Source organism: Phoca vitulina, unplaced genomic scaffold (assembly GCF_004348235.1).
Source record: "Phoca vitulina isolate PV1807 unplaced genomic scaffold, GSC_HSeal_1.0 scaffold9, whole genome shotgun sequence".
Lineage (NCBI taxonomy): Eukaryota > Metazoa > Chordata > Mammalia > Carnivora > Phocidae > Phoca > Phoca vitulina.
The window spans coordinates 49737325-49808980 of record NW_022589712.1 but is presented as its reverse complement, the minus strand read 5'-3'; the positions used below and the strand labels follow the sequence as shown (position 1 = coordinate 49808980).

General features: G+C 40.4%; 2 protein-coding genes across 4 annotated transcripts; both read left to right on the top strand.

The window, feature by feature from the left end:
- The first annotated feature begins 7160 nt into the window (after window positions 1-7160).
- GTF3C6 (general transcription factor IIIC subunit 6) lies at window positions 7161-17401 on the top strand. 2 transcript variants are annotated; one of them, XM_032407396.1, is made up of 6 exons: window positions 7161-7320; window positions 7632-7712; window positions 9204-9267; window positions 9346-9411; window positions 10942-11055; window positions 16757-17401. In XM_032407396.1, the coding sequence occupies exons 1-6, from the start codon at window positions 7207-7209 to the stop codon at window positions 17056-17058; spliced, it is 741 nt and encodes a 246-aa protein (XP_032263287.1). In that variant the 5' UTR covers window positions 7161-7206; the 3' UTR covers window positions 17059-17401. The 2 variants fall into 2 exon arrangements, with proteins under 2 accessions (XP_032263287.1, XP_032263288.1); XM_032407397.1 differs by having other exon boundaries at window positions 7163-7320; window positions 9367-9411.
- Window positions 17402-26089: 8688 nt separating this feature from the next.
- RPF2 (ribosome production factor 2 homolog) lies at window positions 26090-62996 on the top strand. 2 transcript variants are annotated; one of them, XM_032408063.1, is made up of 10 exons: window positions 26090-26206; window positions 28356-28488; window positions 31236-31273; window positions 36223-36262; window positions 40456-40537; window positions 41367-41443; window positions 47166-47265; window positions 53131-53233; window positions 59794-59938; window positions 60717-62993. In XM_032408063.1, exons 1-10 carry the CDS (start codon window positions 26184-26186, stop codon window positions 60894-60896), a joined length of 921 nt encoding a protein of 306 aa, XP_032263954.1. In that variant the 5' UTR covers window positions 26090-26183; the 3' UTR covers window positions 60897-62993. The 2 variants fall into 2 exon arrangements, with proteins under 2 accessions (XP_032263954.1, XP_032263955.1); XM_032408064.1 differs by lacking the exon at window positions 26090-26206 and adding an exon at window positions 26217-26544 and having other exon boundaries at window positions 60717-62996.
- The last annotated feature ends 8660 nt before the right edge of the window (window positions 62997-71656 follow it).

Below are 71656 nucleotides of genomic sequence, written 5' to 3'. Positions count from 1 at the left end.
TACCGGCCGGCTACCTCATTTAGTTATAGTTTCTGCTTACTCATAATTCCAGCTTACTCATAGTCTTTCTATAACCGACTTTCAGCTTCTCTCCCCACAATCAACAGACCGATTTTCTCTGTATATCTCACTTCAAATGCTTGCAAGGAAAAAAAGAAAGGAAACCTGACTGGCCTCGCTCAGGGTTCAACTTCAGTGGGCATCAGAAGAATCCCCTAGAGAGCTTGTTAAACCACAAAGCCTTGAGCCTCATTCCCAGCGTTTCTGATTTAGTAGTCTGGGGTAGGGCCTGAGAATGTGCATTGGTAACAGAATCCTGAGTAATGCTGACTACATGGGTCTGGGGACTGCTCTTGAGAACCATGGGCCCATTAATCACCCTTTTTTCCCTGTTTGGACAGAGCAGCTGGGCCCGTACCTCTACGGGGTCACCGACACTGTACTTCTGAACGAAACTGACTCTCAGGCTCATATATGGAGATTTTTAAAAACGTCCTTCTCTTGTTGGCCTCCTCATTTAGGCAGTCTCCTGGGTCCTACTGCTTTTCACCTGGAATGTCTCTGACCCCTTTTCCCTTCCTCTGTCACTGCCGCAATCCAGGTTCTCATCTCCCAGAACCCGAATAGCTCTAGAAAAGCTTCCAAGCCACCCACCCCCACGTGCCAGATTACCTTCCCGCTGAGAGCCCTCAGATGCTGTGTCCATTGGCTCTCTTTGCCCATCTCATTAACCTCAACACTGTAACATCTTTAAACTTTGTGCTCTAAAGTCAATGGTATTTATTTATTTATTTTGAAAAGATTTCATTTATTTATTTGACACAGCGAGCACAAGCAGGGGGAGCGGCAGGCAGAGGGAGAAGCAGGCTCCCCACTGAGCAGGGAGCCAGACGTGGGACTTGATCCCCTGAGATCATGACTTGAGCCAAAGGCAGACGCTTAACGACTGAGCCACCCAGGTGTCCTAAGTCAATAATATTTAAATGCTTGTTTACCCACACTGATACTTCCTTTCCATCATGACCTCTTGCCCTTTCCCTACACCAGTATTTCTCAAACTTTTCCAAAAAGTGCCTCTCACAGCAGAGAAAATATAAAGGGTGAGGAGGAGGGTATCCTTAGGGATTGTACCCCTTAGAAGCTTTAAATCTTCCTCTCCCCACTTTGGAGAAAATTCTTGGTAGACTCCTGTTATCTTTAAAAAGTTAGGCAGATTTTGCAAACTCTTCCATCTATTTTTATTTTATTTTTCCATCTATTTTTATTTTCACATTAAAGGAAGCTTTTAGTTATTTGTCAGGGAGCCAAATGGATGCTTTGGGAACATCTTGGGTTTGTCAGGACCTTCGCATGGGGTACCTGTGTCCTGGTTTGAGAAGGACCCCTGTAGACCACCTGGTCTGTCTGCACTCAGTGTCTAATTTCACCAGTGCCTACAACACACTCCAAGAGTTTCCAAAAGTGCCACACTGCTACCAAATTAAGTATAAACTACTTTCTTCTGTATTCAAACCCCTCCAAAAATGATCATTCAAATCTTATTTCTGATACTGTTACTTTTTTTGCAAACTGAAATATTTTAGTTAGTATGTTCTCAATATTTCATTAAATCTGGCTATTGCCAAATGGCTTACTTCCATAGTCATCTAGCCCGGTGGTTCTCAAAGTGTGTTCTCCAGACCAAAAGAACCAGCGTCATCTGGGAGCTTGCTAGAAATGCATATATTCTGTTCTGTCCTACACCAGACTGGCTGAATCAGGAATTCTGCGTGTGGGGCTGGCAATCTGCATTTTAACAAGCCCACCAGGTGATTTCTGATGCAGCTGGGGACCACTGGTCTAGCATTTAGTTTTCAGATCTAAAACAGAGTAAAATATAGATTAAAAAAAGAAGAACTTAATGGAATATGAGCTATTATTTAACAGCAAATTGTTCTTTTTTTTTTTTTTAAAGATTTTATTTTTAAATAATCCCTACGCTCAATACATGGCCCAAACTTACAACCCCTAGATCAAGAGTTGCATGCTCCACCAACAGAACCAGCCAGGCACCCCTGTTAATTTTTAAGACAAATGTTAATACTCATCCCCCTCCCCCCAGCTCCTCACTCTCCACTAAAGGCTTTTTTTTTTACTAGAATTCTTCTACTAAATATATTTTTCATACAGGCTCTTCTCAATTTCTAGACGAAGAGCCAATTTAACAATTTTTAATTCATTTGTCTCCTCCTAGTGGCAGGCTTTTAAATATTGAGCACGACACCCTATTTATGTTTCTTAAAAAATCTATTTCTGATTTTTTCCCTAAGAGTCCTCTTATTAACTACAATTAAAATCAATTGGCCCTCTCCACCAAATTCCATAGATTTTTCTCTATTCGCTCTAACTGTGGCTGCAGAAAATCATGTAATTTGTCTCCAACATGGCTCTTTTTAAGCTGACTTGTAAATTTTCCCTCATTTTGTTACTTCTTAGCAGTAGAACTTCACTACTTACAACACTTTGAAATGCGTTTTCTTCCTTTATAGGACTGAAGGACACCAGGTCATTATCCTTTATTCCTCTCATTATCACCCCCTTTCTTGCAATGCCCCAGCAACCACACAAGATCTTCAGAGTTCCGGGGCAGCCCCTGCCACCAAATCTCTTTTCAGTTAGCACTTTGAGCCCTTAAGCTCCCAGGCTATAACCGACCTAGGGTGTGAACAAATTTTTTTGACTCTTAAAACCAACAAGACAAGGTTTGATTTTTTCCAAAAAATTTTATTGATATGGCAGGATAATTTATGGAGATACTAATACCCCACATTTCCCCCTTTAGCCCTTCCAAGCAGGTAGCCAAGCCATTTGTATTCCATCATCTCGGCATGTCTAAAGAATGGAAAGCTGAAGCTTTGAAGATGGTGCCTTTTCCTGTCCATTGTTAGAGTCTGAGCTCACTGAAGAAATTATGCTAGATGTCTGAGAGGGAAAAGGGGAGGGGGTGCCTTTATTTAAAACTGGAGGCTGGGAAGGAGCATAGACTGGTATGTCCTCAATCCCCTCCCAGCGCCCTGGACAGGTGCCAAGATCTATGATCTGCTTAGAAAGGCTAGACCTCTAAACACTGAGGTTCCCAAACACAGCAAGGATTCCCATGCTCTGGGAAACAAGAGGCCCTGCATTTCAAGGATCTGTGTGGCTTCAACCATGGGAATTTCAGTAGTAACAAGTGTGGGCCGGAGACTGGAAAGTTCTCTCCAAATACTATGTAAGATCTGGGAGAGTAAAGGAGAGAAAACTGACAGAGATTAAATTTTCCTGCCATCCTGTTAAATACTAACAGTTAAATATTTTGAACATCACTCTTGATAATAATTACCTCTTGAGACTGTCATAAGGCTTAAAGTGGATTCGGTCAAAACATGCTAATGACAATTGACCCTTACCAACTCCTCCCTGCCCCCTCCAGCATGGATCCTTAAGCCATCTTTTTGGATCCAGGGCCAAATTATATTTCTGCTATACAGCTGCCATAGGATTTGGCCCTCATCTGGCCTTCAAAGATTTTTTTTAATCACCTAAGCAATTTCTCTTCCCTGTTCAGTTTCAAACTAGCAGCTTCTATTGTTGTTGTTTTTAATAACAGCTATATTAGGATATAATAAACATACCATAAAATGGACTATTTTAAAGTATACAACTCAGTGGTTTTTAGGATATTCACAAAGTTGTGCAACCATCACCACTAATTCCCGAATATTTTCATCACCTCCAAAAGAAACCACACATCCAGTTGTAGTCATTTCCCTTCCCCCGGGGGCCCTGGCAACCACTAATCAACCTTTTCTCTCCATAGGCTCACTTAACCGGAAATCTCATATAATTGGAATCATTCAATATGTGGCTTTTTGTGTCTGCCTCCTTGCTTTCAAGTTCACCCACGTTGTAGCATGTATCTGTACTTCATTCCTTTTTATTGGCAAATAAGATTCCATATATAGATCAGCCAAATTCGGTTTATTGCTTCTTCTTTTTTTTTTTTTAAGCAATCTCTACACCCAAGGTGGGGCCCAAGCTCACTACCCCGAGATCAAGAATTGGATAGGATGCTCTAGCTTACCGACTGAGGCAGCCAGGCGCCCCTATTGCTTCTGTTTTTAAGTAAAGATAATTTAGTCTTTTTAAGCTGACATCTGAGACTTATTATCTTTTTTAGGATTGAGAATAGAATGTATTTTTTTTTTTTTAAGTAAGCTCTATGCCCAACATGGGGCTTGAACTATATGACCCCAAGACCAAGAGTCACATGCTCTACCAACTAAGCCAGCCAGGTACCCTGAGAATAGAACATATTAAGAATGGGCTCAATTGGTAGAGTATGTGACTCTTGATCTCAGGACTGTTAAGTTCGAGCCCCACATTGGATGTAGACATTCCTGGGGGAAAAAAAAATCTTAGGGAAAAAAAAAAAGAATGGACTCCAATTAGAATCCACTGAAATTCCTCCCAATCACCAAAAGGCTTCTTTTTCTCCCTCTTTCAAAGTTGATTGCTGATGGGTTATTATGCCCAATAACTACCTGTTTTCTGTCCAAGATGTTTGAACCTTTAAGCTAATTATCAAAGGGCATGAGCTCTAGGCCATGAAGCCGATACTAGGTCTCCTTTCCTCCCAAGGGAATGGTTTTCTAGTTTGTGTGCGATGTTTTAATATTAAAATTACCTTACAGGTTTTGTATACACGTTTTTGTAAATATATAGAATATCTCTGAAAGTATATGTATGTAAGAAACTGGTAAAATTGCTTGTCTATGGGAAGGGGATGTAGGGGGACTGGGATGGAAAGCTTCTTATTCTATCCTTTTTCACTCTATATCCTTTTGTAAATTGTTCAAAATAAATAAAAATAATAATTACTTCATAAAGAGCAAACAGTAATAACCTTGACTAGATGTATGAGGCTTGTTTATTTAAAAGGGACTTTTTTTTTTTTGGTAAAGATTTTATTTATTTATTGGTCAGAGAGAGACAGAGAGAGAGCACACAAGCAGGGGGAGGGGCAGGCAGAGGGAGAGGCAGGCTCTCTGCTCAGCAAGGAGCCCAATGTCAGACTCATCCCAGGACCCTGGGATCATGACTTGAGCTAAAGGCAGACGCTTAACTGACTGAGGCACCCAGGTGTCCCTGAAAGGGACTTCTTAAATTATTACACTGACCTTGCAGAACGCACATATTCTCGAGGTGGTTAAGCGTCTGCCTTCAGCTCAGGTCATGATCTCAGGGTTCTGGGATCACACCCTGTGTCTGGCTCCCTGCTCAGATGGAGTCTGATTCTCCCTCCCCCTCTGCCTGCCACTCCCCCTGCTTGTGCTCTCTGTCAAATAAACAAAATCTTTTTTAAAAAACCATACACACACATATTCTCATCCCTCAAGCCTTTGTGACTGCTGTTCCCTTAGCTTGGCTTGCCCTTCTCCTCTTTATCTTCCCTTTTACCCCAATAAAATCTGACAACTTGTGTAATTTTTCAATTTACAAAGCACTTTTAGATACAACAGGATCTAATCTTCAAATGCAAAATATACAGTAAGTATATTTTTATCTTCATTTAATAAATAAGAACACTGAGGCTTAGAAAGTGTAGCAGCTTGTCCCAGATCACAAGTATTACATTTCAGAGCTAGAATTCAAATCTACGACGTCTAACAAGTTAAGTGCTCTACCTTTTCTTTTTTTTTAAGCAATGAAATCCTATTTCTTTAATGGGGCAACTCAGTAAAAATGTACAAAGATGTTTATTAAAGTGCTGTGATATTTTAAAAAAATATTTTAAGTAATCTCTACACCCAAGGTGGGGCTCCAACTTAAAACCCTGAAATCAAGAGTTGAATGCTCTACCAACTGAGCCAGCCAGGCCACACAACCATTGTGAAATAATATTACACAATAAATACCATTCAGTTACTAAAAATTATGATACAAATCTGTATTTACCATGGAAAACTTGGAAAAACATCCATGATACTGTATACAGTGACTAAAGGCAAGTTAAAAACAGAGGTACAAATTTAATGCTTAAAAAAAGTGTTTATGTGTAGAAGAAAGCTGAAAGGATATACGGGAAAGTGTTTTTTAAACGTCAATACTCTAGGGGCGCCTGGGTGGCTCAGTCGTTAAGCATCTGCCTTCGGCTCAGGTCATGATCCCAGGATCTTGGGATCGGGCTCCCTGCTCCACATCGGGCTCCCTGCTCCGCATCGCGCTCCCTGCTCTGCAGGAAGCCTGCTTCTCCCTCTCTCACTCCCCCTGCTTGTGTTCCCTCTCTCGCGCTCTGTCAAATAAATAAACAAAATTTAAAAAAAAATAAAAATAAAAGTCAATACTCTAAAAAGTAGTATATTACTACTAATAGATAAAACACGTTAAATGCTCAATTTGTGCCAAATGCTGGGCTAAATCTATTTTACATGTATTGTCTCATTTAATCCTCACAATAACCAACTTGCCTAGGACCTTGCTGCTAAAAATGCAGCTGAACTGGTCAAGTATCAGACTCCAAAGCTCATGCTCTTTGGAGCTAGATCATCCTGCTTCATATACAAAGATCATTTATATTATAATCAGAGAAACCCATGAGTTTAAGAAAACTGGTTCAAAACTCCACTTCCCCAGGTCTCTGAATTCCCCTAACGATGTTTGTCTTACAGCACCTAGGGCAAGCTCATTAGCATATAATTGGTTGGGTCCCTTTCTCTACCTATCTTAGATCTGATGCCGGCAGGCCTGAAACCCAGGCCCACTTTGCGTGCTCCTTACGTGTTACAGTGAAATGTGCTCTTAACTCGGCTCAAGGAGAGCTAGAATTGAGGAGCAGTGCTCACACGATATTAAGAATATCTTTCCAAGAATGTTGAGTCGGGCCAAAGAGAGGCCTCTTCGTTTCCCTCTCACATGGCGGCCTCCTTGCTTGCACCTTCTTTATCCTCTCTCCCTCCCCAGCCCTCTCCCCCAACCTAGGCCGGTAGCCTGAGGGTGTCCTCGGTCGCAGGCCTGCCGCGGCCGGCCGCCACCAGACCCGCACTCTTGCTCTCAAGAAAGGAACAAGGAGGAGGCCTGGAGCGGACGTCCACGTGGGCACGGGGGCGGCCATCTCGCGTCCTGGCAGGAGCGGTCTGCGGGGCCCGAGCAGCAGCCAGACCTGGGGAGCTGCTGCCCGTACTCAAGATGGCGGCCGTGGAGGGCGTGGCCAGCGACTCTGAGGTTCCGAAAAGGTGCGGAATCATGGCGGCGACCGAGGAGCGGATTCGGGAGGACCGAGAAGAGGAAGAAGAGGAAGCAGTGAGTGGCACGGCGGCGGCCTGCGCGGCGCGGGCGGCGTGTGGGGCAGGGAGTCGGGATGCGGCTGGCGGGAGGGAGAGCCCCGGGCGCGCGGAGCCGGGAGCGCCGGCCTCGGCCCTAGCTGCCACACAGTAGTTAGAATGGGGAAGTATAGAAAGTTACCTTAGGCAACGTCGCTTCCTCTCGTTGAAAGCAGGACCTAGGGTTCACAAAGGTGAGGATCGCTGCAGTGGGGATTCTTGGCTTCGCTTATTAACTGCCCCTTCTGCACACTCCCGTGCTAGCATGTTAACTCCTCTTTCTTCCACCAGGAGCAGTTGGTTCTGGTGGAATTGTCCGGAATTATTGATTCAGACTTTCTATCAAAATGTGAAAATAAATGCAAGATTTTGGTGAGTCTTCTAGAATTGGGGGATTCCTGTAGATTTTCTTACATTTAAGCAAGAATGAATAGTGAAATACGTATCCCCAAAGATCTATTCCTCGTTACAAAGCACTGGATTCTAAGGACAATCATAGAGAAGTACAGAGGGACTATGGGAGCAAATGGGAGAAAATGCCATACTTTGCTTGAGTGTCTGAATGTGTGCCCGGGGAGAGTTAAAGATTTAGAGGAGGTAGCATTTTGTTACCAACCTATATATTTCGAAAAAATACATTGTTTTAGATAGTGAGCAGGGAGAGAAAACAGTGAAGACAGGCCATTTAGATATGCACACAGATTAACTGGAGAAGGGAGGAAAGAAGCCTACAAAGAAAAGAATTTAAAGACCTCACGCTCTACTGTTGACTTGAGCTGTGGTGTCGTGTTACCATCAGTTTTTATCATTTTACTTAAAAATCTTTGAGCTTGGGGGGTGGGGGGATGGGTTAGCCTGGTGATGGGTATTAAAGAGGGCACATACTGAATGGAGCACTGGGTGTTATACGCACACAATGAATCATGGACACTGCATCAAAAACTAATGATGTAATGTATGGTGATTAACATAACATAATAAAAAAAAAAATCTTTGAGCTACTGTTGACAAGACTTTTTCTGTTCCTGCCTTAACTTGAAGAGGGGGTTGATTGAAATACAGCTTGCTACTTGGATATGAATGAAGCATTGTAACTGCTGTGAGCAGAGCATTTTTAGCTTACCTTGCACTTGCTAGGACAAGCTCCAGAGGTTCCCCAGTTTTGGAGATCACTCTCCTTGGTAGCAAGGTTACATATTGAAGCCTCTTTCTTTTTTTGGTTTTAATTGAGATGTAATTGACATATAACATTACATTTCAGGTGTACAACATAATGATTTAATAGTTGTTTGTACTTACCACAGTAAGTCTAGTTAACATCCATCACTACACACAGTTACAATTTTTTTCTTGTAATGAGTTTTTGTTTTTGTTTTTTTCCAATTAAGCAAGCTCGGTGTCCAACATGGGGTTTGAACTCACAACCCTGAGATCAAGAGTTGCATGCTCTACAGACAGCTAGCCAGGCACCCTGTTGTAAAAACTTTTAAGATGTTACACTCTTAGCAACTTTTAAGTGTACACCAAGGTATTATTAAGTAGAGTAATGCTGTGCATTACATCCCCAGGACTTACTTATTTTATAACTGAGAGTTTGTATCTTTTGACTACCTTCACCCATTTCACCCAACCCCCCAAGGCTTGTTTTTTATAGAGGGGGAGGGAGAGGCAGAAGGAGAGGGAGAGGGAGAATCCTAAGCTGACTCCACACCCAGCACAGAGCCTGAGGTGGGACTGGATCTCATGACCCACCCTGAGCCGAAATCAAGAGTTGGATGTGCTTAACTGACTGAGCCACCTATGCGCCCCTGCAAGGCTTTTTCTAATGATGATTTTTTTTAATGATCCTGTATTCTGTTGCAGGGAATTGACACTGAGAGGCCCATTCTGCAAGTGGACAGCTATGTCTTTGCTGGAGAGTATGAAGGTAGGAGGATGTCAGATAGATAAAACTCCCTTTTTAATATGCTTTTCAGAGGAAGTTACTCTGTTATTTCTCAACAAGTTGCCTTCAACTTTTCTGCAGACACTCTTGGGACCTGTGTTATATTTGAAGAAAATGTTGAACAGGGTAAGTGCTTGCATTGCTGACTCAAATTTTTTACTATGAAATATTGCAAACTTCCTTTTGTACAGTAAATATTAAAATTAAACATCTCATGTGCCCATTGTCTAGTTATATCAAATCCTACCATTTTGCCAGATAGTTAAAAAACATTCCAGATACATTTGAAGCCTCGTGTGTACTCCTCTCTAACATACTCCCTTCCTTGGTAATCACTCCCCCGAATTTGATGTTTTTCTTTCCTATACCTGATTTTGTATTACATATATATGTATCCACAAACAATGAGTAGCATTTTTTTGTATATTTTCAAACCTGACACAAATTACAGCATATTATATGTACCATTGTATATCTTTTTTTCAGTTAGAGATAGGTTTTGAGATTTATACATGTTGATATGTATAATTCTATTTTCCCTGTTGCTAAGTATTCTGTTTGTGACCATACCACAGTGTATTCTCCAGTTACTGGACATGTTGATTGCTTCCATTTTTTACCAGTAATTTTTAATAGCTATGAAAATTTATTGAATGCCTTTTATATGTCAGGCATTGTTCTAAATGCTACATGTATTAACTCCTTTAATCCTCACCACAAGTCTGTGAGGTAGATACCTTCTTCATTTTCTATTTGAGAAACTGAAACACAAAGAGGTAAATAGCATTCCCAAAGTCATACACGAAGTAAGAGACAGAGCTGGGATTTGAGACCAGGTGGTCTCGTCCAGAGCCCGTGATCTTAACTATGCTTATTAACTCACTGCAGAAATGCTACCATGAGTATTTTGTGTCTCCTTGTGCATGTGTGCAAAAATGGCTCAAAGATACACACTTAGAAATGGAATTACCAGATTGCTGAGTGTGTGTTAGGTTTAACCATATGAAGTGACCAACTTGAACTAAATATGGACAGTTTCATGTGGTTCAACCTTATAGGTAGTGGTATGATCCTTTCTAAAGTGTGTGTCAGTGACACATAGCGGCGTCTGGAAGTTTTCAGTGTGCTTCACACCTCTAACTCAGAGCCTTATCCTCCCTCCTGCCTGCGCCCACAGTTTCCTATAAAGCTGTAACCCCAGGCAGCATGTTGGCAGCAGGTTTTTTCTCAGCCTTCTTTGTGATTGAGAATGTCCTCACTCCAGTCTCTGGCTTCAAGTAGTAAGTCTGACTTTGGTGCTTCATTTAGAGTGGTAGAATTTGAGACACCATTACCCTGTAAGGCAATTCCTTGTCCCACTTCCCTACTTCAGGGCTGGAGCCTAGCAGGCCAATAGATTTAATTTCACTCACAGCTTTGTGTTTTGGTCCTCTGGAGATGTTTGTTGTTTTGGGGTCCACTTGTGCCTTCAGTTGTTACATATTTTATCTCATTTCTCTGTGCTGGGAGCAGGAGGGATGAGTTAAATTTTGAACTTACTACACTATCTCAACAGGAAGTAGTTTAGTCTCACTCTTTGAACTGGAGTTATTGAGGCTTAACATGATTATTTGGTGGCATCAACAGTAAGATAATTGAGTTCATTTTATGTTCTAGGTGATGCAGAAGGCAGTAGTAAAACAGTGCTAAAATATAAATGCCATACAATGAAGAAGCTCAGCATGACAAGAACTCTTTTGACAGAAAAGAAGGAAGGAGAAGAAAGCATAGGTTAGTTCACTTAGTTCTCTGAAAGTAGGTGATTTACTGTTGGCTTTGACAATGACACATTGTTGCCAGGACATTCCTTGTACTTTGTAGTAACAACTATGTTTTATGGAAATTGAGAGTGCTTCCTGAAAAGTATCAGATATAGATTTAAAATTCATTTGAATTATAGGGGCACCTGAGTGGCTCAGTCAGTTGAGCTTCTGACTCTTGACCTCAGCTCAGGTCTTTTTTTTTTTTTTTTTAAGATTTTATTTATTTGCCAGAGAAAGAGAGTACAAGCAGGGGGAGCGGCAGGGAGAGGGAGAAGCAGGCTCCCACTGAGAGCCGGACATGGGGCTCGATCCCAGGACCCCAGGATCATGACCTGAGGCGAAGGCAGACGCCCAACTGACTGAGCCACCCAGGCATCCCTCAGCTCAGGTCTTAATCTCATGGTTGAGTTCGAGCCCCGTGTTGGCCTCTGCTCTGGGCATGGAGCCTACTTTAAAAAAAAAAAAGATAAAATCAAAAATTTCATTTGAACTTGAGTGTAGCAGAGGGCACTGGTGACATGTAAGAAATTTCTTATCTACTTTGCATTGGAGACAATTGTGAGGAGTTTGTCAAGAAACTTGATAGATTTCCAACCCCTAGGGAATTCAGCAGCCACCATCCCCCACCCCTTTAATTAAAACTTCTTTGTAAGTGGAGATGGTAGGATCTGGATTCTCAAGATGAAACCCCAGAGGATCTCCTGGAAACTTGTGGCAGTGGTGGCAACCTTCCCCAGGAAGCTAATAACTGGAAGAAGCTGGCTTTATATGTGAGGGAGGGACTCTAGGACCACAGTTGTTGGACCTGAGTTTCATTCTTAACTCACATCCACTGAGCCTTCTCCAGTTGCTGGTCATCCCAAAGTAGAGACTTTAGACCAGTGCTTCTTGCAACCATAGCAGGTACATGTTTGTGGAGATAATAATCACTTGATAGTTTATTTATTTATTTATTTTTTAAAAGATTTTATGTATTTATTTGACAGAGAGAGACATAGCGAGAGAGGGAACACAAGCAGGGGGAGTGGGAGAGGGAGAGGCAGGCTTCCCGCGGAGCAGGGAGCCCGATGCGGGGCTCGATCCCAGGACCCTGGGATCAAGACCTGAGCCGAAGGCAGACGCTTAACGACTGAGCCACCCAGGTGCCCCAATCACTTGATAGTTTCAAAGCTCATTGCTCATAAGTGAAGTAAGAGAAGGAAAGATAAATGATTTCACTTATATGTGGAATAGAAAAAACAAAACAAACGGAAAAACAAAAAGCAGAAACAGACCCATAAATACAGAGAACAAACTGGTGGCTGCCAGAGGGGAGGGAGTGGTGGGATGGACAAAATGATTGAAGTGGAATGGGAGATACAAGCTTCCAGTTATACATGAGTAGGTCATGGGAGTTAAAGGTACAGCATAGGGTATAGTCAGTGGTATTGTAACAGTGTTGTGTGGGACAGATGGAAGCTACAGTTGTGGTGAGCATAGCGTAATGTATAGACTTTTCAAATCACTATGCTGTATACCTGAAACTAATGTCACATTGTCCGTTATACTTCAGATTTTTTTTAAAGATTTTATTTATTCATTTGAGGGAGAGAGAGAAAGAGGACAAGCAGGGGGAGGGGCAAAGATAGGAGGAGAGGGGAAGCCGACTTCCCACTGAGTGGGGAGCCCGACATGGGGCTCAAGCCTAGGACCTAGAGATCATGACCTGAGCCAAAGTCAGACACTTAACCAACTGAGCCACCCAGGCACCCCTCAGTTATACTTCAGTTTTAAAAAATTCACATAATTTGAAAAAAAAAAACAACAAAAACCTCATTGCTCAAAGACATATTTCAAACTCTAGTAAACATGACTCTAGTGATGGATATTTATGGCTTGATATTTACGGCTTGATTTATTGTATTTTAAGGAATAACTATTTGAAGGTATATTAATCATGTAGAAATTAATTATACCAGTTACACATAAGTACATAAAAAATCTTTGTTCCTAACATGTATATCCTCAATCTCTCCTCCTTTTTATCACTCTGTAAAAATAACAGGAAGAGGTACTTGAAGTTCTAGAAAGAACTTGAAAGGTAGATACATATCAGATAGCTTAGCTATTATTTAGATATTCTTTTTTATTTTTATTTATTTATTTATTTATTTTTAAAGATTTAAAGATTTTATTTATTTATTTGACAGAGAGAGACCCAGCAAGAGAGGGAACACAAGCAGGGGGGAGGGGCAGAGGGAGAAGCAGGCTTCCCTCCGAGCAGGGAGCCCGTTGCGGGGCTCGATCCCAGGACCCCGGGATCATGACCTGAGCCGAAGGCAGATGTTTAATCGACTGGGCCACCCAGGCGCCCCAGATATTCTTTTTAAAGAAGAAAGTTGTAGAATTTCCTTTCCCATAGTCTTTAATAATCTAATAGGCCTTTTGGAAGATTTGGGTATTTTGTTTAATCACATAAATTAGTTAGCCAACAAGGCTGTATTGGTTATGTATCGCTGCATAGAAATTTACCTCTAAACTTAATGGTTTGAAAAAACAACAACAAAAATATTTTACACAGTTTCCGTGAATCAGGAATTTGGGATCAGCTTAGCCAGGCAGTTCTGGCTCGATGTCTCTCTTGAGGTTGCAGTCAATATGTTGGCTGGGTTGCAATGACCTGAAAATCTAAATAGAAGACAGCTTCCTCACATGCTTGGCAGGTTTGTGCCAGCTTTCAGCAGGAGGCCTCAATTCCTTGCCTCCCTACAGTACTGTTCCACTGCCCTCCTGACATGGCAGCTGGCTTCTTCCAGATCAAGTGATCCATGAGAACAAGGTAGAAGCCACAATATGTTTTATGAACCAGCCTTAGAAGTCACATTCTGTTATTTATGCCGTGCCCTATTCATTGTGGGAGGAGATGACACAGGGGCATGAATACCAGGAAGGTGAAAACCTTTGGGGACCATCTTGGAGGCTGGCGACCAAACATGGCAATATGCTGCAGGCAGAACAAAATGGAAGGAGATGTGGTCCTTACCTTCTGGGAATTTGCACTCTAAAGTAAATCACATTGGGGGCGCCTGGGTGGCTCAGTCGTTAAGCGTCTGCCTTCGGCTCAGGGCATGATCCCAGGGTCCTGGGATCGAGCCCCGCATCGGGCTCCCTGCTCAGCGGGAAGGCTGCTTTGCCCTCTCCCACTCCCCCTGCTTGTGTTCCCTCTCTCACTATATCAAAATCCTTAAAAATAAATAAATAAATAAATAAATAAAGTAAATCACATTGAAACACATGTATGAATGTGACTCAACACACATTTTATGCAATTAAGTATCTGAAATGTGCCACGTATCATGCTAAGTAACAGAATAGGCTGCAGGATGGCTTCAAGGTTTTGAAGCTGGTGACTAGGTGAATGATGGTATTGCAGGGGGAAAAAAATGAAAGAATAGTAGAAGCTGACTAGAGGGAAAAGGACTAAACAACTTTTGATAGAAGATTTTATGGTAATAACATATGAGAAGACATGGCATCAGCTGTAAGGATGTTTCAACAGTCACAGAAGAGTTGGTTTATGGTGGGGAATAGGAGCAGTTGGAAGTGTGAACAGGGTGGCAAGATAAGTTGCAGTATCTTAGAGATATCTAATGGCATTTTGAAGATGACAGTAAATAGCTCAGGTTTGCTATAGAGATTAATGAGGATCCATTGAAAATATTTGAAGGGGTCAGAAGGATAAAAGAAAAAATGACTAGTGCTTTTTTTTAAATTTATTTTAGAGAGAGCGCACACAGGGAGGGGCAGGGGGGAGGGAAAAGGAGAGGGAGAGAAAATCTCAAGCAGACTCCCCACTGAATGTGGAGCATGATGCAGGGCTCAATCCCACAACCCTGAGATCAGACCTGAGTCAAAACCAAGAGTCAGACGCTTAACCAACTAAGCCACCTGGGCGCCCCCAAATTACTAGCATTATTGAAACAATACTTGATTATGGGAAGGTTCTTTGATGGCTTAGGGCTGTGACTGTAAGTATGAAAAAGAACAATTTTTTTTCAAGTTTTTTTTGTGGGGGAGAGGTGTCTTATTTCATAGTTGGATGTTCCAACTCAGAATGACATGTGAGTTTTGAGTTGAAAGACGATAGGGTAGTATCATCTGTTATGGAAACTGAGGAGAAAATTGTAGGTAAATGAAAGATGAGGTGGTAGTGAGAGCTCAGTTTATCTCAGTGAGTTGGGAATTGGACTCAGGAAAAAGGGCTTGGAATAGTAAATGAAGTTGATTAGTTTTAGTGATTTTTTTATGGTCTGAATTATTTAAAAAAAATTTTTTTTAAAGATTTTATTTATTTATTTATTTGAGAGAGAGAGAGAAACAGCATGAGAGGGGAGAGGGTCAAAGGGAGAAGCAGGCTCCCCGCTGAGCTGGGAGCCCGATGTGGGACTCGATCCCAGGACTCCGGGATCATGACCTGAGCCGAAAGCAGTCGCTTAACCAACTGAGCCACTCAGGCGCCCTATTTTTTAAAATTTTTAATTGGAGGAGCACTTGGGTGGCTTAGTCAGTAAGTGTCTGCCTTCAGCTCAGGTCATGATCCCGGAGTCCTGAGATCAAGTCCCAAGTCGGGCTCCCTGTTCAGCGGGGAGCCTGCTTCTTCTGCTCCCTCTGCCCCTCCCCCTGCTTGTGTGCTCTCTCTTGCTCATGCTCTCTCTCTTTCTAATGAATAAATAAAATCTTTAAAAAAAATTTTTAGGGGGCGCCTGGGTGGCTCAGTCGGTTAAGCATTTGCCTTCGGCTCAGGTCATGATCCCAGGGTCCTGGGATCGAGCCCCGCATCGGGCTCTGCACTCAGCGGAGAGCCTGCTTCTGCCTGCCGCTCTGTCTACTTGTGCTCTCTCTCTGTCTCTCTGTCAAATAAATAAATAAAATCTTTAAAAAAAAAAAATTTTTTTTTAGGGCACCTAGGTGGCTCAGTTGATTAAGCGTATGCCTTTGGTGCAGGTCATGATCCCAGGGTCCTAGGATTGAGCCCCGCATCGGGCTCCCTAGTCAGCAGGGAGCCTGCTTCTCCTTCTCCCTCTGCTTGCTGCTCTGCCTACTTGTGATTCCTCTTTCTCTCTCTCTTTGTCAAATAAATAAATAAATAAAATCTTTTAAAAAAAAAAAATGTTTTTAAATTGAAGTATAGTTGATATACAATATTATATTAGTTTCAGGTGTACAACATAGTGATTCGTTAATTATATACATTACAAAGTGCTCACCATAAGTGTAGTCATCATATAGTTACTACAGTATTATTGACTATATTTCACTTACACTGAGTTTTGATGTTGCATATACTATAGGCATTCCAGGGTCTCCATGTAAGATGAAAATATGTGATTGTTTATCAGTAGTCATGGTACCATGTTCATTGGTTTATGTTGGGGCTTTATTTTGACATGTACTCATAGGATGAAAATTTAAATTAAAGAGAGGGGCGCCTGGGTGGCTCAGTTGGTTGAGTGTCTGACTCTTGATCTCAGCTCAGGTCTTGATCTCAGCGTCATGAGTTTAAGCCCTACATTGGGCTCCGTACTGGGCGTGAAGCCTACTTTAAAAAAAAAAAAATTAAAGAGAAATAAATGTAAGTAACTGAAATTCCTTTTTCATATTTCCTCCCATCCCTCACCGTCCCCCATTAGGTGGTGTGGAATGGCTGCAAATCAAGGACAATGATTTCTCCTATAGACCCAACATGATTTGTAGCTTTCTGCATGAATATGAAGATGACGATGTTGTAGCTCCAGCCTCAGATAAGTCTTTGGAGTTGGAAGAGCAAGAAATTCAAACAAAAGATAATTCAAACCTGAATTATGAACAGGGGAAATCACTGAACTTGGAAGTAGAGAATTCTGGTCCTCTTATTGATATCCCTTCTTCTGAGACAGAAGGTTATGTTTTTATGGAAACTCAAGATAGTGCCTCGGAAATCACTCCTAGATGAAATGTTTCTCATTATAACTAGTAATGAGCTTTTTGGAGTTTTTATATAACATAATTGTGTAGCTTTCAGTTCACTATTTTGCTAGTTTTGTTGGCTATACATGCATTTCTGATTATAGCACAGTTTAATATACCAGAGTCATTAAGGACCCAATATGAATTGAATTTTTAAAAATCTGGTATAAATGACTATAGGGACCCTTCTTTGAATTTCTTTAAATTGGAAGTTTTATTAAGGTAAGTGTATATGTTTTTTTATTGCAGCCATCACAAATTACTGCAAACTTAGTGGCTTAAAATGATACAAGTGTGGGGCGCCTGGGTGGCTCAGTCGTTAAGCGTCTGCCTTCGGCTCAGGTCATGATCCCAGGATCCTGGGATCGAGCCCCGCATAAGGCTCCCTGCTCGGCGGGAAGCCTGCTTCTCCTTCTCCCACTTCCCCTGCTTGGGTTCCCTCTCTCGTTGTCTCTGTCAAATAAATAAATAAAATCTTAAAACAAAAAAAATGACACAAGTGTATTATCATATAGTTTTGTAATTCAGCTATCTGACATGGGCTGGGCTAAAATCAAGGTGTTGGCAGGACTTCATTCCTTTCTGGAGGTTGGAGGTTGGGGAGACTCTGTTTCCTTGTTCATTTAGTTGTTGGCAGATTTCAGTTCTTTGCCATTGAAGGATCAGTGTCCCATTTTCTTGCTGTCATCTGAGGGCCATTTCCAGCCTCTAGAGGCTGCCTACATTCCTTGGCTTATGGTCCTCTTCTCTTCAAAGCCAGTAAATCTCTTGCTTCTTTTGCTTCTTCCGTCATCCTATCTCTGACACACCTTGCTAATTACCTGACCCAGTATCTGTTCTTTTTTATTTTGTAACGGTCCCAGAATTATTCAGGTTAGCAGTGTACCCATATATGTGTAAATATGTGGCCAAATGACTAAGTTCTGGCCAGTGACATGGAATTATAAGTGTTGAGTGTTGGATGCTTCTGGAAAGTTTCCTTAAACTTTAAGGCATAAAGGGAGATGAGCCAGTTCATCTTCTCTTTTTTTCCACTGGAGCATGGATGTGGTGGCCAGAGCTTCAGGAGACTTTTTGGATTGTAAAGAAACCTTGGAAATAGAAGCCATGAGTGGCAGAGCAACAAGATAGAAGATTGGATCCTGATGTGATGCTGCCCTGGACTGCCAAGAATAAAGGTTAATAAATCCTTTCTTTTTCCCCATGGTAAAATGACTTCAAGTTTACCTTTTGGCACTGTTTCTCTGGAAATCTACTAGAGAAGATAATAATAGAATGTCAACTGTGATGTCAGGCAATATTGTTTGTGATTAAAAATGACCCCTGAGCCTGGGGGGCCTGGCTTAGTTGGTTAAGTGTCCAACTCTTGATCTCAGGGTCATGAGTTCAAGCCCTGCGTTGGGTCCACCCTGTATGTGGAGCCTACTTAAAAAAAAAAAAAAAAAGATCCCTTATTGGTAAACTGTGTCTAGACCAGGAAGACTACAACCGGTATAAATGCCCATTGGAAAATACGGACTTTGGACTTACTTAAGCACCATGTGTTTTTTGTTTGTATTCTTAAGTAGGCTCCATGCCCAACGTGGGGCTTGAACTCACGACCCTGAGATCAAGAGTCACATGGTCTACTGACTGAGCCAGCCAGGTGCCCCAAGCCCTGTATTTCTTATTACAAAGATTCCTGAAAGCTACACTCATGGCTGTTTCAAGAGAAGTTGGTTCTTGGGAAGCGTGAAGTTTCTAAGCCAGCGTGGCTTCTGCACCCACCCAGATGATCTTGTCTCCTTACACTTGAACTGACACTTGGGCGCCAGAGTAAAGCCTCCTGTTGAAACAAGCCTCATGGTGCTGTGCTGTTTCCTATGAAGTTAAGTGAGTCTGGGGCTGGGTTCAGTCCCCTAAGGCCTATTAGGTCCTGTGAGTGTGAACGTCCTTTGAAACCTGTGACGACTGCCGCTGCTCAGGCAGAGAAGGCGCTGCGACTGCCTGCGTCTGGCCTTCATGCGAGAGAAGTAACTCGGCTCTCGTTTAAGTCACTCTGTAGAGCCACACTTAATCCTATTTACTACAGTACGCATTTTGAAAAACAGAAAAGTATAAGGAAGTAGAATGGAAGATTCTTGACGTGTGTAATCTTGCTAAAGAAACTGATGTAGACTGATGCGGTTCTACCTTAAATTGAAGAGGATAATAAAGTTTTATATTCTGAAGAGAACATAGTGTGTGTTAGTTCCTTACTTGTAAATGAGAATAAATGTTTGCAATTTAGTAAACTAAATCTTATTTTTCAACTATGAAATATTTTGTAAGACTAGAACTTCACAAATGAATTTCTTCACCATTGATCTGCCTTACTGACTTAAAATTACTTACAAACTAAGCTTGGAACTACAGTCTCTATGTAGCTGGCACAATACTACTTCTGACACGGAATGCAGTGGTTGGCTTTTGCTTACAAGTAACAATATTTTATTTAATAGTGTTATATTGCTGGGGCGCCTGGGTGGCTCAGTCGGTTAAGCGTCTGCCTTCGGCTCAGGTCACGATCCCAGGATCCTGGGATCGAGCCCCACGTCAGGCTCCCCGCTCGGCGGGGAACCTGCTTCTCCCTCTGCCTGCTGCTCTGCCTACTTGTGCTCTCTCTCTCTCTCTCTCTGTCAAATAAATAAATAAAATCTTTTTTAAAAAATAGCGTTATATTGCTAAGGTGCACCCTGGGGAATTATTCCTTAAGGCCATTGTGGAAATGTTAGGAAATCCATACATTTGTACTACATAGTTGATCATAACAAATTTATTGACAGATATGGTCAGTTGAGTGAAATTGTTGATGATATCATGTGGTTAGCTATCAGTAGCAGCTGATGATTTTTTAGAATCTACTGTTTTCATTTAATTTTGTTCCCATACAAAACTGCACAAACTTCCTAATGTGTCAGGCTTGCGTAGAGTTATCTTCCAGAAATGTCACTGATTCTAAAAATGGGTTTTCTGTCTCTCTTTTATGACTTCCACCATTATTTCCTTACAGAAGAAGAGAATCCTGTTTATAAAATTATTTAAAAGTACACATTATTGACTCAATACAGAGTGAATATACACCTTTGTTAATGACAATATGTAGTTTCTAGATAATGCTATATATATATATATATATATTTTTTTTTTTTTTTTTTTTTTTAACATTTTCTTTTGGGCACCTGGGTGGCTCTGTCGGTTAAGCATCTGCCTTTGGCTCAGTTCATGATCCCAGGGTCCTGGGATCAAGTCCCATGTTGGGCTCCCCGCTCCGTGGGGAGCCTGCTTCTCCCTCTGCCTCTCTCTCTCTCACATGAATAAATGAATAAAATCTTTAAAAAAAATTTTTTTTTTCTTATTTGGGGGTGGGAGGGACAGCTGGTACTTTGTTTTGGGTTTGATGTAGCCATACTTGCATGTCATGAATAAGGATGTCAAGAAAGCAAAGGTCCTAGTTTTCTCAAAACCCAAATAAGAGTTCTTTCACTATCATGTCTTTTTTTTTTTTTAAGTTTCCATTTATTTTATTTTTTAAAAATATTTTATTTATTTATTTGAGAGAGAATGAGAGACAGCACGAGAGGGAAGAGGGTCAGAGGGAGAAGCAGACCCCCAGCTGAGCAGGGAGCCCGATGTGGGACTTGATCCCGGGACTCCAGGATCATGACCTGAGCCGAAGGCAGTTGCTTAACCAACTGAGCCACCCAGCGCCCTCCATTTATTTTTTGACACAGAGAGAGAGCGAGAGAGGGAACACAAGCTGGGGAGTGGGAGAGGGAGAAGCAGGCTTCCTGCAGAGCAGGGAGCCCAATGCGGGGCTCGATCCCAGGACCCTGGGATCATGACCTGAGCTGAAGGCAGACGCTTAACGACTGAGCCACCCAGGCACCCCTCACTATCATGTCTTCACAAACTCTTATTTTCTATTCATATTCCATGCTCCCATTTGGTGATTATATTAGTTTCCTATTGCTGCTGTAACAAATTACCACAAATTTAGTGGCTTAAAACACCATTAAACTTATTATAGTTCTGGAGGTCAAACTCCAAGATTAAGTCTTACGGGGTTAAAATCAAGATGTTGATAGGGTTACATTCCTTGTGGAGACTCCAGGGGAGAATCCATTTTCTTGTCTTTTCCAGCTACTAGAGGCTCCCTGCATTCCTTGGCTTGAGGCCCCTTCCTCCATATTCAAAACCAGCAATATAACATCTTCAAATCTCTCTCTCTCTCTCTCACCTGCTTCTGTAATCACATCTCTGATTCTTACACTCCTGTGTCCCTCTTAAAAGGTCCTTTGTAACTTAAAAGTTTCCTTGTAACTAGATTGGGCTCATACAGAAAATCCAGGATAACCTTCCTATCTAAAGATCCTGAACTTAATTACATCTGCAAAACACCCTTTATATATAACATTCACAGGTTCTGTGGACTAGGACCTCAGCATTTTAGGGAGACATTATTCTGTCTGCTACACTGTCATTCTCACTTTGGTGCATAAATTGTCCCATCCCAGGAAACAAGTGAGGTAGCCTTATGATTTCCTTAGAATACTGCCTTGAGAGAATTTCCAGGTTACAGTGTAAGAAGGAGAAGTCCAGATGAATATCAGAAGTCTTTCTGAGGTGAGGAGATGGAACTGGAACCCCTAGAAGACCAAGAGAGCTGGAACTTGCACAGCAGAATACCAGAAAGGGAGTACAGAGAGAAAGCTTCAATGATCTACAGAGAATCCTCCTGGAGTCTTCAGTAGAATACTGATCACAGGTATGCCAGAAAACCACTGGAGGCAGGGAAAAGAGCCATCTGAACAATCCCTGGGCTTGCAGTTCTCACCCAGTGTAGAAAACCTCATATTTCATGGAGCATGGATAGAGTACTCAAAACGGTTTTGCCTCAGAGCATAATTAGCCTAAATAAGGCTTTTGCGTCACCTAACAAAACTTAAAAGCAAGACCTGAAAGGATCAGGCTATTTCCCAGTAACTGCATCTCAGGCAACACTATATATATATATATATATATGATTTTATTTTATTTATTTGACAGAGACACAGCGAGAGAGGGAACACAAGCAGGGGGAGTGGGAGAGGGAGAAGCAGGCTTCCCACTGAGCAGGGAGCCCAATGCGGGGCTTGATCCCAGGACCCTGGGATCATGACCTGAGCTGAAGGCAGATGCTTAATGACTGAGCCACCCAGGAGCCCCAAGAATATATTTTTTAAAGATTTTATGTATTATTAGAGAACTCATGAGTTAGGGGAGAGGCTGAGGGGAAGAGAGAGGGACAAGTAGACTTTGAGCTGAGTGTGGAACCCAATGTGGGGCTTGATCCCATGACCCTGAGATCACAACCTGAGCTGAACCCAAGAGTTGGACACCCAACTCACTGAGCCACCCAGGCACCCCAAACCAAGAGTTGGACACCCAACTGAGCCACCCAGGCACCCCAATCTTTTTAACATATCCAACATCCAACAAAGTAAAATTCACAATATCTGGCATTCAATAAAATATTATCAGAGACATTTCTCATTTCTGGTCTAGCACTGAGAAGCTGGAAGTTGCCACTCCATTGTAACAATAAATAAAAAGCTGAACTTTGAAGCAATAATGACTAAGAATTTCCCCAAATTAATTTCAGGCACCAAACCACAGATCCAGTAAGCTCAGAGAACACCAACTAGGATAAATGCCAAAAAATCCCTAAACCTAGGGATATCATTTTCATACTACAGAAAATTAACAATAAATTTAAAATCCTGAAAGAAGTCAGATGGGGGAAAACACCTTACCTATAGAGGAGCAAAGATAAGAATTACATCTGACTTCTCCTCAATAACTGTGCAGTCAAGAAGACAGTTGGAATGAAATATTTTAAACGTTGAAAGAAAAAAACCCACCAAGCTAGAATTCAGTACTCTGCAAAATTATCCTTTAAATGTGAGAGAGAAAGACTTTCAAAAACATAAATAAAGACAAACAAAAATTGAGGGAATTTGCTGGGTGCCTGGGTGGCTCAGTCGGTTAAGAGTCTGCCTTCGGCTCAGGTCATGATCCCAGGGTTCTGGGATCAAGTCCCACATTGGGCTCCCAGCTCAGTGGGGTGTCTGCTTCTCTCTCTGTCTATGCCCCTTACCCCGCTCATGCTCTCTCTCAAATAAATAAATAAAACCTTAAAAAAAAAATTGAGGGAATGTGTTGCCAGCAGACCTTCCTTGCAAGAAATGTTAGCAGTTATTTAGAGAGAAGTAAAATGAGATGAGTCAGAAACTTGGATTTGCATAAAGAAAAGATGATCATCAGAGAAGGAATAAGTGAAGGTAAAATAAAAATTTTATTTTTATTCTTAATTGCTTTACCAGATAAATTTGTTCAAATAATAATATATTTGACTATGAATGCTTTTGTATATATGGATTGCTATAGACAGAACGTTTCCCCCCAAAATTCTTGTGTTGAAATCCTAACCCCCAATGTGATGGTATTGCAAGGTGGGGCCTTTGGGAGGTGATTAGGTCATGAGGATAAAGCCATCCTGGATAGTATTAGTGCCCTTATAAAAGAGACCCTAGAGAGCTCCTTTGTTCCTTGTTCCATGTGACAACACAGTGAAAGATGGCTGTCTGTGAATCAGGAAATGGGCCCCCATCAGACACCAAACCTGCTGATGCCTTGATCTTAGACTTTCCAGCTTCCAGAACTGTGGCTGATACATTTCTGTTCTTTTTTTTTTTTTTTTAAAGATTTTATTTATTTATTTGACAGAGAGAGACACAGCGAGAGAGGGAACACAAGCAGGGGGAGTGGGAGAGGGAGAAGCAGGCTTCCCGTGGAGCGGGGAGCCCGATGCGGGGCTCGATGCGGGGCTCGATCCCAGGACCCTGGGATCATGACCTGAGCTGAAGGCAGACGCTTAACGACTGAGCCACCCAGGTACCCCTACATTTCTGTTCTTTATAAGCCACTAGTATACAATATTCTCTTATAACTCCTCAAATGGCCTAAGGCATGTTTGCTTATGTCTAAGTGAAGTGAATGACAAATGATGCAAGGGACAGGAAGGAGGAATTAGGAGTATCTTTGTATTATAAGGTACCTGTACACTCCATGAAGTAGTTATTTGAAAGTGGATGTGGATTTAATTGTAAATGTATATTGCAAACTTTAGGGCAAGCACTAAAAAGTGTATGTATGTATGTATTTATTTATGAGAGAGATCAAGGGAGGGGGAGCAGAGAGAGAGAATCTTAAGCAGGTTTCACACCCTTTGTAGACCCTGACTCGGGGCTCAATCTCACCACCCTGAAATCATGACCTGAGCCAAAATCAAGAGTTGGATGCTTAGCCAACTAAGCCACCCAGGTGCCCCCTAAAAAGTTTATAAAGAAGTTTAGGGGCTCCAGGCTGGCTCAGTAGGTAGGTCATATGACTCTTGATCTCAGGGTTGTGAGTTTGAGTCCCACGATGGGTGCAGAGATTACTTAAAATTAAATCTTTTTTCTTAAAAAGATTTTTAAAAAGATTTTATTTATTATTTATTTGACAGAGAGGGAGAGAACACAAGCAGGGGGGGCGGCAGGCAGAGGAAGAGGGAGAAGCAGGCTCCCCGCTGAGCAAGGAGCCGGATGCGGGACTCGATCCCAAGACCCTGAGATTATGACCTGAGCAGAAGACAGACACTTGACTGACTGAGCCACACAGGGGCCCCTGTGACATCTTAACTTTAGAACTGCAAAACTAATTTCAGACTTCCAACTTCTAGAACCCTAACATAACTTTGTGTTATTTACACCAGTAAATTTATGGTAATAGAAAACAGAAATAGAATAGAAATACTGGTGCCAAACCCTCTTTCATTGCTAGTGGGAATGTAAAATGGTGCAGGCAGAAACTAGTTTGGCAGTTCTTCAAAATGTCAAACATAGAGTTACCATATGATCCAGCAATTCTACTCCTAGAGAATTGAAACTTCTACAAAAAAACTTGTACGTGAATGTTCAAACAAGTGTAATTCATAATAGTAAAAAAGTGGGAAAAAACCAAATGTCCATAAGTTTTTGAAGGAATAAAAAATGTGGCATATCCATAGAATGGAATATTATTCAGTCCTAAAAAAGAAATGAATGTACTGATGAAGTACTGATACATGCTATACATTTGAACCTTAAACACGAACATGTATGAACATAGTGAAAGAAGCCAGACACGAAAGGGCACATACTCTATGATTCCATTTACATGTTATGTTCATAATAGACATATCTATAGTGACATAGATCAGTGGTTGACAGGGATCGGCAAGAGAGGAAAATGGGTAGTGATGGCTACTGGGTTGAGAGGGTGGGTGTTTCCTTTTGGGGTGATAAAGATGTTCTGAAATTAGATAGTGGTGATAGTTTTACCTTTGCGAATATACTAAAAACCACTGACATGTACACTTTACAGGGGTAAAAAAAAATTTTTTTTTAAAGATTTTATTTATTTGGCAGAGAGAGACACAGCAAGAGAGGGAACACAAGCAGGGGGAGTGGGAGAGGGAGAAGCAGGCCTCCCGCGGAGCAGGGAGCCCAATGCGGGGCTCGATCCCAGGACCCCGGGACCATGACCTGAGCCAAAGGCAGACGCCCCAGCAGTGTTATTTTCTGCACACCTTTTATGAGCCAGGCACTGTGGCAGTTTTAAATTTTGCCTCACTGATCTTACAGTTCAGTCAGTAGTGCACATTTCACATTGATATTTTTAACCACTACGTGAATACCTACCATGTCATCAACCTTTTTAGCATTCTGGGAGATTCCCAGAAGAATAACATCTAGTCCCTGAATATCTTATTGCGGGTATACACACAGGCGTGTACATCAAGCGGCTACAGGCGGTGTTACCTAGAGTGTTAATTTCCGGCTAAAAGAGAATCTGTAACCAAGGGAACGCAGCACTGGCCTAAGCGTCCGCGACCGGGCGGTCCCAGGAAGTGGCGTCACGCGCAAGTTCCGGTTCCTCAAGTTCCGGTTCCGCCTGTTCCGGAACACTGGCCTATCTCGCGGAAGCGCGCCGTGCACGTGCGTTCCCGGGTTTCGCGTTGCGGTAGCCATGGACGCTTTGGATCGAGTTGTGTAAGTGCGCTGGGTCCCTTCTTTGGGGGACGTTAGAGAGTGGGACTCCTGTGGTGGGAAGGAGTGAAAAAGTCTCTGCTCCGCCTGTCTGCCACTCGTTCCTCCCGCTCTTTGTCAGTTGGGACTGCGGTGGGCCTATCTGTCCACTAGCTTGGGTCTCCCTCTGTTGGTGCCGCCCGCCGGGAGACGGAGAGCCCGGAAGCCCACTAGTGGGAGCTGCCTAGGCGGTAGCACGGAGATGGCCACTTTTATCTTGGCCAGTTAGAAACGTCCTGGGCTTCCCAAGAAGTGTGAGGGAATGAGTGGTCACCAGCACAAGGCCTCGGAATTTGACAGCTGTAGGTGACAGTCCGGGCGCGTTCTCAAAGCTTTGTGACTTTGGGCCATATAATCCCCCTAAACCTCGGTTTACTTTGTAAAATAGCGTTCGTAATAATCGTACTTAGTAGAACTGTGAGGATTATTGGCGAGAATGTATGTAAAGCCTTTTTGCTACAGCACGTAGACATGTTGATTAGCTTTTTCTTTCTCGAGTTGATGTTTGTTTTATTTTTTTTTATTTTTTTATTTTTTTTAAAGATTTTTTTTTTTATTTATTTATTCATGAGAGACAGAGAGAGAGAGAGAGAGACAGAGGCAGAGGGAGAAGCAGGCTCCCCGCGGAGCAGGGAGCCCGATGCGGGACTCGATCCCAGGACCCTGGGATCACGACCTGAGCCGAAGGCAGACGCTTAACCGACTGAGCCACCCAGGCGTCCCTCGAGTTGATGTTTGTTTTAAATGCGTTCAGAAAATATTTATTGATCTCCTAAATAGTCCTCCTGTTATTGCTTGAGATTTGCCTGGTTAACATCCAACCAAAACAAGTTCTTCTTTTAGTCATTAATTCAGAGATTTTTGCGCATCTGCTATATATTCCTCCAGGTATGGGGATGGCAAAGATGAGTAAGACTGCGATCTGATTGGGGGACAAACAGCTGATAAAATATATAAGATGTTATTTGCATTATTTGCTGGCTAGTGAGAAGTAACAAACCACATGGAATATAGAGTATAGAGCACTTTTATTTTTTTAGTTTAGACATACTAAATATTTCTTGATTTAACAAACGTGTATCTTTATCAAACAGCAAATGATTGGAAGCTTTATATTGCTTGACATTTTATCTGGAGGAGAATTTTTAAACTCTGCGTGATAAATTGAGTGTGTGTATATTCTGTTTCTCTTTTCCTGTCCAAAGCGTCCATAGGACTGAAAGGAGGATGGAGGGTCATAGTTACTTAAGAGAGGAGGAATTCTTTCAGTAGATAGCAGGGAACTGTTGGAAAAGCAAGATATAGTGGAAGCAGAAGTGAAGCCCTTTTTCTGAACAGAAATGTATAAAAACATTCTACTCCTGCTGTCACATCATAAGATCAGAATAATGAATTTGTTTTCCCTTCATATTTTGCAGAGTGAATGGTCTAGATGAGTTTTTTAATCTAGCTCATTTTGAAGATTGGCCTACTTGTAAGATGTGTGACCTTGGCCGTATTACCTCCCTAGCCTCAGTTGCCTCATCTGTAAAATGAAGATAATAATTTTACCTGTGTTGTGGGATCTGGGTGAAGATAAACCTAATAGAGTGACTCTATAAAGTTGTCAGTCATTATTATCCCCCATTGGTAGCAATAATATTTGACTTTCTCAGCTGTGATGTTGGAGTGGGATAGTGTATACTTCCTACTAGGCATTGTGGTCTTAAACCTGGATGAAAGAGAGGCATTTAGTAGCCTCTCTGTGTTTAGTAACTGCCCACAGATTGGTCACTAGTTGGTGTGCAGTTCTTTGTGTTAGGGTAAGTACTATTTGCTTTATTTAGACTGAAGAAAAAATAATGGAGTAAAAATAGCAACAGTATATGCATTGAGTCTTTTTTTTTTTTTTTAAATAAAGGTTTTGGAAAAAAGCAGTAAAGCAGTAATAAAAGAATGTTGGGGATATATATTATCTCCCTAAAAAGTGAGATTTTGTTTAGTGGTAGAATCCTAACTGATAAATGTTATGTAATATCTGTTGGTTTTTAAGAATTTGCACGTTAGTCAAGTCATGGTTTTGTACTCTGAGGAAAACGTTTTAAGTTGTGATGAATTGTGATTTTCTGAACAGAAAGCCCAAAACGAAAAGAACCAAGAGATTCCTTGAGAAGAGAGAACCGAAACTCAGTGAAAATATTAAAAATGCTATGCTGATTAAAGGGGGAAATGCAAATTCAATGGTGACACAAGTACTTAAAGATGTGGTATGTATATATATACACGTAGTTTTTAATTTTTTTTTTAAAGATTTTATTTATTTGACAGAGAAAGAGACAGCGAAAGAGGGAACACAAGCAGGGAGAACAGCAGGCAGAGGGAGAAGCAGACTCCCCGCTGAGCAGGGAGCCCAACGCTGGGCTCGATCCCAGGACCCTGGGACCATGACCTGAGCCAAACGCAGATGCTCAACGACTGAGCCACCCACGCACCTCTATTTTTTAATTTTTTAAAAAGATTTTTAAGTAATCTCTGTACCCACCATGGAGCTTGAACTTACAACCCTGAGATCACAAGTTGCACACTCTACCTACTGAGCCAGACAGGCGTCCCTGCACACTAATTTTTCAGATGGTATTGAAATTATTTTAGGAAACTTTCAGCATACTAGTTTAGGCTGCTGGAGAAATACATGGATAAGTTTGCCTTGCCTTAAGAACTGCTAGTCTTAGAGAAAGGCTCAAGTTGGAGGTTATTTGCCTTGGCAAGACACTAACCACTGGTTTTCCTTGAAGCAACTACTGTAGTTCCCTTAGTAAATTTCACCTGGTTTCAATTACTAGAATTTGGTTTACTCGCATTTAAAGAATATATCTAGTTTGTAAAGTGAAATAACTGCATATTACTGTCTATTCCTTCAGCAATACCGAATACTGTGCTAGGTGCTGAGGATTAATAGTTATATAAGACACATCTATCCCTTCAGTGAGCTTAATGAGGGAGACCGGCAAGTAAGAAATTATAGCACTGTGAATTAAGTGCTCTGCTGGAGGCATGTGCAGGGTAGGATGGGAGGCAGAGTTAAAATCCCATAAGGGTAGCCACACACAGAGTGGGCTTCCCAGAGAAGATACTTAACTTCGTTTTGAAGGAGGAGTTAGAGCAAGTAGGAGGAGAGGAAGAGGAGGAGAAAGTCTTCCAAGGCTGAGGAAGATACTTGTGCAAAAAACAAACAAGCAAAAAAACAACAACAACAACAAAGAAGGGAATGTGAAGGAGCATGATGCATTTGGGGAACTGCAAGTAATTGGGGATGGCTAAAGGGAAAATGGGCTCTATGGAGCTAGAAGAACAGACAGGGATCAGATAACATGGAGTTTGAGCTTTGTTCTGAAAGCTCTAAGGAACCATTGAAAGATTGTTGGTGACAGATATGATCAGCTCCTTTAATCGGTTTGACCAGAGAAAATTGAGAGTAAATGTGGGAAACTAATTCAGCCATTGCTGTCAGGCAGGTAATGAGTATCTGGAGTGTGGTATTGCAAGTGAAAATGAGAGATGATCAGAGAGACTAGATGTTGAGGGTAGAAGTGTCTGGGTTGGGTTCTTGATGAGTGATAATGCCAATTAGAGAATATACCAGGTGGAGCAGGTTTGGAGAGAGAAGTGGTATGTTCAGTTCAGGACCTGTAATGTAAGTGATGAAGATAAAAACTTTATGTTTTTTTCTACCTCTGTAGCCTGATGTTTAGCCCAGTGTGTGGCACATGGTAGATGCTCAGTAAATGTTTAATCAGTGATTAGAAAGCATAGTCTATGGAGATACCTAGTTGGTGGTTGAATATTTAGGCCTTGAATACAGCAGATAGGTTCTTTGACTTAAATCAACTAAGTAATTGAATAGACTTTTAAACTTGACTAAACTCTCTATGCTTGTTAAACACAATGGTTCAGATATCTGAATGTCTAATACATGTTCATCTTTCTGTCTCAGTGTCATTGTATTGGTAGGATACTGGCCCTGTATTTAAGTAAGCTCTAAGAATAGCACACTATTACACGTTACTGTGGTAGTTAACATTCATATTTATGATTCTTGAGTTGTCACTGTGGTAATGTGCATTACACCAAGGCAGGGAAACATTTGGTCAAGAATTATTAAAATTTTTAGTATTGAAGGGGTTCCTGGCTGGCTCTGTCGGAAGAGCATGTGACTCCTGATCTTGGGGTTGAAAGTTTGAGTCCCACGTTGGCTGTTGAGATTACTAAAACAAATAAACTTAAAAAAAGAAAAAAAAAGTTTAGTACTTAAAAAGATAGGTTTTACTGCTGAATTTCCTTTGTTCATTAGCTCTGATTGTTGATGAATGATCATTTTTCATTTCATCGTTTCCGTCATTTACCCCTTTTCCTAATGCAAGGGAATGCCTTAGGTCTTTGTTATTCCTTGTGGTAGAGCAGAACTGACCATACAGGTAATAAGTGATTATTAGTGAATGAGTGGAAAGAAGTAAGAAAAAAATGAAAAGAGGGTTGAATGACAGGAATTTTTTAAAGGGCTGTGTTTAAACTCCTGAGTAGTATTCTGATTGTCATCACCGGGACACTTTCTCCGTTCTCTTATCTCCAGACAACATTATTTCAACTCTGTCAGCCTTTTCTGATAGGATTTATTTTTTTGTTCTCTTCTGCTTTTCTTTCTACTCTCAAATAAATAGTTTGTCTGGAAAGAATGGAATAGGTAGAATTTAAAGAAATGAAAGGAATCATTTAAGTTGGACAGATTTTTGAAAGGGCCTAGAAACTTTAGATTAAGGAAGTGCAGTTTAAGTTAGGTTATTAAGCTTATGTTGCAGGTTTATATAAGTGATTAAAAGGGAGCCAAGCAGAAGACATCAGAATAGGATTCAGGGACCAGGTAATCTTGTATAATGACTGATACAATGCAATTTAATTTTTGCTTCCGCTTTTCAGAATGTAATTTGTTTTGAAAGCTATAAATTATGTTTTACAGTATGCACTGAAAAAACCGTATGGAGTTCTGTATAAAAAGTAAGTAATGATTTATTTTAGTTTAACTTATATTGTTCTACTATAAAAGTAGCAAACAGTTACTTTATGGGAGATTTAGAAAAGTATTTTGTTTAAAAAACATGACGGTTCCTTACATATAGCTACTAGTATTTTTAAAATTTATTTCTTTCCAGTTTGTGTTTTCATTTGTATTGAATACTTATATAGTTGTAATCTTAGCATATATATATTATTTTGAAATAATTACAGACATACAGAAAAGTTGCAGCAATTAGTAGATTTCTCATAACCTTCACCCAGCTTCTCTTAATGTTGCATCTTACATAACCATAGTATAGTTATCAAAAGTAAGAAATTAACATTGGTACAATAATGTTAACTAAACTGTAGACTTGATTTGGTTGTACCAGTTTTTCCAGTAATAGCCTTTTTCTCTTCCAGGATCCTACAGTGCATTTAGTTGTCATGTCTCCTTACTCTCCCATTTGTGACAGTTCCCCAGTCTTTCCTTTTTTGATGACTTTGACACTTTCGATGAGTACTTGTTAATTATTTTGTAAAATGTCCGTCAGTTTGGATTTGTCTTAAGTTTCTCATGAACAGATTGAGCCTTATGCATTTTTGGCAAGAATACCACTAAAGTGATGTGCTTTTCTCCGTAAATCATACCAGGGAGTACAGGATGTGTTACGCTGGTAGCATTAACCTCAGTTAAAGTGAGTCTGCTTGGTTTCTCCACTATAAATTTACTATTTTTCCCTTTGTAATTAATAAATGTTTGGAGGAAATACTTTGAGACTCTGCAAAAACTATGCAAATAATTCTCTTTCTCCTCACACTTTTTCTTACTCATTTTAGCATCCATCAATGGATCTTGTCTACAGAGGTGATTACTGTGGTGTTGTTCTAATGGTGGTTTTCTATCTCCCTCATTCCTTCTACATTTATTAATTGGAATTTTGTAAGGAAAATCTCTCGCTTCTCCTCTGTTGAATTACTCATTTATATTAGTGTGGACTTACGGATGTTTATTATATTCTTTGGAGTTATAATCCAATGCTATCATTATTTTGTTGCTCAAATTCTACCTTTGGCCTTTGGGATCTTTTTCAGGTTGGCACCTGTGCTTTTTCAACATGCTCCTTGTATTTGAGTACTTCCTTTCTGGTGCCACAAGATGCTCTACACTCATCTTTTATTTTTCCTTGCAACAGCCCTGGAATCAACCCCTTCTCTGTGGAGCCCTGTTTCCATATATTGGAGACTGGTAATTTAGAAACAAAGATCTGGGCACTAAGTATGCTCTGTTGCTCTGGGAGTGTCATTGTCTCTAGATCCCCTCAGCAGACAGAGCTTGAAAATATGTGTTATGCGTATTAACCTGTGCATACATGCACATCTAAATTTATATTTATGTGTTTTAAAGACTGAGTTCATATCGATACTTCCTAAAAAATCATGCGTTCATACTAATACTTCCAATTCCAGCCCAGTGCCACAGACTTCATTCCAGCCTTTCTTCTTTCCTTGTAACTTTTTTCTTCTGACAGTAAGAAACCTGGCTTTCATTATTGATAATATACATATTTATTTATTTGTATAATTCTAGTACATACGTAGTGTCAGAATTTCCAACCCTATAAGCAACAAATTAACTAGAGTGTAGAATGTGTATATAGTTCTTTGTGTCTTTAGCTTTAGAGTATCCAGTTCAAATACTGTTTCCCAATGGAACATAGGTTTTTTCTGCCTCTTTAATGTGATTGTGTTATTCCTTTAAACTACAATTGGGGTCGTTTATTACAGTTTGTATTCTGTTTTGGGTTTTTCTCCACATCCTGGTTGTTGTTTTAATTTATGTATGTAAAATTTACTCTTTGTCGTGTATAGTTTTGTGGGTTTTGAAAAATGCATTGAACTGTGTCTGCCACTACAGTTCATGATACAGAAACAGTTCCATCATCCTGAAAATTTCTTTGTGCAGTGCGCTCTTGTAGTCCATCTCTCCCCCACCCCTTTAACCATCGAACTGTTTTCCATCCTTATAGTTTTTCCTTTTTCCGAATGTCACGTAAATGGAATCATACAACAGATAGCCTTTGGAGTCTATTTTCTTTCATTAACAAAATGTCTAAAAATTATCTGTGTTGTTGCCATACATTAAATTTTATATCAAGTCTTTTTCATTTATATTGTAAACACTTTTCTATTGATAGGTGATCCTTTAGGTATTATTTTCATTGCCAGTATAATGCCTATTAAATGGTTATACTAAAATTTACTTGTAACTTAATTTGGGGGAATTTAGGTTTTTCTGTTTTGCCATTCTTACAAATAATGCTAAAATGGCCATTTTTACACAAATGAGTTATTCTTTTGAATTAGTTCCTACATGAGATTCCTAGACATGAGATTACTGGGTACAGCTTCATACCCAATAGGGCAAATTAATTATATTGCTTTTTGAAAAGATTGTCCTTTTGACAGAGTGTAATATATAAGTTCCATGGGCCATTACCTACTTTTGGTTTATATTTTTAAGCTAAGAAGTGAAAAACATACTTTGTTTAATTTGTATTTTCTGTGTTTCCAACAGGTCATATTTGCTTATTGTGAATTATAGCTAGCTGTTAATCATAAATGCTGCAATAATTTTTCTTGGTTTGCCTTGCGCATTGTTAAAAATAATACTCTTTTTTTACTGATTATAAAAGTAATACATATTTCTCTTAGATAATCAGGATAATGGAATAAGTAATCACTCATAGCACTATGTACATTCTGACATATTTTTTTCCCTGTATATTTTCTTTCTTTCTTTTTTTGAGTATAGTTGACACACAATGTTACATTAGTTTCAAGTGTAAAACATAGTGATTTGTTAAGTCTATACATTATGCTATGCTCACTGAAAGTGTAGCTATCATCTGTCACTATTATGATATTGACTATATTCTTTATACTGTATCTTTTATTCCCATGACTTATTGATTCCATAACTGGAAGCCTGTATCTCCCACTCCCCTTCACCCATTTTCATATCTGAACAGATATTTTCTATCTGTACATTTATTCTTTTTTTAAAGATTTATTTATTTTACGGAGAGAGCACATGTGTGAACAGGGGGGAGGGGGAGAGAGAGAGAATCCTCAAGCAGACTCCCCACTAATTACAGAGCCCAAGGTGGGGATTAATCCCAGGACCCTCAGATTATGACCTGAGCTGAAATCAAGAGTTGGCTGTTTAACCAACTGAGCCACCCAGGAGTCCCTATTTTATTCTTTAAGCAAAATTGAGATCATGTTGTATATAGATTTTGCTTCATAAAAATGATGAACTATTTTATAGAAACTTCATTTACATAATTAGAAATCAGAAATTATAAGTGAAAATATAAACACTCTTCCCAGAACAACCACCTCTCATTAGTTTCTTACATATTTTACCAGAATTTGTCAATGCATTTTTTTTTTTTAAAGATTTTATTTATTTATTTGACAGAGAGACACAGCGAGGGAGGGAACACAAGCAGGGGGAGTGGGAGAGGGAGAAGCAGGCTTCCTGCTGAGCAGGGAGCCTGACGCGGGGCTCGATCCCAGGACCCTGGGATCATGACCTGAGCCGAAGGCAGACACTTAACGACTGAGCCACCCAGGCGCCCCTCTATGCATATTTAAGCAAAGAAAAATATTTATTTGTATTTCTTTCCCTTTTGCATGAAAGATAACATGTTTTACCTACTGCTTCTCCAGCTCTACTACTAATTTTCCTGGTCCAATGCACCATTTTTTTCTTTCCCTTCTGGATTACTGCAATAGCTTCTTACTAACTCTTTTCATTCTTGCCATACTACATTGCATTCTCACATAGTAGACAGACAGTCCTTTAAAAAGAAAATTTTAGGGGTGCCTGGGTGGCTCAGTCGGTTAAGCGTCTGCCTTCGGCTCAGGTCATGATCTCAGGGTCCTGGGATCGAGCCCTACATCGGGCTCCCTCCTCAGTGGGGAGTCTGCTTCTCCCTCTCCCTCTGCCTGCCGCTCTCCCTGCTTGTGCTCTCTCTCTCTCTCTCGGCCAAATAAATAAATAAAATCTTAAAAAATATATATAAAAAAATAAAAGAAAAAGAAAATTTTAGGGGCACCTGGTTGGCTTAGTTGGTGAAGCAGCTGCCTTCGGCTCAGGTCATGATCCCAGGGTCCTGGGATCAAGCCCCACATTGGGCTCCTTGCTCAATGGGGAGTCTGCTTCTCCCTTGCCCCTCCCCCTGCTTGTGCTCTCTCTCTCAAATAAATGAATAAAATCTTTAAAAATAAATAAATAAAAAGAAAATTTTAGTCTGATCTTATCACTCCTGCCTGAAACTCTTCAATGCTTCCTGTTACTTTATTAATATCTACATTCCTTACCTTGATCAACAAGGCCCTACATAATCTGGGCCATGTCTTCATCTTTGGCCTTATGCCCCACCATTTTCCCTTTGCACACTAAGCTTCAGTGACACTTGCCTTCTTTCCATTTCTTGAATAGTCTGAGCTTGTTTCCATCTCAGGATCTTTGCTTATTCTGTTCCTTCTTCCTAGAATACTCTTAGCCTCAAAACTTTTCAATGGCTTATTGCTTATCTCTCAGATCTCAGCTCAAATAGTCATTTTCTACTCTTCATACTAATAGAATACCCTATTTTATTTTTGTCACTACAGTTACTTTTGAAATTTTTATTTTTTCACTAGAATGTAGGCTCCATGAAAGCAAGGGTCTGATTTGTTTTCCAGGATCCTTAGCTCTTACAACAGTGCCTGGTACATAACAGGCACTAAATACATATTTGAATGAATGAATATCCCTCCAGCTTTATTTTTGATCATCTGAATATAAAATTATCTTTATTTAATATATTACTTAATTGTTATGGGTGAATTGCTATTAAGGTTATTAAAATTAAGGTCACCTGTTAAAATATTCTTAGGAAAAACATTACAAGACCATTTGAGGATCAGACATCGTTGGTGAGTACAAGAATTTTTTTTTTTTTTTTAAAGATTTTATTTATTTGACAGAGCGAGAGAGCACAAGCAGGGGGAGCAGCAGAGGGAAAGGGAGAAGCAGACTTCCCGCTGAGCAGGGAGCCCTACGTGGGGCTCGATCCCAGGACCCTAGGACCACAACCTGAGCTGAAGGCAGACACTAAGCAATGGAACCACCCAGGCACCCTGAATCTTTTTTTTTTTTTAAAGTTTATTTATTTTATTTTATTTATTTATTTATTTTTAAAGATTTTATTTATTTATTTGACAGAGAGATACACAGCGAGAGGGAACACAAGCAGGGGGAGTGGGAGAGGGAGAAGCAGGCTTCCCGCGGAGCAGGGAGCCCGATGTGGGGCTCGATCCCAGGACCCTGGGATCATGACCTGAGCCGAAGGCAGACGCTTAACGACTGAGCCACCCAGGCGCCCCTAAAGTTTATTTATTTTAGAGAGAGAGAGCATGCATGTGGTGAGGGGAGGGGCAAAGGAAGAGGGAGAGAGAATCTCAAGCAGACTCCGTGCTGTGTGTGGAGCCCAACATGGGGCTTGATCCTAGGACCCTGAGATCACTACCTGAGCTGAAACTAAGAATTGGTCGCTTAACTGACTTTGTCATCCAGGCACCCCAAGCATCTTTCTGATTTAAGAAAGCATGTAAATGATTATTCAGACTAATCACTGCTCCTTTAGTACTCCTAATTTGTGATGTTTCTGAATTAGAAATCATCCTATATGAGGGAATTTTAATGTAAATTGGAGGGGAAATAAAACATTTATTTATTATTTTGAAATAAGACTTTCATACTTTCAAAAATATGACTATAGATCTTATATTTTACTTTGACCAGTATTATTCACTGCTTGTAAGTATATTGACAGAATTTTTAAAAGTTGAATTATATTTTATGTGCATAATTAATAGATTATCAAAAGGAAGCATGTTACAGGTCTATTTTTATAAAGCAAGTTTGATTTTTAAAAATCTGACTTATTTCTTTGGATATTTTTAGAACAAGGAATGCTACCTGAATTATTGCTAACAATTGTCAGTTGCTTTACTAATCAAATTCCTATTTGAGTGTATTGGCAACCAAACTAAATGAAAAAGACTAGTGAATAAAATCAGAAGCTAAAGGATGGTATATAATAAATGGTGAATGATGAATGGACTTTGGGTATGTGATGATACTGCTTTCTTTCTAAAGAAAACCTTAAAAGAATAAGTGGTTTAAACTAAATTGACTTTAAAAAAGTCAGAATGGGGGACGCCTGGCTGGCTCAGTCAGTAGAGCGTGTGACTCTTGATCTCTGGGTTGTGAGTTCAAGCCTCACATGGGGCATAGAGCTTACTTAAAAAAAAAAAAAAAAAAGATTAAAAGATACTGAAAAAAAATCAGAATGGGATCATGTTCTCTTGAGGGGAACACCATTACTTGTTTTTCCTTTTAGTTAGTGAATTTATTTATTTTTTAAAGATTTATTTATTTTAGAGAGTGAAAGAGAACATGCACATGCGTGCACATGAGCAGGGGGAAGAGCAGAGGGAGAGGGAGAGAATCCTTAAGCAGACACCCCACTGAGCACGCGGAACTTGACATGGGGCTCGATTCCAGGACCCTAAGATCATGATCTGAGCTGAAATCAAGACTCATATGTTTAACTGACTGAGCCATCCAGGCGCCCCTAGTTAGTGAATTTAAAAGAAAGAACTTTTGAATAGAATCTCAGTAATTAATTAGAAGACTAAAAATGAACATTTTCTCCTAATGTAGCAACTGACTGCATTGAAAATTATATTAAGAAAAATCAATATTCAGGGTTTAAAAATATTTTTTTAAAGATTTTATTTATTTGAGAGAGAGAGGGAGGGAGAGAGAGAGAGCATGAGCAGGGGGAGGGGCAGATGGAGAAGCAGCCTCTTCACTGAGCAAGAAGCCTGATGTGGGGCTTGATCCCAGGACCCTGGGATCATGACCTGAGCCGAAGGCAGACACTTAACCAACTGAGAGCCATGCAGGTGCCCCTTTAAAAAATTTTTTTTAAAAAGATTTTATTTGAGAGGGAGAGAGAGAACGAGGAGCGGGGTGGGGAGATTTGCTGAGGGAGAAGCAGGTTCCCCACTGAGCAGGGAGCCTGATGCAGAGCCCGACCCCAGGACCCTGGGACCGTGACCTGAGCCAAAGGCAGATGCTCAACCAACTGAGCCACCTAGGCATCCCAATATTCAGTTTTTTACAAAATTACTTTCATTATAGTCTTGGGTTTTTCACAGTCATTGTTGAAGAGATTGTGAAATTGAAAATAAGGGCTCTAATCCAAAATTCTGTCTCTTTCATATACTGCTTATCAAGGGCTTGCTTTGTTTTGGCACCATGATGCTTTTGGTTGAGTGACCACTTTGTAGCAGTGTTGTGATGTAGAATCTGTAGCATTCTGTACTTCTTTTTCTTTTCTTTTTTTTTTTTTTAAAGATTTTATTTATTTATTTGAGAGAGAGAATGAGATAGAGAGAGAGAGCATGAGAGGGGGGAGGGTCAGAGGGAGAAGCAGACTTCCTGCTGAGCAGGGAGCCCGGTGCAGGACTCGATCCCGGGACTCCAGGATCATGACCTGAGCCGAAGGCAGTGGCTTAACCAACTGAGCCACCCAGGCACCCCTTCTTTTTCTTTTTTTAAGATTTTATTCATTTGATAGAGCACAAGCAAGGGGAGGGGGCGGCAGAGGGTGAGGGAGAACTCCCCGCTGGGCAGAGAGCCTGATGCAGGGCCGCATCCCAGGACCCTGAGCCGAAGGCAGACGCTTAACTGACTGAGCCACCAGGAGCCCCTCTGTACTTCTTTGTCAATCTCGTTTTGATATGACAGTTTTTCTTACATTTGAAATTGTGACTTTCCTCTCTTTGATATCCCACGTCCAGAGATAGGAGATATTTCATTGGATGGAGAAAATCTCAGACTACTAAAGCTCACAATAGTTGTGGAAACAGTGGTCATGTTGGAAATGTGGTTGAATTCCTTCTCCTGACCATGTATCCCTCCAGTAGCACTTCTTTTTTTTTTTTTTCAGTAGCACATTTCTTACACTACAATTTTGGAACTGTGCTTTAGAACAAGAGTTGGCAAATATACCTCCTGTGGGTCAAATCCCTGTTTCTGTGAGAACCATAAAGAATGGTTTTTGTATTTTTAAAGGGTTTCTTTATAAAAGCATGTAAAAGGCCTAAAAATATTTACTATTTGGCCTTTTGCAGATAATTTGACTATGCTTGCTCTAGAATTTTAACAAAAAGTGGACTTTTTATGGAGAAGAACAGTAGAGATGAGTACTATATATGTATGTGAAAGGTAGTTCATGAATAGCTTTGGGGTGTTAGTCATAGTAAGAGAATGTAAAAAGGAAAACATTTTAAGAAAGCATTTTCATTTATTTGGAATTTATTTGGACACTTAAGAAACTTTTTTTTTTTTTTTTTTAAAGTAGGCTCCATACCCACACCCTGCTGAGCACAGAGCTTGACATGAGATCATGACCTGAGCTGAAATCAAGAGTTGGAGGCTTAGGGGCTCCTGGGTGGCTCAGCTGGTTAAGCAGCTGCTGCCTTTGGCTCAGGTCATGATCTCGGGGTCCTGGGATTGAGCCCCGCGTTGGGCTTTGGTCTTAGCAGGGAGTCTGCTGCTCCCTCTCCTTCTGCCCCTGCCCCCTGCTTGTGCGTGTGCTCTCGCTCTCTCTCTCTCAAATAAATAAATAAATCCTAAAAAAACAACAGTTGTAGGCTTAACCGACTGAGCCACCCAGGTGCCCCTATTCATGTGTATTTTAAATGCATGGTAAGATGTACCATTGATGGTAGCGGTAATGTCTGATGAATAAAGGCATTTGTTCAGCAAATGAAATACTTAGTGTGCTGTTTCAAAACTGCATTGGTGAGAATAAATAGTCTCATTTTATTTATTAACTTAAACTTTTCAACATATTTTTAGTCTTAAACTTATTTCTTATCCCTAGGTACCCCAAATCAGAAAAATTGAAGTAAAAAGCTAGAAATAAAGTCCCTTTCCTCTGTTTATTCCTGTCTAGTTCATTAAGTATTCATTACTTTTTTTTAAAGGTCAGAGGTATGATTCTTAAAGTTCTTACATTAATGCACTAATTAGAGTTTTTTTGGTTTTACAGGAATTCTTTTCAAAGAAGTCAGATTGTTCTTTATTTATGTTTGGCTCCCATAATAAGAAGCGGCCAAATAATCTAGTAATAGGTAAATATCATTTACTTTCTTTTTTTTTTTTAAGATTTTATTTATTTGTTTGAGTGAGAGAGTGAGCGAGAGAGAGAGAGAAGGAGCAGGGGGAGGGGCAAAGGGAGAGGGAGAAGCAGACTCCCCGCTGAGAATGGACCCTGATGTGGGGCTCGATCCTGGGACTCCGGGATCATGACCCGAGCCAAAGGCAGATTCTTAACCAGCTGAGCCACCCACATGCCCCTATCACTTACTTTCTAATATTGTTATTTACAGAGTCAGTTTTGTGACTCAGATTAATTGATGGTGTTGAGGATTCAGGAGTAACAAGTAATCTCTAAGCTAGTTTTTTTAAATTTTCCTTGTGACTTTGAATAAAAGTTTTTATCTACCAGATTGCAAGTAAACAATGGGCATGTAAATATTACTTTACCTAAAGTTGCAGCTACTTTCCTGATATAAAATATATGTACCTTAAATCTGTGTTAGAGAAAAAAACACAAAGTAGCATACCTACCCACATAAATGAACCCTTCCCTGGTAAGTTTTGCACTTGGTCTGGCATGGTCACTGGTGTAGGCAAGCCCTTTTCCTTCTGTGGGCCTTTATTTATTCATATAAAATCAGGGAGTTTGGCTCAGTAATTTCCAAGATTCTTTCAGGGCCAAGATTGTAACAGTCTATTCTAGATAGAGTTGAAAGTTTAAGAAAGAGGGGATGTGTTTGGTGGGGTGTGAGGGGAAAAAAGAGGCAGAGACTAACATTTTGAACATGCAGATTAAGTGGGTACATATAAGGTGGCTGTTTGGGAAAAATAAATGTTTAAAAGAAAATGTTTTCCTTCTAGGTCGTATGTATGACTACCATGTGCTGGATATGATTGAATTGGGTATCGAGAAGTTTGTCTCTCTAAAAGATATTAAGGTAAGATACTCCGCATAAAAATACAAGGCATTTTGTAATATTGCTCTTGGGCAATAGTGACATCTTCTGGTGAAGAGTACTGTTACAGTTTTGTACCTTAAAGAAAGAAAGAACTTTATTTTTATCCTAGTGTGCTGAGATAAAAGCAAATTTCATTTTATCTTTACTTTAAAAAGAAGTATTTATTTACAGCATATAACACATATGTGGGTCTTCTGGCAGTTAGACTTCAGAGCGATTATTAACTCTTGTCTGGGCCCATCCCTCTGAATTGTCACAGCACCTATTTTATGGAACCTCAGAAATACCAGAGTTTTCTTTTCTTTTTAAGATTTTATTTATTTAGGGGCGCCTGGGTGGCTCAGTCGGTTAAGCTTCTACCTTCAGCTCAGGTCATGATCCCAGGACTCTGGGATCAAGCCCCACATCAGGTTCCCTGCTCCACGAGAAGCCTGCTTCTCCCTCTCCCACTCCCCCTGCTTGTGTTTGCTCTCTCTCTGTGTCTCTCTCTGTCAAATAAATAAATAAAATCTTTAAAAAAAAAAGATTGTATTTATTTATTTGAGAGAGAGAGTGAGTGAGAGAGAGAGTACAAGCGGTGGTGGGGGGTGAGGGGAGAGGCAGAGGGAGAAGCAGACTCCCTACTGAGCAGGGAGCCCAACATGGGGCTCGATCCCAGGACCCTGTGATCATGATCTGAGCTGAAGGCAGACATTTAACCAGCTGAGCCACCCAGGTGCCCCAATACCAGAGTTTTCAAAGTGAACCCTGTGGTTTTTTTTTTAAGATTTTATTTATTTATTTGACAGAGAGACAGCGAGAGAGGGAACACAAGCAGGGGGAGTGGGAGAGGGTGAAGCAGCCTTCCCGCTGAGCAGGGAGCCCGATGTGGGGCTCGATCCCAGGATGCTGGGATCATGACCTGAGCCGAAGGCAGATGCTTAACGACTAAGCCACCCAGGCGCCCCAAAGTGAACCCTGTTCTAAACCTAGGAGGCTTTAGCTGATCCTACAGTATTTAGGCTGCTGGCCACCAAAATGCTAGTTCAGTCCTTTCCTTCAGGACTTGCATCTTTGAGTCTCCTTTGTTTAAATGGTATAAAATAGAAAGTAGTAAATAGTCTTAGAAAGGCAAGAAAACTGTGCTAATTCAGTTCCTGGGTCCAAATTGGGCTTCTATTCCTTCAGAATTCTGCTTCTGGCTTAATCTGTTCCATCAAATATTCCATCAAATAGTTATTTTATTTAGACTTCATAGCTACCCTGTGTAAGGCTGAAATTACTTTCCCTGTTGTGTAGAGTTGGAGATCAAGGCCCAGAGGAATTCTGTTGGTGACCTGGAGTCATACATATAGTGAATGGTATAACCATGAACATTGAAAGAATGAATATTGAAGTTTGTAATGGAAAGTTACATAATTGTTCTTAGTTTATGGGTCTTTGAGGGTCATGGTATAGTTGAAAGAATTGTAAAATATATAATGACTCCTTTTCCTAGTCTCCCCTAAAAAGAGAACATGCCTTGCAAGTTTTCTGTGGGTTTGAAAAAGCCTCTTACCAGATCCTGACTTAACTTTAGCAGCTTCTTCAGGTACAAGGTAGAACAGTGGCCTGAGATTGGATTTAGAGGCAGAACATTTGGGTTGAAGGCCTGTGTTGGCCATTTAGATGACTTGTGACATGACAAGTCAGTTACTTCCTTGACCTTCAATTGCAATCAAGTATTAAAAAGGTATAATAATACCAGGGGCACCTGGGTGGCTTAGTTGGTCAGCATCTGACTCTTGATCTCTGCTCAGGTCATGATCTGAGGATTGTGAGATCAAGCCTTGTCAGGCTCTGTGCTCAGCAAGGAGTCTGCTTGAGATCCTCTCCCTCTGCCTCTCCCCCTGCTCTCACTCTCCCCTTCTCTCAAATACATAAATAAATCTTTAAGAAAAATAAATAGGTATTCAAATGAGATAATATATGTGAAAATACTAGTTAGTGAAGATAATATTTTAGAAGGTGTTTGGGAAAGCGTATAAACTGTGATGCTTTATTATGGTGGAAGCTCATCTTATTACAGTTTGTCTTTTAGGACAGTGCATGAGTCCTTGGAGATGAGCAGCATATCCCCATTTTACCTTCACCACTGCTGCTACTTGGTCAGCAGTTAGTGGGTGTGAACACTGGCCGATGCGAGCATGCCAACCCCTCCACTCTTTGCATTTCACTTCCTAAGCAAAGGAGTACTTCCATTACTGTGTAGCTTCTATACCAGACCACAAAACCATTATTGTCAGATCTCATTCTAAACAAGAACCATTTAAATTGAATACTAAATTTTCACTCATGGAGCATATCCATTAACTCTTAAAGCCACTAATTGATGATGGTATGCTTACATTGGCAGTTCCTACATAGACTATTTTTTTTTAAGTTTTAAAAAAAATTTTATTTATTAATTTAATTTATTTATTCGAGAGAGTGAGAACATGAGCAGTGGGGAGGGGGAGAGGGAGAAGCAGGCTTCCTGCTGAGCAGGGAGCTGGACGTGGGGCTCAAACCCAGGACCCTGGGATCATGACCTCCTGAGTCAAAGGCAGACGCTCAACTGACTGAGCCACCCAGGCGCCACCCCCCCATAGACTATTAACTGGACCTTACTTTTACTTCATTATTCCATTATAACCTTCTATTTTTAGTTTGTTTTGGAATTGCATGTTTGTTATGCTTTCTTTTCATATTTATTTCCTTTTTACATCTACTTCTTTATTTTTAAGACTTTTTCACCAGTATTTCTTTTCTCACTTGCCTACTTTTATTACCAAGCCAAGCCTCATCCTTTTGTTTACTCTCAAGCAACAGGTGATTCGATTCTACCAGGAAATTGAGTGATTATTGTAGGAGTGTATTTTCTAAGATGTGGCCAAACTTCTAGGGATGGTTATTTTACGTAAAATAAGCCTTAATGAATGAGATGATTAAAATTTAATTTAAAATTAAAATTAAGATACATTGCAGTTGCCTGGGGATATTTTGTTTGGGAAGTTTGTGTATCATTTGTAAGAATTTTTTGCCTTTGTTTAAAAATAAAATAAAACAAAACTTAATTCAGGGGCCCCTGAGTAGTGCAGTAGGTTAAGCGTCCAACTCTTGGTTTCAGCTCAGGTCATAATCTCTCAGCATCATAAGATTGAGCCCTGCATCGGGCTCTGTACTCAGCGCAGAGTCTGCTTAAGTTTCTCTCTCCCTTTGCCCCTCCCTGGGTTCACCCTCTTTTTCTCTGCTCTCTTTCTCAAATAAATAAATCTTAAAAAAAAAAAATTCAGGAGGTTAGTTCAAGGATGTCACATAATTATGATGTTTTTAGTATACTATAATCATAGTACTTAATATGGTATTTGAATTTTTAGTGTCTTATACTATTCAAATAAAGCTCATCTGTTGTAGTTTCTTCTAGTTCTGGGTTTTCACATTGTGAAAAATATCAGTGATCAAAATGTTAAGTACTGTTTCTTTTTTTTTTTTTTTTTTTTTTAATATTTTATTTATTTGCGAGAGAGAGAATGAGAGACAGAGAGCATGAGAGGGAGGAGGGTCAGAGGGAGAAGCAGACTCCCCGCTGAGCAGGGAGCCCGATGCGGGACTCGATCCCGGGACTCCAGGATCATGACCCGAGCCGAAGGCAGTCGCTTAACCAACTGAGCCACCCAGGCGCCCCAAGTACTGTTTCATATAACTTGTTCAGTTACATATCTTTTTAAAGATTTTATTTATTTATTTGAGATATAGAGCTAGAGTGAGCGAGTGAGAGACAGAGAGCATGAGCAGGAGGGGGAAGGGGCAGAGGGAGAGGGAAAAGCAGGCTCTCTGCTGAGTGGGGAGCCCGACATGGGGCTCCATCCCAGGACCCTAGGATCATAACCTGAACAGAAGGCAGATGCTTAACCTACTGAGCTCCCCAGGCGCCCCCTCGTTCAGTTATATTTTTATGATGTGTATACCAGGTCATGACTTAACGTGATTTTTTTTATTACTATGCATTGTGGTCAGGATATTGCATCACTTTCTCCTACCTTCTGTATACTTAAACAGCCCCCATAGACATAGGGGTAGAAGTAGCAGGGTCAGGTCGGCACAGACAGTAAGTGGAGGAGTCATTGGGTCTGGTAGGTCCCTTCAGGCCCTAGATCACGCAGACAGATCTTAGGCACACCTCCTAAGTATAGACAGTTAAGGTTCAGAGTTTGGAAGCAGAGAGTGTCAACAAAAGTGGTCATGGTGAACAGGGAAGCAACGTGACCTCTGGTCCTAGGGCAGAGGATGTTTGTTTTCTTGTCCAGTTTTGTTTGTTTGTTTGTTTATTTCTAGATTTGTACAGTCCTTGATTGGAACCAGAGTAGAGGTGCTAGAATCAACGGAAAGCTCAGACTAACACCCGTTTGCCTTCAGAAATTAATCGTTCAGTTAAAGAATTTTTTTGTTAGATTTTTTCTTCTTTTATTTTTGTGGCTTTTAAAGATTCTTATTATTCACATCATGTTATTCTTTGTATAAAAAAAATCCAAAACAGGACAAAATACTTTTATAGTAAGAGCTTCAGTCATGCCGAGTAAGGTTTGCTCATACTTTCTATAGCTTGTATAAAATTCTGTTGCTTCTCATGTGAATATTTAGTTGGTAGTTTTTTGGTTTTTTTTTTAAAGATTTTTTATTTATTTAATAGAGAGAGACACAGCGAGAGAGGGAACATAAGCAGGTGGTAGTGGGAGAGGGAGAAGCAGGCTTCCCACGGAGCAGAGAGCCCGATGTGGGGCTTGTTCCCAGGACCCTGGGATCATGACCTGAGCCGAAGGCAGACGCTTAACGACTGAGCCACCCAGGCGCCCCTGTTTAGTTGGTAGTTTAGATTAGCCTTCATTTAAAAATACTGTTTATTAAAGATTTTTAAAAATTTATTTGAGAGAGCAAGTGAGAGAGAGAGAGAGAAGCATGCACACATGCACCAAGAGGGAGGAGGGGCAGAGGGAGAGGGAGAAGCAGACTCCGCTGAGCCCGACGTGGGGCTCGATCCCAGGACCCCAGTCCTAGGACCCCAGGATCATGACCTCAGCTGCTTAACAGACTGAGCCACCCAAGCACCCCTAAAATACTGTTTATGTGATACAGTAGGTAACGGTACAGAGGTAGTAAATAATTGAAAGAAATTAACTTTGTTTAGACTCTGAGATGCTGGCTGTTAAAGGGCTATGTATGTTTTGCAGCAATTTTAGCTTTTTATTTTATTCTTTGAATCATTCTTTGACCACTTATTTGACAATGTGAGGGAATGAAACAAGAAACTGTATTTTAATTTAAAAGTTGCAACTGTAGTTTTAAGTCTTAATTTTTTTTTTTTTAAGATTTTATTTATCTGAGAGACAGAGAGGGAGAGAGTTCATGAGCAGTGGGTAGGGGTAGAGGGAGAAGCAGACTCCCCACCGAGCAGGGAGCCCAATGTGGGGCTCCATCCCAGGACCCTGGGATCATGACCTGAGCTGAAGGCAGATGATTAACCGACTGAGCCACCCAGGCGCCCCAAGTCTTTAGATTTTAATCAATATTCATAAACATAGTTTTAGGACAGTCAAAATATGAGAACTAATCACTGTATATAAGTATTGACTACTTTAAAACCAGCTTATAAGTGGTTTAGAATTGATAATTATATCATTATAATTTTTTTTCCATTTCATAGAATAGTAAATGTCCCGAGGGAACAAAACCCATGTTAATATTTGCTGGTGATGATTTTGATGTAACAGAAGACTACAGAAGGCTAAAAAGTCTTCTTATTGGTAAGCATTTTAATACTTATTATCCCCAGGATAGGGGAGGTAGGCAATCTAGGACTGTCATTGGTGACACTTTGCCACTTCACTGTAGGTACACAGCTTTTTCTTTTTGATCTCTTTTTTCCCCCTTTTCATTTTTTGTTTTATTCCCCACTAGCAGGGGAGAGGTTAAGGGATGCTGTATTGCATAGACCATTATTATTTTTTGATGCTATAGTAACTTCAGTATCAACCTATTTATAAAGCATTTTATACTTTATAAAATGCTTACACCCATTTCCTGCCATTGGCATCATTAAATTTAGAAAATTGAAAAGTTAAATTTTCAAGATTGTTATACATCATCAGCTTCGAACTCAAAAACCTCTATTAATTTTTCTTAGGCGGATGTGCAAGGCTTTTTACACTATAACCCCTTATAACTTGTTTTGTTTTTTATCTCTCCCACTTTCCTCCCTCTTTTCCATTAAAAAAGTGGTTTATTGAAAATATATCATGCACTTTCCTATTGTCTTTTCTGATTTCATTCTTATTTACCTAGTTTCTTTCATTCTTGCAAGTTTTAGATCAAGTTTCTTCCCCAGGAAACCTTCAGTGACTTCCCAGCTCCTTTTATCTCATTATCGTTGTCATCCTAAGTGCCAAGCATGTACTAAGTACTTTATATGTATTGCTTTATTCTCACGACCTTGTAAAATTGTCTTACAGATGACTTATTCTTAGTGAACTACATTAGTTCCTAATGATTTATGTAATGACTACATCTTTTCCTTTGTGTTCACAAGTCACCTTCTTAAAATCCAGTATACAGTTATTGTCATTATCTGGGATTGACGTTAAATTTACCTATTTTAAATCGCTTTTTCTCCCCTTTTTTGAAAAGCTGGCGTTATTGTTCTCTGTAATTTCTTAAAGGTTGCTAATAGTAATCCTACTTAATATTTTGTGATCACGATCACTTTTGCCAGCTCTTTTCTAACTTTGGAAAGTAATGTAGTTCGTCCCTAGAGATATAAACTCTTCTGATACACAGCAGCATTTTTTCAAGTTTAAGTAATTTATTCCATCTGAGCTGTCCTTGCACCATTCTTTTTTTTTTTTTTTTTAAAGATTTTATTTATTTATTCGACAGCACAAGCAGGGGAGCAGCAGAGGGAGAGGGAGAAGCAGGCTCCCAGCTGAGCAAGGAGCCCGATGCGGGGCTCAATCCCAGGATCCTGGGATAATGACCTGAGCCAAAGGCAGATGCCCAGCTGACTGAGCCACCCAGGCGCCCCTCTTTTTTTTTTTTTTTTTTAAAGATTTTATTTATTTATTTGTCAGTGAGAGAGAGGAAAGAGAGCACAAGCAGGGGGAGCGGCAGGCAGAGGGAGAAGCAGACTCCCCACTGAGCAGGGAGCCTGATGTAGGACTCGATCCCAGGACCCTGGGATTATGACCTGAGCCGAAGGCAGACGCTTAACCAACTGAGCCACCCAGGTGTCCCTTCTTGACCATTCTTACAAGCTTTACTACAGTTTTTTGGTTGTCCTTCTTTTGGATTTTGATATACTTTGCCCTAGATCACTTTTGGAAAGTTGGAGTATATGTTACAAATAAGTTCTTCTTCTATTTTTTTTTTTTTCGGTGCGAAAAGGTGTTTTTATTAAAGCACAGAGACAGAACCCATGGGCAGGAAGAGCTGCCTGTTATAAGTAAATTAAATTGTACACATGCTCTTTACAAATCTGAACCAACTGGGGGGTGCCTGTGTGGCTCAGTCATGTGACTCTCAATTTTGGCTCAGGTCATGATCTCAGGGTCCTGGGTTTGAGCCCTATGTTGGGCTCTGTGCTCAGTGGGGAGTCTGCTTGAGGATTCTCTCTCCCTATGCCCTTTCCCCCGCTTGCGTTCTCTTTCTCTTTAAAATAAATAAATCTTAAAAAATAAAAAATGAAACAAATCTGAGCCAACTGAAAAACATTTGTGGGTAGACACATTGCTTTCATTTTTCCTTGTTGTGATTATTTATGGTTTTATTGTTGGGATTGCAGTTTTCAAAACTTTTCATTTCTCTTACTAATAATGGCTATTCTGGGAGCACCTGGCTGGCTCAGTTGGTAGAGCATCACACTCTTGATCTCGGGGTCATGAGTTCAAGCCCCATGTTGGGTTTAGAAGTTACTTTAAAAAAATGGCTGTGTTTTAAAGAACTGAGTAGTGCTCAGTTCAATCCTTACTGAAGCTCTTGAGTTTAGTGATACTCCATTTTACAGATGGGAAAATGGAAGGTTAGAGACATTAAGAGCTATTAAGTAGGTGAGCCAAAATGAAAACCAAAGGCTGAGCTTTTCTGCTTCTGCCGCCCATCTTGCCCATGCTGAACAACTGACTCGTTGCAGTCTTTGCTATAGGTTCTTACCTGAATTTTTCATGAATTAAAAAAAAAAACAACAATGAAAGACAATGACCAACATTTCCTTTTTTCAATATTACACACCCCAAAATATCAAGGGTGGTTTTTAGCCAGGATTTCTTGTTCTTGTACTCCATTGGCTCAGATTTTCTGCCTTTTTTCCCCTAGTTCTCCTGTATAATTATCAATTGTCAATATATATTTGTTAAAACAGAGAATGCTTTTGTTTGCTTTTAAGTAGTTTTTATGAGAACTTTATTATTTCGTGCTTCCACTAGATGGCAGGAATAACCACATAATGCAGTGGTGAAGGGGAGGGAGTGAAAACCCAAAAGGAATCTGGGGAAGAAGAAAGGTAGAGGAATGAAGTGAGATTGTCAGGCCCCAAGGGAAGTTGAGTTTTTAATATAAATATGAAGTAAGACCAGCTGTAGACTCCTTGGTGTATGTTTTATGTTCATATGAAATAAAGTAGAACAGTAGGGAAGGAGGATTTTATCAAGGGCTTGCTTCCTTTTAGGAAGTTCTTTTTTTTTTTTTTTTTTTTTTTTGGTAGTTGGCCAGAAAGAAAAGTTAACTTATTAACTTCAGTGTTTTTATGCCAGGTAGCCATTTTGTTCATTCTGAATTTTGCTTCTGTTTTGCTTTCTTAAGTACTATATAAATTTGTAGTTAATCTTAGTGGTCTTGCTTTTCTTTATAGAAAATCAGTAAATATCTATTTTTAGATTCAGTGTATCCTAATTTTTATGGTTACTATTTAATATTACTATTTCTTATATACAAAGATATAGTAAATCAAGTAGTAGGTTAGTTTTATTAAATGTTCCTTTAAAGCCTGTCTTAAAATTTAACTTCCTAACTGGGTTACTTTTTTCTTATTGCCTTTCTTTATATCAGTGGTCATTTTAATTTTTTTTAACCTTTTTCATTTCCTAATTCTTAACTCCACTTGAAAAATATATAATGATGAAAATAACTGCCATAGTTTAGGTCAGGTAATCTGCAGCTTTACAAAGGTAATCATATTAGTCTGCTTGGGCTGCTAAAAAAAATACCATACACTGGGTGGCTTAAAAAACAGAAATTTTTTTTTTTTTCCCCAGTTCTGGTGGCTGAAAGTCCAAGATCTCATTTTCTGATGAGGACTCTTACTGCCTTCTTGCTATGTACTCACCTGGCTTTTCCTTCATGTCTGTGCATGGGAGGGAGGGAGAGAGAGGAGGGAAGGTGTCAGCTTTTAGGGTCTCTCTTTTTTTTTTTTAAAGATTTATTTATTTGACAGAGACACAGCGAGAGAGGGAACACAAGCAGGGGGAATGGGAGAGGGAGTAGCAGGCGTCCCGCCGAGCAGGGAGCCTGATGCGGGGCTTGATCCCAGGACCCTGGGACCATGACCTGAGCCGAAGGCAGACGCTTAACCAACTGAGCCACCCAGGCGCTCCTGTAGGGTCTCTTATAAGGATACTGTCCTATGGGACTAGAACCCCAACCTTACGACATGCCTCATTTAACCTTAATTTCTTCCTTAGAGGCCCAAATACAGCTTCATTAGGGGTTAGGACTTTAACATGTGAATTTGGTAGTGATCGGGGGGAGTAGTGGGGGCAAACATTCAGTTTATTATGGTAATATTCCCTTGTTGTAGACGAAGAAATTGAGATCAGTTAACTTATTTATCCAGAGTAAAGAGCTAGTAAGTGGCAGAATCAGGATCTGATCTATTCTCTAACTCTGGATCCTCTGGTCTTTCCCATCAAAGCCCTGGTTAGCCTTCTGTGCCCTTTCTCAGTATATTTACTCCTGGACACAGCCACGCTTGAGGCCTTATTTTACTTGGAATTGATCCATTGAGAAAAGGTCCAAGCTAGGGCTTTCCTTCTGACCATAACCAATTTTTCTTCTACCTCTTCACCCCCTTACTTGTATTTAGCCAGGTTTTTATTTTTATCTTACTCATTAATATCTCTCTTTATCTCAGCCATCATTCCTGCTCATTTTAGGGTTAGGGGTCTTTTTGGCAGTGTTCTGAGACACATTTTAATTCATTGTCCCTTTGATGTTTCAGACTCCTCTTATACTTTCATTGCTCCATTCCTGGAATCAGCTGCTTCTCTAAGGAGGCCTGAACTTTTTTAAATTGAGAAATTATTTTGGAAATCACAGCCTGGGTGATAGGAATTGTTTCATGGTTGGTCATTGTTTGTAGGCTTTTTTAGTGAACAGAACTTTTTTTTTTTTTTAAGATTTTTATTTATTTATTTGACAGAGAGAGAGCACAGCAGGGGGAGCGGCAGACAGAGGGAGAAGCAGGCCTCCCGCTGAGCAGGGAGCCCGATGTGGGGCTTGATCCCAGGACCCTGGGATCATGACCCAAGCCAAAGGCAGATGCTTAACCAACTGAGCCACCCAGGCGCCCCTGGTGAACAGGACTTTGAAATTTGTTTGTTAAGATAAAATGATTGTTGTTTTTCAAACTTTTTTCATTCACATGCTACCTTCATAACTTTAGCCAAGTCCATGTAGTATTCATAGTGTTGTTCACTGGAGATGTTTCTTTATCCTGACTCCTTTTTTTTACAAGGAAAGTTTATGTTTCTACCATGAATGGAAAATGGTATCTGATAAAATAAATAATACATCGTAAATTATATCTGCCTGTGTATCATTTAAGATCATCTCATGTGCCACCAGTGATATGACTACCACACTGTGGGAAAACAGCCTACTCATGGATCTCAGTGGTTTTTTTCTGGCTTTAACACTTTAGTTTATTATCTTTGCTCACATAATTGAGATTTCTTCTTAGAATTACTTCCATGTTGGCCTCTACCATAAAACCAAGGCTAATTTGATTTAATAGTCAAAGTTTGAACAGCTGTTTTGTGTGTGTGTGTGTGTGTGTGTGTGTGTGTTTAAGATTTTATTTATTTATTTGAGAGAATGCAGGGGGAGGAGCAGAGGGAGAGGACAAGCAGACTCTATGTTGAGTGTGGAGCCCTATGCAGGGTTGGATCTCACGACCGTGAGATCATGACCTGAGCTGAAATCAAGAGTTGGTTGCTTAACTGACTGAGTCACCCAGGCGCCCGATAGAAATTTGCCATCTTAACCTACCTGTGTCATAGATAAAAGATTTTATGCTTTGATTTACATTTTTAAAAAAGTTAATATGCATGATAAATACGATATACGCATATGTTAAGCATTGGCTTAGAGTGAGAACTTCAAAACTGACAAATTACATGGCTCAGTGAACTAAACACACAAAGTCATGAGCTTAAATGGTAGAGGAGTGGGACTCTCAGACATTCTTCAGGGATCAGTTTTTGTGCCACCTTTTTATCTTTTTAGGTATGTATTGATACAATATGGAGCACTTTGCAATCTGGCTTTCTGTAACTGAATTTAAAAGCTTTTTAGTTTTTTTTTTTTTTTTTTTTTTTTTTTAATGATCTCAAATTTGTTTTCAGATTTCTTCAGAGGCCCCACGGTACCAAATATCCGCCTGGCTGGTTTAGAGTATGTTCTGCACTTCACTGCATTGAATGGCAAGATTTACTTTCGAAGCTATAAGTAAGTACATTGTGTAGCATATTTTTGAATCCAGGGTTAGCATTTTAGTGTGACCTTTGTAGAGCTCAGACTTAGAATTGGTGTTTGGTCAGAAGTTTGTTTGGAGAGTCCACAAACTAGTAGTGGCACAGCAGGTCTGTGTTGTTCCCCAAATCTGTCATTCCCCTGCGCCCTTCTTCCTCTGAAACCCTGCTTTTCCAGGGCCCCAGAGCATCTGATGCTACACTCCTCTGACCTTAGAACACTAATTCAGTCTTGACCCTACTTTATGCAATATCTCCTTTTTTTTTTTTTAAGATCTTTTTTTTATTTATTTGAGAAGTGGAGGGGAGGGTAGAGGGAGAAGGAGAGAAGGTCCCAAGCAGACGCCTTGCAGAGCCCGATACGGGGCTTGATCCCATGACCCATGAAATCGTGACCTGAGCCGAAACCAAGAGTTGGACGCTTAACCACCTGAGCCACCCAGGTGACCCTCCTTCTTTTTCATGACTGGATTTAGAGCACCAAGCCACAAGTCTTAGGCCAGCCAAAGCAAATCTCAAAACTCTGAACCTAAAAACGAGTCTGAAAGGACTGAGAAGATTCAGTGGCTAGATTCATTTTACCCTCTTTCTCCAGCCTAGACCATCTAGCCCTACCTCTACCACAATATAAATATAAATCCTAACACTGATTTTGTTTTCATTAAAAAGCTTAGTGACATGCTACAATTGTGCCTTTTGAGGTAATCATGATATACATATATATTTTTTTTCTTCTTTAAAATAAAGCGTTGGGGCGCCTGGGTGGCTCAGTCGTTAAGCGTCTGCCTTCGGCTCGGGTCATGATCCCAGGGTCCTGGGATCAAGTCCCACATCGGGCTCCCTGCTCAGCGGGAGGCCTGCTTCTCCCTCTCCCACTCCCCGCTGCTTGTGTTCCCTCTCTCACTGTATCTCTCTCTGTCAAATAAATAAAATATTAAAAAAAAAAAAACTTGTGTCAGCCCACCCTGGGGATACAAAGGAGCTAAAAATATAAAGATCAAAATCTTTGAGAATAAGAAATGAATAATAACAGTAATCTAAAACTCTTTCATTGTAAACAGTTTCAAAGAAAGTATTCACTTAGGGCGCCTGGGTGGCTCAATCAGTTAAGCGTCTGCCTTCAGTTCAGGTCATGATCCCAGGGTCCTGGGATTAAGTCCCGCATCAGGGGGACTCTGCTCATCGAGGAGTCTGCTACTCCTTCTGCCCCACTTGTGCTTGCTGTCTGTCTGTGTCTCTCTCTCTCCCCCAAAAATAAATAAATAAAATCTTAAAAAAAAAGAAAGAATTCACTTCTATCAGAACTTGTATTTAGTGAAAAGAAAGATTAATTTGTAAAGAAAGAAATGCAGAGAAAATAAAACAGACAGAAAATTAGTAAATCAGATTTCAGAACATGGATAAATTAGCAGTGTAATTACACATATCCACTCATCCATTTACTTTAAGAAGAATTGCTGGAATCACCATTAGGTTAGCATGGCATGTCCCATAATGAAAAAAAAAAGTTTGAACTTTTGAGATCAGACACCCTAGTGTAATTTTAATCCCAGATGTTTTATACGGGTCCCGTAATAACCTGCTAGCTATTGATTTATAATAGAAAATAGACTGTGAGTGAGAGCAAGCTGCTAGTGGGAAAAAAAAAAATCATTCGATGTAGATTAGCTTAGTCTGCAGAGGCCGTGCCGCTCTTGGGAGAGGAAGGAAGAAGTGGTCTGAGGAATGAGCATCACCTCTGAGCCCAGGAAGCTGGCTCTGGGCCAGGCTTAGCCACATGACCTAGGCAGGTCACTGCTTAGGGCCTCCATTTTTCCTTTGCAAAAGGTAGTGATACCATGTAGGTAATTCTGCGGTCCCTCTAAGATCAATAGTAATTCCTTTATAAGAGGGAGAGGGTTGTGGATAGAGGTGGGAATATACTGGAGAGGTGTGTCTGACTTAGGGTAGCTCCTTAGGCACTCTTGCAGGGTACTCTTCGGTGTCCTGCCCTCTTTCTTTTACTTGGAACCAGCCCTTAAGCAATTGGTAAAAGGTAATACACATTATTTGTGAAGTTAATAAGGTTAATCTTAGAAAATGGCTTTGAGTTTCTTGGATGAAAAAGTGTAAACATGAAGTTATATTAATATACTTTGATCTGACCTTTTGGGGGGAATAAATCATTGTTACTGACCTCTTCCCATGTATCATATAGTAATTAATTCCTCATATGTGAGTGACCATTTATATTCCTTGGAGAATTTTATTCACTATAAAGTCAAAGCCATGAATATAAAACAGGAAATTTTTAGTAACTGCCACATTTGCCTTTGCCATGACATTGGTTAGGTTTTATGGGGAGAAACATGCAAAACAAGGAAGTATTAGTGTACCTTAACAAGCAAACAGCATTGTAGACAGGGAGTTTAAGTAATGAAAAGAGAACATTAGCAGAAGAGAGGGATATGGGAGGGAGAAAAATAGGGAAATTACAACTTGAACAAGAGTGGTAATGGCAGTCTTTCTCAAGAAATAGGCAAATAGGGGCGCCTGGGTGGCTCAGATGGTTAAGCGTCTGCCTTCGGCTCAGGTCATGATCTCAGGGTCCTGGGATTGAGCCCCACATCGGGCTCCCTGCTTGGTGGGGAGCCTGCTTCTCCCTCTCCCTCTACTGTTCTCCCTGCTTGTGCTCTCTCACTCTCTCTGTCAAATAAATAAATAAAATCTTTAAAAAAAAAAAAAAGAAATAGGCAAATAATGTTTTAAAATATATAAAAATTACCCATCAACATATCTAATAGCCTGAGCCCATTTGAGAAGGAAGGAGTTGGGTTGTCTTTGCGTCCCTGCATCTTGTACCATAGAACCTTGCAGAATTGAATGTCACTTTTGATTTAGAGCTTACAGGGAGACAAAACAAAACAAAGCTTGAGGTTAGGATCTGAGATGGAGATTAATAGGCATATGATGTAACAGTTTGGGCGTAGGTATTTGGCTGGTGACATGATGGCCTGGAAATGAAATGTCTATCTTTAAAAAACAGTGTGGTGTGTATGATGGGATGAGGGTGAAGGAAAGGGTTTTAATTTTATTTTTAATGAGTCAGTGTCAGTCTCTTTGCTTAGTGTGATCAGAAAAATCATTTATAAGTTCTTTATTAATGCATCCCCTCTGAGAAAAAGTAAACAAGTTGGTTTTTTTTTAAAGATTAACAATAATTTTAGATTCTAAAATAATAATAATTTTAGATTCTAGATTTCACTATTAAAAGTTTTGTTTTGTTTTTAAGATTTTATTTATTTAATTGACAGAGATAGAGACAGCGAGAGAGGGAACACAAGCATGGGGAGTGGGAGAGGGAGAAGCAGGCTTCCTGCCTAGCAGGGAGCCCGATGTGGGGCTCGATCCTGGGACCCTGGGATCATGACCCGAGCCGAAGGCAGGTGCTTAACGACTGAGCCACCCAGGCGCCCCTTCACTGTTAAAAGTTTAATAAAGAAAAAGAATTATAGATCTATCACCAGAAACCATACATAGATAACTGAAAATTGGAGAAAGTTTTCTTCTGATTCCATCAGTTTGATCTGCCAATAAACATGCCCATTGAAGTAATTCAGATGAGATCATTTACACAGGGGCGCCTGGCTGGCTCAGTTAAGCGTCTGCCCTTCGGCTCAGGTCATGATCTTGGGGTCCTGGGATTGAGTCCCATGTCGGGCTCCCTGCTTAGTGGGGAGTCTGCTTCTCCCTCTCCCTCTGCCCTGCTCCCCTGGCTTATGCTGTCTCTCTCAAATAAATAAATAAAATCTTTAAAAAAGAAAGATCACCTACACAGACAATATGGCACTGTAACTTAATTCTTTGGTAAATAACAGCATATGTTAATTGTGTGTGTGTGTGTGTGTGTAGTTATTTGGAAATAATCTTAATTATATACACTCAAAAAATTACTTTGGTAGGAGGATACTTGCATAGATAAAAGGGTACTTGGGTGATGTGAATCCATCAGGCATGCAATGAGCTGTTCTAGATCTACAGCTTTTCCATTTAGCTGAAAATTATTTTAAGTGGTAGAAACACTTTTAGTTTGCCATTTTTATATATACAATTTCTCCGATTTCTTAAGTAGTCTACTGAACAAGATACTTATCTTGTTATGAGTTCAGCTTTATAAATATCATTTATCTGGAGGTATTGAAAATGTGGATGCAGAAGCAGAAATACATGAGTTAAAACAGTCAAAACAGTCACTGCCACCATATGCTTTAAATCAGCTTTTAGGGAAGATGCCCTGATACCACCGACTTCCACCGTGGGCCTGAGACAACTCTCAACTCTCTTCTCCTGGAACCACAATGAAGAGAGTTACCTAAGCACTCTTGTTTTGACTTTTTTCCCCTCTGCTTGCTCCCTTTAAGTCCCATACCAATATTCATGTTATCTTTTATTGTTAGTAGAGCTTTTTTTATTGTTTAACACTTCTGCTTTTTACATATCCTGGGTCGGTGTTTGTTTTGTTTTTGCCTTGTTCAGTTTGGTGTAAATAACTGTGTCTGATACAGCGTATCTATCATTAAGACTCTTCTTACAGCCAGTAGATGCACCTCCCATGGGTGTGGACTGTCTGCATGTGACGCATTTGGGGCCCGAAAGGCTATTAATGAGCTTGTGCACACTCTGTTCTGCTTCCTGGAGTTGATTGGTTGTGGGTTTTCCTTACTGAGCTTTTACTCATGTTCTGTCTCTTCTCTCGTGTCATTGGTTGCCTCTCTCACTTTCCACCTTTGGTGTGAAAAGTTTGATCATTTTTTCGCAAAGTTTGATCTTTTATAAACATTGTTATTCATTTAATTCTCTTATTCCATGTAGAGATCTGGCCACTAGAACAAATTGAGTCAGCTCAAATAATCTTCAGGTCTTTGAGCTGTTCTTGTGGTATCACTCACAAAAAGAGATTGTTTGTCTCCTCTTCTCCTGCCTATGTCCCTCATCTGTTTCCAGATCCAGAGCTATTTGGACATACAGAATCTAGAAAGTTGTGGTTTTGTTACATTAGGATTTTATTATTTTTTACTTAGAAAATTTTTTTTTAAAGATTTTATTTATTTATTAGAGAGAGAGAGTGAGCAAAAGAGAGAGAGAGCACGAGCCAGGGAGGGGCAGAGAAATAGGCTCCCCACTGAGCAGGGAGCCTAATGTGGGACTTGATCCCAGGACCCTGGGATCATGACCTGAGCTGAAGGCAGACGCTTAACCGACTGAGCCACCCAGGCGCCCCATTATATTAGGATTTTAAAGTTCATTCCAAGCTATAGAGATCAGTAAGTGTCTGTACTATGCACAAAAGTGGATTCTGAATGGGTCTTAGAGAAATAAGAATTTGTTAATCATGTAAACGTAACATTTCAAAGGCTCAGTTGAAATTGTTTTTATAATTATGTAAATCTGTAAGTAAGATGAAGAAGTCAAATCAAAGGATTCCATTTCTGGGGCGCCTGGGTGGCTCAGTCAGTTAAGCGGCTGCCTTCGACTCAGGTTGTGATCTCAAGGTTCTGGGATCAAGCCCTGCATCATCATCAGCAGGGACCCTGCTTCCCCGCCTCCCCACCCCCCAACTTGTACTCTTTCTCTCTCTCAAATAAATAAAATATTTTATTTTTATTATTTATTTATTTAAAGATTTTATTTATTCATTTGATACACACTGAGAGAGCACAAGCAGGGGGTGTAGTGGTAGAGGAGAAGAAGAAGCAGGCTCCTCGCCGAGCAGGGAACCTGATGCCAGGCTCAATCCCAGGATCCTGGGATCATGACCTGAGCCAAAAGCCGCCTCTTAACTGACTGAACCACCAGGCGTCCCAAATAAAATCTTTGAAAAAAAAAAAGATTTAATTTCTTAGAATTGTCTGTCTCACTTGCTGTTTCTCAACAATATTGTATTTTTTTTTTTTTTTAAGATTTTATTTAGTTGAACGAGAGAGAACACGAGTAGGGCGAGGGTCAGAGGGAGAAGCAGACTCCCCACTGAGCAGGGAGCCAGATGCAGGGCTTGATTCCAGGACCCTGAGATCATGGCCTGAGCTGAAGGCAGATGCTTAACTGACTGAGCCACCCAGGCGCCGAACAGTATTGTATTCTTTTGTGTTCGATTTTTAAAACTTTTTTTTTTTTTTAAGATTTTATTTATTTATTTGACAGAGAGAGACACGGAGAGAGAGGGAACACAAGCAGGGGGAGTGGGAGAGGGAGAAGCAGGCATCCCGTGGAGCAGGGAGCCCGATGCGGGGCTTGATCCCAGGACTCTGGGATCATGACCTGAGCCGAAGGCAGACGCTTAACCGACTGAGCCACCCAGGCGCCCCGTTGTGTTTGATTTTTAAAAAGCAGCAAACCAAAGAATATACTTGGCCTAAATGCAGAAAGTATTTAAGAAGCTTAGCCTCCTAAAGACAGTGTCATTTTATGGAACTGTAATTCTCTTACACAAAAATATTTGAGGGGATAGGACTTCCATCAAAGTCAAAGCAATATTTCTTTTTTTTCTACTTCATAAAGGTTGCTGTTGAAGAAATCTGGTTGTAGAACACCAAGGATTGAATTGGAAGAGATGGGTCCCTCATTGGATCTGGTTCTGAGGAGGACACATCTGGCATCAGATGATCTTTATAAATTATCTATGAAAATGCCAAAAGCACTCAAGGTTTGTAACTTGCAGATTGGTGCCATATTTATTTGTATATTCCACTCTTCTTTCCAAAAAAGATTTGCAGCATAGGACACTAAAGAACATACAGAAAGAGCTCAATAATATACATAAAATTAGACTCTCAGAACAAAGAAAAGGAGGAAGAAGCAAATAAGCCACCATAAACGATAATAAAAGAGTTGTAGAAACCATGCATCAACTGTGGCTAAGAGCTTTCTGGTAGCCAAGACTGCCAGTTTTAAGCAAGAAAGAAAATTGGGGCATTGTGGAGATTGGTGACTTAGAGTACAGGATGTGTATATAACCCATACTTGTATAAAATGTATTTTGACTTTTGAATGGTTTTGAAAAACAAGTAGAAATGGCATCTCTGGAATGCCAATAAAGATTGAAATGATAGTCACAATTCCTTAAGCTAAACACAGGAAATTCTCTCAATGCATGACAATGGTTAGCATAGTTTATAGTGTTGCTTTTCAAAGTGTGGTCTGACAGTTTACCTGGGAATTGTTAGAAATGCTGAATCTCAGGTCCTACCCTAGACCTATTGATTTATAATGTGCATTTTAACAAGATCCTCAAGGGATTTGTATGTACTTAAGTTTGAGAAGAAAGTTCTATAGGGTTATAGACTATATTATTGAATTGGTGCTCTGAGTTATTAGTGAGATAGTTGTACACTAGATTTTTACCAGTTTATGACAATAGATACCATTACATATATAATAAATATATATAATTATTTATTTATATATATATTCTTGTTTCATAGCCAAAGAAGAAGAAAAATGTCTCCCATGATACTTTTGGTACAACTTATGGAAGGATTCATATGCAGAAGCAAGACCTAAGCAAACTACAAACCAGGAAAATGAAGGGTTTGAAGAAGCGACCTGCAGAAAGGATAACAGAAGACCAAGAGAAAAAATCAAAGAGAATTAAAAAAAACTGATGGAACTTAGCCAGTGACTATAATGTTATTGTAGTCTGTTTACTTAAGAGAATTATCAATCATCAGTCATTTCTAAGTTTCTTAAAGATTTTATTAAATATTTTTATAGTGTGGTAATTTACCTAAACTATATATTATATATATTATGAACACTAATCTACTAGTATGAGGTTGAAAGTAAGCCCCTTTTGAGATACATCCTGGTGGGCCATTTTCTCTCTGTGTTAATGGTATTCCCTCTGCCCCCTCCCCTCCAGGGTTGGTAGGTGAGGTGGGATCTCCCGAACAGCCATTGGTATTTTAAAGAATTTCTGGATTAAACTTTCAATAAAGGGAGAAAGCCATGGAAAGTAGAAATGGCCCAAAGGAACTGTATACACACTTAGTAGTATGAGTTACCTGGAAAGTTAACCCCATCTGCCAACACATACCTACAACCTGACTTTTGTTTTTCACTCTTCTGTTACTTTGCCTGAAATTTTGCCAGTTAGAGATTCATTTAAGTTTTTTAACTTTGTGTCTTAAAACATTTCTCTTAAGAGCATGTCCACTAATTTTCTACCATCTCCACCCCACCCCACCCCAAAGAACCACTGATCTTCACAGTTATACAGTAAACTAAAGGAAGTGCCTGTGAGGAAGTCCAGCAGAGAAGACCCAGCACACTGTGGAGCAAAACAAATCTGAGATTGGATAGATTGAGGAGGGCACGAAGAACAATTTCACTTTAACCTCATCAGCCCTGCCCATGTGACACAGTTCCCCACCAAGAGAAACCTTCCAGCCTGTGATTTCCCCATGGAGGGGAGGGAGAACATGTGAGTGAGCAGTGGCTCCCCCAGCTCTGCAGGATGCTGCCAAAGAGAACCCTCTTTCTAGCCCCACCCAGAATACTGAGATATACTGCTCAACGGGGGAGTGGGGTCCACCTAGGAGAACCGCACCCAGGGCTCTTGGAGGGCAGTAAACCAACATGGACCATACAAACCACGGCACAGCCTCCATTAGGAATCTGCCCATGAGCCACTGGAGATGGCCTGCCTGCAGACCCCCACAAATGGTCCACGACACACACAATACTCAGTCTCTCGCCCATATATCATCCCACCCTGTGGCCTGCCACCAGCACACACAGGAGGGCAACACGAGGGAGCTTCTGGAAGGGGCTAGTGAGCATGTGCAGAAAGTAGCCCCACTCTCCCGGATTGGGAGAAATCACATAGATTCAGTCAGCAGCGTCCTAGAGAAAGCAAACAAAAGGGAGACTCTCAGCACCCTGTCTGGCTTCACAGGATGAAGAGCAGGCCTTAAAGTTTGTACTACACTGTCCCAGGCAGTAGGAGACAAATAGCCAACCATGGTGAAGATTTAAAGCCTGAATGTGTCTGGATCTGAGCTATGTATTCATTGCACACTCTGGCTAAAGCACTTTTTTTCTTTCACTGCATCAATTCTCACCTAAGTATGATCGAGCATTCAAACCTGTAGGAACTGCATCCTCTGTCTTGCTTCTAACTTAAGAAGAAATAAACTAATAATATGGAAGCATGCTTCCTTCTGACTCCATTATCAGGCGTGGAGGAAATGGACCAGTCAAGAGTTGCCTTCCTTTTACACAGGAGCCAGCGGTATTATTACAAGGGAGGGAAAGAATCAAGGCCATTGACATGTTGGGCTACAATACTAACTGTCTTTGTTCAGATGTTTTAAACCAAATTTAATCCGAGGACTTTCCCAGTAAGAAAAAGCCAGTTAGCAGATAGCTAACAACCATAACTCAGCTAAAAGGAACCACTGTCACCGTACCAGTTGCCAGTTGGTGTATCCATCATTAGTTAGGAAGACTTGGAGGGACCTTGCAAGGAGCCTACCCTTGAGCAGGGGTGGGAGAATGAGGGAATTAAGTATTTACTCAATTAGTTTCATTCCACTGATTTCTGTACAACACTAGAGAATGACTTTGTTAAAAAGAAGGTTGTGGTTAGTAATGTTTAATTCAGTCATACAAGAACAAGTGGCAGGGAGGTTGGTAGCACATCATCTCTTCATTAGCCATTAGTCCAAATGCCTTTGTGCAGTCTACTAATAATAGTAAGGTGGCTGATACATGCATATAAAAGTTTTACCATCTGTATCTCAGAAAGAAAGGTTTTCATTATAATGATAACAAAAAATCTCAAGTCCAAGAATAAATTGAATTATCTTCAAACAACAGTATTATTAAGAGAGACATATAGATGGAAAGAAACAGTATGTTCTAAAACAATCAGATATACACTTTGAAGACTTTGTTTTTCACAAATCAATTTATAAACTTAATTTATAAATCCTAAAGCTTAAAATTATGAGTAAGTAGCAAAAAAAAAAAAAAAACAAAAACATGTCTACCACCTGATCATTGACATATTACCTACCATACTATTGGTTATCTTAAGGGATTCTGCCACTAAGCTCTGTCCCCCCCTTCTATGAGAGAAAAGTAGTTTTGGTAGGGCTAGAAGTGAGAAAGGAGGGACTGGGTAAGGTTTGAGACAAAGGGCACTTAGGGTACTGAGTAACTCTAGGTAGCTAAAGGTCACATGAAGGCCCTGGGTGTTTTCATACCAAGTAGGAGTGAGCCAAAGCCAAACTGAGCTTATTTTGAAAAAAAATTTTTTTTTAAGATTTTATTTATTTATTTGAGAGAGAGAGAGAGAAACAGCATGAGAGGGGAGAGGGTCAGAGGGAGAACCAGGCTCCCCACTGAGCAAGGAGCCCAATGTGGGACTCGATCCCAGGACTCCGGGATCATGACCTGAGCTGAAGGCAGTCGCTTAACCAACTGAGCCACCCAGGCGCCCTATTTTGAAATTTCTTAAAAATGGACCTTGTGCCTAGGAAAATGGGAAGAAACTTTCTACTTCCTCTTCCTGCTGTTGCATACTAGTATGTTTTCCCTAATGTTCAAATTTAGGTTCCTGGTAAAGAAGCTCCTTTATACAAGTGCAAACCAACCATGTTGCAAAAAGACAAACATACGTCAACTATAATTTGTTATATGAGGTGGAAATGCTTTTGTTTTCAATTCCATGTCAAGGAGTTCCCTTATGCCTGTGTGTGCGTACACTTAACGTGAGTTTGCTGACACTAAGCAAAAGCTAGAGCCTCAATTTTAAATTTCCCTTCTCCAATAAACCCATTCCTTAGCCTTCTCTCTCCCCATCCCTTTCCAGATGCTTAATACCTCTCCTCATAAAAAGGGAGCTGGTATTCATTTGCACTTGTTGCTTGATGATACATTTACCCAAAGACCACAGAGTTTTAGATCTGAAGCAGGCATTTTATGTCTAGATGTGGAGAAAAGGCTAAAATAATTCATATCCAGCCATCTAAAAGTAAATGGACAATAGTTGGGGAGAAGAAGAGCCATGAAAGGGCCATCAGAAACAATGAATGCAGAGTCCTTACCCAATGCTTGATCCCCTACTTCCAGCTAACATGGAAATAATGATTCAGCCAAGCAATGGGTCTTACTAGCCACCTACAGGAAGGACCCTGCCATACCTTGACCTCTCTACCAGGAAGACCTCTCTCAGCAATTCAGCTGATAGAGATGGCCACATTTTTGGTATGTGGGACATTGTCTTAGGGTGTTTGTTTTAAAATTTATTTTTAGGTAATCTCTACATCTGGTGTGGGGTTCAAACTTAATAGCTCCAGGGATCAAGAGTCGCATGCTCAGCTAACTGAGCCAGCGAGGTGCCCCTTAGGGTGTTTTATTTATTTTTAAGATTTTATTTATTTGAGAGAGAGAACAAGCAGGGAGAGGGATAGAGGGAGAAGCAGGCTCCCCAGTGAGCAGGGAGCCCGACGTGGGGCTAGATCCCAGGACCCTGGGATCATAACCTCAGCCAAAGGCAGATGCTTAACTGACTGAACCACCAGGCACCGCAGGTTGGTTGTTTTAATCAATCCTCTTGAGATTTGGTAATGCATCCCTTTGTTTCCTATGAAATTTTTATCTCAAGATTATAGAGTCATTAAGTATTTGAATGCATCCTCTTCAGTAAGAAAAGTACTATATAGTATTTATTACTGAGACCTAGTTGGAAGCCTTTTTTTTGGCGGGGGAGGGGGAAGAAATCTTTGTTGGAGTTGTTGAGGCATCTGGAACCTTTGATCCACCATTTATATCACCCACCGGTTTTGTGGGAAGTGCATTTTAATTTCACTTGTCCTTGAAATTTAGGACACAACATATATGAATTGGAGAATATATATTCATTTCAATAGAGCTGGTAAACTGCCTTAATTTTTACTTAACTAAGTTTTACTTAACACTGGATTTTGGTAGATGAAGAAAACAGGTTTTTTGGTTTTAAATACCAAATTCCTTTTGTTTTTACTAGGATGTTAATACTGATACCAAGCTATATATAATTTAATGAAATTTGGTTCCTTTTTATAACCTAAAGCCTATTTGTTTTCTTGGTATTGAACATAATCCAAAGTAGAGTTGTCATTACTCAAGAAAGGAAGGGGGGAAAAAAGAACTTACCCCAAGTCAGTTTTCAGTTATCTGATCATCTAGCTTCTGATCTCTCCTTCCTTTTGTTTATATTTTTAGCCATTTCATATCCCCCCTTCCCCCAGGTGGGGCCAGGAAAGAAACTTTACAATGGAAGTTCAAACCACTGCTAACATTTGACCAACAAGGGAAGGCTTGTTTTTTTAAAGATTTTTATTTATTTGACAGCAGAAGCAGGGGGAGCTGAAGAGGGAGAACGAGACTCCCCATTGAGCAAGGAACCCGATGCGGGACTCAATTCCAGGACCCTGGGATCATGACTTGAGTCGAAGGCAGACGCTTAACTAACTGAGCCACCCAGGCGCCCAGGAAGCCTTGTTTTTTAATTGAATTTCAGTTGTTGGTTGCTTTGTCCATCATAAAATTAAGAGCCTGCAAATATACAGGGTCTTCATTACGTCTTTAGAGCACTTTTAACAGATCATCAACATGGTCACAATATCCCATAACTGCATTAAAGGTGGATATATCCTAGTGCTATAATCCATTGAAATAAGCTACTATGAACAAGAAGGTAAAATGGGCTAGCTGGCTTGAGGTTTATGCTAGCTGTGACAAGAAAGTCAACTTGCTTTTATTTATTTTTTAAGGATTTTATTTATTTAAGGGAAAGGGAGAGTGAGCTGAGCAGAGAGCCCATCCCAGGAACCTGAGATCATGACCTGAGCCGAAAGCAGAGCTTAACCGACTGAACCACCCAGGCACCCCAGTCACCTTGCTTTTAAATATATATTGTTTTTCTCTCAAACTGACAACTTGAGTTCAAGTTTAACACAGGAAGGCTATTGCTCTGTGTTTCCTGTATCACCCGGAGGGGCCCACGTTAGGAATTTTAACTGCCTTGGTTAGAGTGGAGTCATTTGTACTTTTCCATTTCAAAGCCCTTTGGGAAAAAGTTTTAAAATAAGGGATAAATAAAGTAGACCTTTTTTTTTTTTTAAGATTATTTATTTATTTATTTATTTGAGAGAGTAGAGAGGGAGAGTGAGAGGGTGAAGCAGACTCCACTGAGCAGAGAGCCCAATGGGGGACTCGATCCCAGGACCCTGAGATCATGACCTGCGCCAAAGGCAGACGCTTAACCGACTGAGCCACCCAGGCACCTTTTTTTTTTTTTTTTTAAAGATAACCAACATGCATTTTAAATCTGTTCTTGTTCTGCTTCTTCCTTTAAACAACTTTCCCTCCTCCCTCTCCCAACCCATTTCACCCCCACCTCCACCCTTCACACACACTCTGGGCATCAGAAAATAGGTTCCAAACCCAAGGAGAAAGGTCCAACACTGCAAGTTCCTGCTGAGCAGGGCTGGGGCTAGTATGCAAAAAGGCAGATAATGGGGAAATAACAAAATTAGAACTTTGCATTTAGGGCTTTTGCTAAGCAAAGATCAAAGCCCCTGAACTTTAAGTACTTTACTGGGTTTGGATTGATTCTTCAAACTCAAAACTGGGTTTCTGAGGGCTCAGCAAGAAGCAGAGTGGCAGATGTTGGCTCTGTGAGGCATGCCCTCCCACTCAGCTGTAACCCTGGGCTTCAGGGGACCACCTCTGGATTCCAGATCAGGGTAAGGGACTTGCAAGCAGAGTTAGGGCTGAGCAAAAGTTGCGGCTGTATTCAGGCAACACCTCTGTCCCTCTCAAAACACTGCAAGTGAGTTCAGGGGTTCCTGGAGGTAAAGTACAAACTATTTAATTGGTGCATTTGATATAGACTTGGAAGATTCACATTCATCAATGTGAGAAGCTTATTACCTCCATCCCTTAGCTGGTTCCCCCGAGTCACCTGACAAAGCAGATGGCAAGGTGACCCAACAGATTAGAGACATCACTTTAGATGACAAATGTGACAGCACCTGCAGTTCAGCCTCTCAGAGGCAGCTCTGGGGTTTGGGGCACTGGGGTAAGAGCATGAGAATTCATTGCTGTCCCCATTAGGCCCCATTTCTTTTCATTTGACTCATCACTTAAATCTAGTCCAGGTCACAAATGGTTTGAGTTTTACTCCCAGCACATTCCTCCATATAGGGAGACCTTAGGGAAGGATTAGACGGAATCTTGAAAAATCAATAAACAAAGCTCAAGTGGCATGGGAGCTCCTCACAAGAATTCTGGCTGTGGAAAATATGGGAGGGGAGGACAGCAGGCGGTGCGGTGTTGGTGGGGGTGGGGGTTGTGGCGTTAAAAGAAACTGACATCCTCTGCTGTTGCTCTCTGAGAGCTCAGCTGAGATTTTAAAGGACAAGGATCTAATTAAGGACAGCAAAAAACCATGGTCATCACCAATTACTGGTATGGTTCTCTAACAGTAGTGTTAGAATGTTAGTTCCCAGCATTTTCCCACAAATGCAGAGGAAACAAATGAGGTCTTGTTTTGTGGTGGCGGTAGGATGACAAGGTATGACTATTTATTTATTTGTGCAAAAAGGTGATTTTATTAAAGCACAGGGACAGGACCCGTGGGCAGAAAGAGCTGCTGCCAAAGTATGACTTTTTAAAGTGCCTAATAAGGCAGGTGGTATGATACTGACAGATTTCTTATGTTATTTCCATGCTTAGAATATGAGAAGAGTAGAGCCATCATGGTTGAGAAGGAGGGTTCCAGAGAGTAATCCTCCTACCGTCAAGGTGGGTGAGATGTGGTATGGAAAGTACCTGGCTAATTGAAATGACTTGGAGTTTCAATCCCAGACAAGTACAGAAATATTTTTATTTTTTATTTATTTATTTTTATTTTTTAAAGATTTTATTTATTTATTTGACAGAGAGAGACACAGCGAGAGAGGGACACAAGCAGGGGGAGTGGGAGAGGGAGAAGCAGGCTTCCCGTGGAGCAGGGAGCCCGATGCGGGGCTCGATCCCAGAACCCTGGGATCATGACCTGAGCCCAAGGCAGACGCTTAACAACTGAGCCACCCTGGTGCCCCAGGACAGAAATATTTTTAGAAAGCATTTTCATATGTTCATTTTATTTGCTATTGAAAATATCCTGTAAGATGTATAGTGCAGTTGGTATTATATATAATTTCCAGTTGAGGAAACAGGCTCAGAGAGACTAAGTTACTTGTCTGAAGTCACACACCTGAAAGAAGTGAAGCTGGTCCTAGATAGATCCCCTGTCTTCTCATCTCTAGTCTAGGGGATTCTCAACAAGACATCTAAGTCTCTCAAAGTATTCTTGTGAATCAGATGGAGAAATGTGATATAACTAAAACACTTAGGCCACTTCATGGCAGTTTGAAGGACTACTGTACCCAAAGAATGTTGATGAATGATGAATAAATCTGTGGCATCTGCAAAGGAAATCTTCCTTGGCAAGCCACAGGGCTCTGTCCTTGGCCTTTGTCTCCTAAACAATTTTATCTCCCACTTGAATGAAGACAAAGATGACACACTTATTAAATTTGTGGATGATATAAAGCAATGAGAATATTAGATGACATAAAAGTAAAGTATCTTGGGATATAAAATATCTTGGCAGGGTGGGCAGGTGGACTGAAGCCAAAAGGAGAAATTTAGTAAGATAAGTGAGAAGCTCAGTATCTAGAGGGGGAACTATAAACATAGTTAGGATAGGGGCACCTGGCTGGCTCAGTAGGTAGAGCATGTGACTCTTGATCTTGGGGTTGTGAGTTCAAGCCCCATGTTGGGCGCAGAGATTACTTAAACAAACATAGGATAAGGAAGACATGGTGCTACAGTTGGGAAATGACCCAGGGGACAAACCCATTGTCAGTCATCAATGTGAGCAGACTTCCAGAAAGGTCCATAGAAATAGAAACTGCACTGACAGAACATTCAGGTTGACTGAAGTAGTATACATGAGATAAATAAGGAAGTCTGAAAATGGCACTACCTGATATGAAAATTAGTAAAAGGGTAGAGGTAACAGAGACCCAGTGTCTCGAATTTGCCCAAACCACATCTACAGTATTGGTTCCAGTTCTGGGCACCACCCTTGGAGGAACCTGAGCTACCTGGATTGTGTTCAGAAGATGGTGATGAGAGTGATGAAGATCTCTAAACCTTGCCAGATGTGGAAATAATTTCCCAGGGGAAGAAAGGCATTCACTGAACAAAATTTATTTTTATCAGCTTAATTGGAATATAATTTATGTATAATAAAGTACATTCCTTTAGGGGCATCTGTGTGGTGCAGTGGATTGAGTGTCTGACTTTGTTTCAGTTCAGGTCATGAGATTGAGCCCCGTGTCAGGCTTCATGCTCAGTGAGGAGTCTGCTTGAGATTCTCACTCACCCTCTCCCTCTGTTCCTCCCCACCACCACCACTCCCACTCCCTCTCTCTCTTTAAAATAAGTAAATAAATCTTTTTTTTTTTTTAAAGGGTACCTGGGACGCCTGGGTGGCTCAGTCGGTTAAGCTTCTGCCTTCGGCTCAGGTCATGATCCCAGAGTCCTGGGATCGAGTCCCACTTTGGGCTCCCTGCTCAGCGGGAAGCCTGCTTCTCCCTGTGCCTGCCGCTCCCCCTGCTTTGTGCTCTCGCTCTCTCTCTCTGATAAATAAATAAATAAATAATAAATAAATAAATAAATAAATATCTTTAAAAGAGTACCTTCACTTAAAGTGTATGATTTGGTGAGTTTTAACATTTGTATAAACCCATGAAAGCACTAGCACATTAAAGATGGGAACATTTTCATTATCCCAAAAAGATTCTTCATGCGTCTTTGTAGTTCATTAACTTTTTACCCCAAGTCCAGGCAACCACTGATCTGCTTTCTGTCACTACAGATTGATGAAGATTTTCTGGAATTTTGTATAGTAAATGGAATAGAAAAGGACAACTCCTGTGACTGGCTTCTTTAACTCAGCATGAAGATTTTGAGGTTCATACATCTTGCTCATCTATCAGTAGTTCATTGCTGAGGAGTATTCCCTTGTATGGACGTATATTTTGCTTCCTATCCATCTGTTTGTGGACATGTGGGTTGTTTCCAGTTCTTGGCTATTATGAACAAAGCTGCTATGAACATTCATGTTACAAGTTTCTGTGGACAAATGTTTTCATTTCTTTTGGGTAGATACCTAGGAGTGGAATGGCTGGGTTATGTTGGACATACAGTTCCATTAGAATAAGAGAGAGGTTCCCAGATGCCACGAGGCTCATATTCTAGTTAAGGGAAGCAGGCAGTAAAACATGTGAACAGATAGGATAAATTTATTTTTTTAAAGATTTTATTTATTTATTTGACAGAGAGAGAGATAGCAAGAGCAGGAACACAAGCAGGGGGAGCAGGAGAGGGAGAAGCAGGTTTCCCACCGAGCAGGGAGCCCTATATGGGGCTCGATCCCAGGACCCTGGGATCATGACCTGAGCTGAAGGCAGACGCTTAACTGACTGAGCCACCCAGGTGCTCCCAGATAGGATAAATTTAGAAAGTGATAAATGATAAAAAGACAATAAAATAGAACAGGTGAAGAGTGACTCAGAAGCGTCTCCTTTAACTAGAACGACAAGGAAAGATCTCTCTGTAAAGGTGACATAGGAGTTGAACTGAGTCCTGAATGTTAAGGAGGAAGCAGTGTATGAAGATCTGGGGGAGCGCAAAGTCTTTGTGAAATGAAAGATGGATGGATGAATGAAGGGTATAATAGTTGTCTCCAGGGATCTGAAAAATAATCAGGAAGAAAGGGGATTGCATTTATTCTATCGAAATGTCAGAGTCATAAATATAACCAATGAGTGGAAGTTAGATGGAGAAAAGTTTTGGTTTAGTCTAACCTTTTAACAGGGGACATTGAGGGATAGGAGAATGACCAAGTTCTAAGTTCTTTGTTGTTGTTGTTGAGGTTTTTTTTTTTTCTTTTTTAATAAACACATTTCCTACTAATGTGAATAACAACTACAACTAGATGGGACTGAAATTGAACTTGTGACTTTGGTCTCTCAAAGTGAGTTATTGAGCAAATACAAATCCAGCTTATAAACCAACTGCAGTAGTTTGCAATAATTTGTAAGGCAATTGATTTCTTTTCCCCATTAAGTCTGGGTTTAACAATAGGCACTGAGAAATCCTTCAAGTATTCCTTGAAAGGCTGGGAAAGGAATGTTACCTCCCTTCAGTCAAATGACATCTTCCGTAGTCAGTGTATACGAGGTGTGAGCACATGTTAATAGTAAACACGAGGGGGATCCTTCAGCATTTCTCGGCATCTGTCAATTTAAAAGTAATA

Coding starts and splice junctions, on each gene's coding strand:
- RPF2 (XM_032408063.1), top strand. CDS start 26,184: ATGGACGCTTTGGATCGAGTTGT. Junction 36,263..40,455: donor TTGAGGATCAGACATCGTTG/GTGAGTACAAGA, acceptor TTGGTTTTACAG/GAATTCTTTTCAAAGAAGTC. Junction 41,444..47,165: donor TCTCTCTAAAAGATATTAAG/GTAAGATACTCC, acceptor TCCATTTCATAG/AATAGTAAATGTCCCGAGGG.
- GTF3C6 (XM_032407396.1), top strand. CDS start 7,207: ATGGCGGCCGTGGAGGGCGTGGCCAGCGACTCTGAGGTTCCGAAAAGG. Junction 9,412..10,941: donor TGAAGAAAATGTTGAACAGG/GTAAGTGCTTGC, acceptor TTTATGTTCTAG/GTGATGCAGAAGGCAGTAGT. Junction 11,056..16,756: donor GGAAGGAGAAGAAAGCATAG/GTTAGTTCACTT, acceptor GTCCCCCATTAG/GTGGTGTGGAATGGCTGCAA.